Below are 72,089 nucleotides of genomic sequence, written 5' to 3'. Positions count from 1 at the left end.
TATTTAGGATTAAATTGTTTAGTTTCCAATTAGTTTTTAGTCTGTCTTTCCATGGCCCTTTATTACATATGATTTTTATTGCATCATGACCTGATAATGATGCATTTATTATTTCTGCCTTCTGCACTGAATTGTGAGGTTTTTATGTCCTAGTACATGGTCAGTTTTTGTGTATGTGCCATGTACTGCTGAGAATAAGGTATATTTCTTTTTATCCCCATTCAGTTTTCTCCAGAAATCTATCATACCTACCCTCTCTAAAATTCTATTCATCTCCTTACCTTCTTTCTTGTTTACTTTGAGGTTGGATTTATCAAGTTCAGAGAGGGCGAGATTAAGGTCTCCCACTAATATAGTTTTGCTATCTGTTTCTTCCTCTAATTCCCTTACCTTATCCTCTAGGAATGTGGATGCTATACCACTTGGTGCATATATGTTAAGTTATATGATATTGCTTCATTCTCCATGGTGCCTTTTAGCAGGATATAGTTTCCTTCCTTATCTCTTTTAATTAGATCAATTTTTGCTTTTGCTTTATCTGAGATAAGGATTGCTACCCCTGCTTTTATTAACTTCAGCTGAGGCATGATATATTTTACTCCAGCCTTTTACCTTTACCCTGTACGTATCCCTCTGTTTCAGATGTGTTTCTTGTAAACAGCATACTGTAGGATTATGATTTTTAATCCATTCTGCTATCTGATTCTGTTTTATGGGAGAGTTAATTCCATTCACATTTACAGTTATGATTATTATCTGTTTCTTTCCCTCCATCCTATTCCTTCCCCTCTTAATGCTTATATTTTTTCTCCCCTTCTCCCTTCCCCTCCTTAATAGTTTTCCTTTTGACCACCACCTCCCTCAATATTCCCCTATCAGCCCCCCTCCCTTTTCCTCTCCTTACCCCTTACTTCTTCCCTCCCTACTAACCCCCCCCTTTTTGTAGCCCTTTCCCCCTCCTACTGCCTGTAGGATACTTTTATACTTAATGAAGTATGTTATTTCTTCTTTGCACCAAGAGTGACAGGAACAAATCTCATGCGAAGCTCCTCTCCTTCCCCTCTTTCCCTTTAATATGATACGTTTTGTGTCTCTTCTCTATAGAGTCCTATGCTAAACTGGCTGTTATTCCCTCCTTGCACCAGACCCAATGAGGGAAAAGCTCATATAATACTCATCTCCCTCCCTTCTTTTCCTCTGCTATATTGTTTTTATGCCTCTTTGTGTGGCATAATTTACCCTTTTCCACTTCATTCATTCCTCTTCTTCCATTGAAGTCCCTTTGTAGCCCTTAATAAGATTTTTTTTAATCGTCATTTTGTGTACCCTCTACTTGTCTATAAACAGTTTGCTCTTATTAAATAACAGGGTGTGTGTGTGTGTGTGTGTGTGTGTGTGTGTGTTTTCCTTGTTTACCTTTCTATATCACTCTTGCATCTAGTAATTGGAGGTTGAATTTTCCATTGAACTCTGGCTTTTTCATCAGGAAGGTCTGGAAATCTGTTATATCGTTGAATGACCATCTCTTTGCCTGGAAGAATATGCTCAGTATCGCTGGGGAGGTGATCCTTGGTTGTAACCCGAGCTCTTTTGCCTTGCAGAAAATTGTATTCCACTGCCTCCGATCTTTCAGTGTAGAGGCTGCCAAATTCTATGTGATCCTCACTGTGGTTCCTCGATATTTGAATTGTTTCTTTCTGGCCACTTGAAGTATTTTCTCCTTTACCTGGTAGTTTTGGAGTTTGGCCACAACATTTTAAGGACTTTTCAGTTAGGGATCTCTTTTAATAGGTATATGGTGGATTCTCTTGATTTCTATTTTACCCTCAGGTAAAAAGAGAGCTCTTGGAGAATGTTGTCCAGGCTCATTTTTTAATCATGATTTTCTGGTAGGCCTATGATTCTCAGATTATCTCTCCTGGATCTATTTTCCAGGTCAGTTATTTTTCCATTGAGATATTTTACCTCTTTTTCTAATTTTTCATTCTTGTTGTTTTGTTTGACTAATTCTTGGTTCCTCATAGAATTATTTGTTTCAATTTGGTTGATTCTAGTTTTTAGCAAATCATTTTCCTTGGTTAGTTTTTGGAGCTCCTTTTCCATATCATACACTTTTCTTTTTAAGGAGCTGTTTTTTTCATTATAATGTTTTTCTAATTCTGCAATTTTGATTTTGTTTTGTTTTGTTTTTGGAGGGCAATTGGGGTTAACTTGCCCAAGGTTACATGGCTAGTTTTTTTTTGTGTGGGTGTTAAGTGTCTGAGGCCGGAACCAAACTCGGGTCCTCCTGACTCCAGGGCCGGTGTTTTACTCACTGCGCCACCTAACCGCCCCTTGCAATTTTGATTTTGAAAAAAATTATTCATTTTGTCTTCTATCTCTCTCACTTGTTTTTCAAAGTTCCTTTTGAGCTCATCTAGAAAAGCTTTCTGTGCTTGGGACCCATTCCCTGTTGATGCTTCAGCTGTGGGTGTGGAGTCCACATTGTCTCCCTCTGAGTTTGGTTCCTCCCTCTGAGGATAGTAGGACTCCAGAGTCTTTGTAGTCGGCTTTCTACCCATTTTGAGGCAGGGCACAAGCCACTCCCTTCCTCTAGGGTTCCCAAGCCTTTACTGTTGAGGGTTTTGCCCTGGGGCAATAGTTACTATGTTTTGGGGGGGGGGTTGGAGCAGGTGGGGTTCACTTTGCCATCTGGTTCTTGGAGGTCCTGATAGGGGATTTTTTTTTTTAATTTCTGGGCTATGGAGTGGTAGTCCCAGGAGTATTTGCTGTCCTGGACAGGGGCCCTATATTTGGTTCTTACCTTGCTCTTTCCAGTCCTAGCCCTTTGGTGATAGGCCTGGTAGTGGCCCTTGTGGTTGGTGGGACGACTTGCCCCCCTCATTGATCAGGCCTCCTCCCGGCCTGCCTCTGCGAATAGATGAGCTTTCTAAAAATGATAATGGAAAAAGAGAAAATCAGAGGTTCACTGATTGAGCTTTCTCATGGATCAGAAACATAAAAAAATAAAGATCATCCATTCTCTTCCTTTTCTCCCTCTACCTTCACTCCAAAGGTATTCTTACTCTGAGAACAAAACAATACCCTTGAGTATCCCTTGACCAGGTTACTCAAATTATGGAAAGTTTCTATGTTTTCCTCAGCATCTTTTAATATACATACATACATATACATACATATAGATTCTTTCCTCAAATATTAGATATTTGACTTGCATCTACATAAAATTGGGGGAAAGGGACACACAATGGTGTAGTGAACACTGGATTTTGAGTCAGAAGCTATGGGCTAGCCTCTCTCCTCTGCCTCTTACTAAGATACTGAACAAGTTACTTAATTTATTGGAGCCTCTACTTCATACAAAATGGAGAAAGTACTACTTGCCCTACCGATTGCAAGGCTGGGAGGAAAATGTTTTGTAAATTGAGGAGGGGAATTCAGTTGTAGGAGAACCACCAGAACAATACAGTGTTACACAATGACCCAAAAAAGAAGATGGATCTATGTAAGTAAGAAGGCTTTACAACAAAGCCAAAAGCAGCACAGACATCAAGGAGAATAAAGATGTAGAAAAATCCATTTGGCTTGGTCTTCTGTTCATCTCAATAAAACAATTTTAATAGAGTACCAGAGATGGAAGCTAGATTGCAGGAAGTTACAGAGGTGGAAACGGAGGCATAACAAGCCTTGATTAGTTATTTGGAACATTCAGCAGTTGAGGAGAGCAACTATTATAGCACAATAGGTGCTTAATAAATACCTGCTGATTAATCCAGAAAATGGCTACCAGAATAATGAGAAGACCTGAAACCATGCCATAAGAGGATCAGCTGAAAGTACTGGGTATATTTAGTAGAAAGAAGACTTAGTAGGGACATGATAGCAGTTGACCATGGACCATAGTTTAACTGTCTGGGCCTAAATTTCCTCAATTGTAAACTGTACTGTCGATATGATCACTAGTGGCCCTTCTAGCTCCAAATCTGTGACTATAGATAGATATTTGAAATGGTATCATGTGGGAAAGGGAAATTTGAACACTCACAAGATAAAACTAGAAGTTGCCAAAAGGAAGAATTCTCAATCCATGAAAGAACATACTAATATGAGCTGCTTTGGGAAGCAGCCAATTCCCCAAATCTTTGGAGGGTTTCGGATAGAAGATAGCTGTGATCACTTCTTAGGTACATGGGAAAGGAAATGCCTCATGAACTACATCACTCCTGAGATGCCTTCAAGCTTTGAGAGTTAAGAGAAAGAACAGGCTTCACACTTGTTTCCTTCCTGATGAAATCCAGAATGAATGCTAAATTCTGCCATTTAGGCAGCATCCTGTCCCAGCCTATCCTGAATTATTGATATGAAAGGCAATTTGGCCTGTGTAACATGCCCATATCCCACTCTCCCTTTTTTTCTGTTTATCTCTACAAAAGATATGTCACATTTCTACATGTCATATTTCATACCTCCATATATAAGCTTAAGAGCAAGGACTGTCATTTTTTCATCTATGTGTCCCCAGCTCCCAGCACTGTGAATTGAACATAACAAACATTTAATAAATCTTTGCTGAATTGGCCTGGTTCAAAGGAAGCATATCAACTACAAATAATGATATTTAATGGCACCTGAGCTTCCATCTCCAGACTCTTAACATAGCCATAGTCACAATGAGGAAAATCAAATTCTGGAACTATGCCCTGCTGTCCCAAGACTATCTAGAAGGATTTTGATCTACAACTTCTCTAGATCATAGGTGAAGAACAATTCTTTTGGCAGCATGGAGACTAGAACTGTTCCATTTGCTGGCTTCACATATTGTCTAAATTGTGAGCACTTAACCTAGAAATCACAAAAATGAGGAAGTGAGACTGGACTGAACAAGAACAAACTATAAGGGCTCATTGTTAAATTCATGATGTCAATATAACCAAAAGGGCAGGTAGTAGGTCTTTTGGGTAGGGGTGCCTTTGCAAGTCAGATCAAAGGGAATCACATGCAGAGCCATAGTTGCTGAACTGAAGGGGCAAGATGACTTTAGCTCTACAACATTCTACAACCTGAGTAACTGGAAAATCATATAATACTGCCTCCTCCCCAAATCTGTTCTTCTCATCTGACCTCTTCCATCTGCAAGCCAGTGTACCTCAGTCTCAACATCCATAAAAGGTAGTACAGGGTAGGTCAGATGTGGGAAACCTGTGGCCTTGAGGCCACATATGACCCTCTAGGTCCTCAAGTGTGACCCTTAATGTATTCAAAGGGCCACACTTCAAGACCTAGAGGGCCAGGTGTGGCCTCAAGGCAGAAAGTTCTCCCTGCACCAGGTAATTATATGATACATTACCTTTTCCAGGCTAACATTTTATGAAATAGCCCTGAAATTTCTGGTTGGGGAAGGGAAGATCTCTCTCTCTCTCTCCATTGGATTAACCCTTAAGAAAAAGGAGGCCTCTAGGTGAGCCTTAAACTGAAAAATCTAGTAGCACATTTATGGAATTCAGGGGTCCTTCACAATATCTCTCTTTACTCTCTAGGATTCAAGCAGGAAAGACAATGCACTTAAGGGCTTATCATATGGGAAGTACTAAGCACTGGGGATACACATACAAGCAAATCTATATCCTCTAGTTTATATTCTAAGGGGGGAAGGCACATAAAGGGGTCCAAAAGAGGAAGAAGATTGGTAGGAGAACTGGAAAGACAACAAGGAAGTGGGGAGAACTGGTCCTTGACAAGATAAGGGAGAGTCTCCCTGCCAGCCTCCTATACTGGAAGAAGTCAGACTCTGCCAAGGGCGATGCACAGGGGTTCACATAGAGCCCACTCCATATAGGGGTGAGTGCGGCCCCACCTGCGGGCCCACACAGAAGCAACAAATGGGGTGGGGCAGAGAACTGCAGCCTGGCCCTCACCACACACTAGCTGTACACAAGTGACTTAATATGCCTAAGTTTTCAACTTCCCCACTTGTCAAACAGGGGGTTGGGGCACACGGGCGTTAAGGCCCACGTCCCCATAATGTAAAACACGTGCTTTGCTGCCCGGCTGGGCCAGTGCCTCCCCGCCGGTCCGGCGGGCCGGGGATACTACCTGGAAGCCACAGGGACTGCGAGCCTCCGCCCGAGCCAAAAGAAATGTGGAAGGAGGCTGAGGGGGAGGGGAGGACGACGGTGGGGCCCTAGCACCAGCAGAAAGTGTAAAATGTAAGCGGGGAGCACGCAGTAACCAGTCTTCACTTAGGCAAGAAAAATAAAGATATTACAAGCTTCTTCCTATTTGGGTTTATGACGTCACCGCCAGCACTTTGAGGCGACCCTCTAGGTCTTATGTCCAACCCCGCAAATGTCCAATAAACTAACGTGGACGTCTCCCACGCATGCGCCTTCGCAGCACCTGTGCGTCAGCAGTTGCCAGGCAGAAAGGACTTAGGGGCAGTCGTTGCCCAGATCCTCCTCTACGCTTCCAGAGTCTTCCTTAGGTGGAGATCCGATGTGGAATGTAGTTTCAGATTCACAGTTTAGCACAAAGATCGGAATTCGTCTCTGGGGCAGCCGTTCTCAAGTTCATTGCCTCTTTTATTCCCGAGCATGATTGACAGATTGGGGACCACCCCCACCTCCCTGCCTGGTACACGGACTCCCAGGGGCTGGAAGAAGCCATAGCCCAACCTGACCAAGCTCGGATTAGAACGCGCGGCTCATGCCTTAGGGTCCAGGGTTGTGATAGTAATGGACAGCTACCACAGGTTCTTGGATCTGCTTTGTTAAAGGAAAGCAACTCAAAATGGGTTAACAGGCTTACTTTAATCAGTCAGACATATATCGTTTACCTTGTTCAGGAGAAAAGGTCAGCACCCTGAACCTCAAAGTATACAGGCAGAATTATCAAGACAGAAACATCAAGTAGACAGATTTCCAAACTGTCCAACCATTACATCCATACCCAGTCAACATCTGGGTTTCCACATTCTGGGTTTTTCAAAGCCGGGGGACTCTCAACAACGGCTTCCCAGAATTCAGATCAAATCACAGAACACTTCTCAAAGTGAGTCCCAAAACAAAGCTACACATCAGGTCTTATATAAGCCTTCTCCTGGCTCAGAGAATGTAACAACCTTATTGACCCACTGGCCAATCAAAAAGTATCTACTGAAAAACAAGCCTCCCACCCCAGTCTCCAGGTGCACTTTAGCCTAGGGGCAGGGAAGATCTTTAAAATTTACATTCTTATTACAACTTCCTCCCTCTTACTGTAGTACTTTGGGACTCCACATTGGCAGGTTGGGGACTCAATAATGTAGAGATATTAGGTTGGTTCTGCCCCATCCAGGGTTCTGCACTAATGAGGATGAGGATGATGAGAAAACAACAAGAATACTAATTTTAAAAGGTTCTCCAGCACTACTGAAAAGGAACCCCAGTGTCTCAAGATTAACATGCTTCATCATAGAGATAGTTTTTAATAGCTGAAGGAGAAATTTAGAGATTACTGAACCTAATTTACCCTCTAGGCATAGAGGGAATTAGTAGACTTGTTACACAATACTGCCAAAGTTGAGTACATAACAAGAGAGGGAATGTTAGAACACATTTCTAACCTCTTTCCTAACCACAGCTTCAGGCTTTGAGCATCATTTAATGTTACACATGATATTCTTATAGTAACCAACACACACACACACACACACACACACACACCCACACACACCATGTAGTTCTTAAGTGTTTTGCAAAGGCAGCACAGTGCAAAGAACTGGTAATGCACCTTTAATTTAATTAACTAATTTACTTTTTAAAATGATGAGGGTATCCACCAGGCTATATATCAAGGGATTTTAGTTAAGATAATATATTATTAGGGGTAGAGATACAGGGAACAGCCCTGAATCCTAAATGTTGCAGTTTCATGGCATGTTGCAGCAGCACTGTCTCAAAGAATTCAGAGTCTGACCACCTTTAATCCAAGTATAGACATTTATTACAATTGATGCCTCTCATAAAGTTCCAAGAGGAACCAACAATTTACTAAGACAACACAGGCAAATTTATAGTGTAATGATGCTGATTATACATAGGAATTATGAATATTAAAAAGGCAGGAGGGGTTTGTTAAGGGATTAAGTAATAGGGGAGGGGTTCCTTCTATGATTTGGTGGTCAACCACCTGGGTCACACTGCTTTCTGATTGGCTAGCTATTGTGGTCCTGTCTGGTCAAGATAGATAGTTAGGTATTGTGGTCCTATCTTGGGCTAAATGAATGATGTAATTATGGTCAAGTACAAGAACATACCTATTCAAATATGTGATTTGGATTTGGGGGCAGTGGCTAGCTAGGGGGCAGATTGAGTCAGGGGGCCTGCATTGTGGTTAAAGTCAAATTGTGTGGTTAAATCAGGACATGCCTGCTGTAGTGGGGCCCATAAGAAAGTTAGACTATTGGGGCTGGGGGCAACTTTATTAGGAATCCATCACTAAACAAGAAAAATACCATCAGCAATAACAACAACAAAAAAAGGAGAATGTCAAGGAGATTAGCATATCCTTTGAAAGACTATAAGAGAATCTTGGATAGCCTGATACCAAAATGGCATCAAATGTCAGATCAAATTAATAAAGGCTCCCAGTGCAAATGTAGTTTACAAAAATCCACAGTGTTTTCTCAGGAAATCCAGAAGGTAGAACAAAATGTGCTCCATAATTTTCTCTCCCTTTAAACCTCTCATGAAGCCCAAAGAGCACTGAATTTTACCTAAAATGAGTTAAATACAAAGTCCTGAATATAAGTCAAAGAAATATTAAGAAAAAGGAGTAGAGAAAAACTGCTTTTGTCATTCCTCTTTTTGTGTAGCCTCATTTCCCTGCCTCTTTTCTGTCTTCTGATTTTCATCATCTCGTGGTTATGTTATTTCTCCACTATTTTCTTCACTGTTCTCATTACCTCTAGTCTCTCTACGCACTTTAATCTTCCTACAAAAATATACTTTAATTTTTTTTGTTTCTAGAAGAGAGAATTGTGATCAAGGGTTGTAATAGTAATGGAATTTGAAGATCCCCTTGTATTGGCAAGCTAACAGGTACTTAGCACTTGGTTTCAGGTTAAGTGTTAAGACTCAGAGCTTGTGAATCCCACAGTGGGATGCACTTGTTGATGTGATGGGAGGGGACTGAACAAGAAGGAGCTGGTGCCATGTATAGGGAAAAGCCCAAGCTGAAAGAGGACAGAACTTCTGGGAGCAGTATTGTGGAGGCAGAGCAGCTACTGCTGGAGAGAGAGAGCTGCCAGAATGAGAATGCTGAGAGAGAGAGAGAACTGCCGGGAGCCAAAATTGCTGAGAGAGAGAACTGCTAGAAAGAGCTGCCCAGGACTTCTGAGGGCCAGCTGGAGCTGCCAAGAACTGAGGAGGCATGACTGTGGTGCTGGTACTTTGTCTGTCTGTTTTCATGTTACTTTGTCAGATTCATTTGTTGATAGAGGCCTCAGACCTTGTTGCTGGGTCTATGTTGATTTCACAAGCAGAAAGTGAACTGATGAGGATGCCGGAAATGTGAATGAATGTTATCGTGGCTTTGTTAAGCTTTGTCTTCCCAGGAACAGAAACTGTGGGAAGGGGAACCATGGAAGCTGAGAACCTTCCTTGAGTCAAGATGAAAAGACCTTTCCTTGGGTACTTAATACTGACTGATAATATTGTAACCTAGTTGTGACCTAGGGGTGGATGGCCTTTGTGATTTCCACTACCCCTTGAGAGGGTGCTTGGTGGTGACTGATGTTATTGTGATTTAGTTATGACCTAGGGGTGGAAAACTTTTGACCTTTGTACTTTGTGATTGACTAAATGAATGTACTTTGTTTAAAAGAGAACTTTAACCTTTGCACTTTGTGACTGAATTGAGGACTTACTAAATGACTGAGTTACTAAATTAATGTACTTTGTTTAAAACTACGTGACCACTTTGGTGAAAACTATGTGGCCATTTTAGTGTTAAGTTGTTGAGTTGTGACATGGTGAATGCTGTATTTTGATTTTCTGTGAATGTTTTGCCTTAATTTGTTACTGAATAAATGGAGAGTTCACTATGCTATGTAATCAGAACCTTGAAAGCTGTTCACAGCAGCAGTCCTCTGGAAAGCTGCTTGTGCTTGGCTTTACAAGGGTATGGATAACATGGTTGACCATGACCACTCTTCTTCAGTGATAAAAATAAAGGAGGAAATGATGATTGAAGATATAGAGGAACGGGGCGGCCAGGTGGCACAGTTAGTAAGAGCGCCGGCCCCCGAGTCGGGAGACCTGGGATTGAATCCAGGCTCTGATACTTAGCACCCACCCAGAAACACCTGGCTGTGTAACCTTGAGCAAGTTACTTAACCCCAATTGCTTTAAAAAAAAGAAGAAGAAGAAGATATAGAGGAACTTTTGAGTTGTGGAGTAATAGGATATCAGGGAACTCAGAATGAATGGCTTCAATTTCTTATTAAAGGAGAAAACAGCTAAGTGGATAGTCAGCAAAAGCTAAGCTCAAATTCAACCTCAGACACTTATTAGCTAAGTGACTATAGGCAAGTCACTTAACCTGAGTCTGCCTCAATTTTCTCATCTGTAAAATGGGGAATAATAACAGTATTTATTTCACAGGGTTGTTGTGAAAACCAAATGAGAAGTTTGAAAGTACTTTGCATACCTTAAAGAATAATTTAAATGTTAACTACAATTATTAGTAGGATCAGAGGAAATGGAAGTGTGGGGTCTGAAGAAAGAAATGAAGGTCTGGTTTAGTCATGGAGGGGAGTGGCTTAAAAAGTTAACCAAGGAAGAGTAAACAATTGGCCATGCAGTAAAAGAGGGTTCAAATGAGATTAGAGAAAAAGACATTTGTAGTGGTCCTACATAGTGGACCTAAATGACATAATAGTGTGACTACTTAAATCATGTTTGAGTAGCATGGTTCTCATCCTGAAGATAATATGGGTCTCTAAAGTTTTGGAGCAGGGGTATGACATAAGGAAAGTATTTCTGTAGGAAGTTTAATCTTTGAGCAAAATTGTTTAGTGTGTAAGAAGACCAGAGATAATGGGACCAAATAGGAAGGTGATATAGAAGGATGATAAATGCCTGGACTGATATGGCAGCAATAAGAACGAAAAGAAGAAATTAGTCTGATAGATATTTTGTGGAAAAATTACAGAGTTTGATAAAAACTTGGGTGGAGGGTAAAGGATAAATAGGGAAAGAGTTAAAAATAGTCTCAATAAAAGGTGAATAGGGAAATTGGGAGGAATAGCTGAACAGCATAGAAACAGCTATAGGAAGACAGTTTTCAGTGAGTGAAAAGTTGGTGACAGACTGTAAGAAACTAAAAGACAAACTAAAAACTACAAACCTTTCTAGACATGTGTTTAGAGGTCCTAAAACACGCAAGTTTGCACATATCAATGAAGAAGTGTTTGTGTATGTCAACGAAATGTATAACAATAGCTGCAGCATATCACATGAGATGCTGCAAATGAAGGTTCTGGAGGTAGTGAGCAAACACAACATTCTTACAACTCAGTTTTAAGGTGAGCCATGGCTCGGTTATGAGGTTTATTCAACAACACAATCTGTCTGTGCAAAGGAGAACCACTGGATGCTCAAAGTTGCCACCTGATTACACTGACAAGGTTGAAAACTTTCATCAGTTGTTTTTTGCATGCACCAGGAAACTTTATACTCACTTTCTCAAATCAGTAATGCTAATCAGACTCCAGTGTTTTTCCATATGCCTTGGAAGTTGAACTACTGTGCTAAAAGGATCATCAAATGTACCTATGAAAACCAGGGGTAATGAGAAATTATGGTGCATGGCAATGCTTGTTGCTATAGCTGATGGAAGGTAGTTACCAGCTTAAATAATTTTCAAGAGGAAAACGGTGGCTAAGAGAATATAATTTCCCTGTGAAATTCATGTATGAGTGCAAACAAAAGGTTGAATTCATGGTGGACTGGCTTAAAACTGTGTGGAGCAGAAGACCAGACACATGACTGAAGTAGCCTGCTCTGCTAGTTTTAGAAGTTACACTGTAAATGAAGTGAGGAAACCTCTCCATGAAAATGAGATGGAACAGGTATCATTCCTGGTGGCCTAACATCTATGTTGCAGCCACTGGATGTATATGTAAACAAACCAGTTTAAGAACACTTGTGCTGTTTCTACGATGAGTGCCTGATAGGCAATGGTTACCAATGACGCCCACTGGAAATAGTAAGCACCCTTCCTTAGAATTGATATGCATATGCAAATTAAGAGTTGGGACCTTATGCCACATGAAACTGTCATCAAAAGCTTCAAAAAGATGGGAATTCCAAACACACTAGATGGATCTGAAGATGATGCATTGTGGCAGAGAGATGATGAGGGAAACACATCTGATATTAGTGGCACTGGGGCCAGTGAGTCAGATAAGGAAACTACTGAAAGCGCAGAATCTTCTGATACAGATTACATTTTGTAAGTCTGTACTTAGCAATACTGTAGTCAATTTTCTCAAGTATAATATTTTGACTACAAGGCACAAATTGATAACAATAATGTGGTAACTTTATTTTTCAGATCAGAAAAATGTTACTAAACTGTTACAAAGAAAGGATATGCATTGATTTGGACTATTCAATTTTAATGTACATTCATAAGTATTCCATGCATCAAATCTTGCACCAAAGGTAGTTTAATAATAAATGATTTTGGGTGTGGCTAGGTGGTGCAGTGAATAGAGCACTGGCCCTGGCATCAGGAGGACCTGGGTTTGGATCCGGCCTCAGACACTTAACACAAAAAATAGTCGTGTGACCTTTGGCAAGTCAACCCCAATTGCCCTCCAAAAAGCAAATAATAATAATAATAATAAATGATGTTTAAGTAATACCAGTACAATTTTAAGAGCTTCACATAATGGTCGCACCACACTTTTTGACAAAAAATCTGGCATAAAATCTGTAATGATTATGCAGTGAAATATGGGAGTCCATGTTTTTCACAATACAAGTAATCCATTCCTCTAGTATCCACCAGGTGGAGCATTATCACTTTACATTTCTGATTTTCCTTTCTTTGGAAATAACAAATGCAAAATGAAAACAAAACTCCAGAATCCACTTCGCGTTATTAATAAGGAATAAAATTTGGTCCTGAGAAATGTTCATTGTTTGTAATTATGGAAAGATAAGGTTACAGAGCATTTATTAGGCACTTATATGTGCCAGGCGCCATGCTAAAGATATGAACCAAGCAAAAAGACAGTCCTTGCCTTAAAGAAGCTTACATTCTAATGGGGGAAGACAACATACAACAGGGGGAAGGATTTTAGTGTCATCAACAATTATGTTAATGAATCTGAAATCACTAAAAAAAAAGATACTGAGTGAGCAAAATAAAGAGTGGGTATTAACATTAAAATAAGCATTTTTAGACACAAAATATTGTATTGCTTATTTTCTTTTTTGAATCATACCCCCTGACTAAAGTTCCCTAGAATTGCAATGGATGCTTTCTGTTTTCTCTTTATAAAACTGTCTAAGAAACCACAGGCAACCATTTTGTTCATTTCCCATCTCTCCCACCCCCCTCATTTGATGGTTGTGTGACCCCAAGGAAATAACTTAGCCTCTTAGTTGTGGTTGTTTGGTCATTTCCGTCTTGTCCCACTTTTCATGACCCCATTTGGGATTTTCTTGGCAAAGACACTGGAGTAGTTTGCCATTTCCTTCTTCAGCTCATTTTACAGATGAGGAAACTGAGGCAAGCAGAGTTGCCACAGGATCATAGAGCTAGTGTTTGAGTCCAGATTTGAAATCAGGAAGATGAGTCTTCCTGATTCCAGGTCCCAGCACTCTATCCACTTTGCCACCTGGCTGCTCCTGACCTCTCAGTATCCCCCAACAAAAGTCTGAGCCTATATGCTTATATATATGCTCTTATAGAGATGAAATCACCTGTCTGAGCAAATACAAGACATAGCTCACATTTATATGGTGCTTTACACACATTTTCTCATTTGATCCTCAAGCCAGGCCTGTGAATTACCGTGTTTCCCCGATAATAAGACCTATCCAGAAAATAAGCCCTCCCCTTACTGTGTAAGATTCCTCTAAAATAAGCCCTCCACCGAAAATAAGCCCTATTGAGATTGCTACTGTAGTGAAGGTAATCCCCTGCGCTACACGCTACATTACGGTACCCTCTGTATGCACCGTCCCTCCTCCCCCCCCCCGGTGAAACGCATGCCGCGCTCCGAGCTGCATCCAATCAGAGCTGCAGCAGTGAGCGCGTCATCCTGTTCTTCCCCAGTGATTTGCTTGCTGGAGCCATTGAGAGCAGTGCCGCGGAGGAGAGCTGAGGCAGGACAACATAAGCCCTCCCCTGAAAATAAGCCCTCTGGTGTTTTTCTTTCCAAAAAAATAATAAGACAGTGTCTTATTATCGGGGAAACATGGTAAGTATGACAGGAACTTTTGTTCCATTTTACATACGAGTACAGCAAGGCACAGAGACAGCAAGGGATTTTCCCATTATCACACAGCTCATACCTGTCAGAGGTAAGGTTCAAACTTCAGTCTGTCCTGAGAACAAGTCCAGTACCTTTTCCCACCTCACTTTGACTCTTGAAGACGTGTTACAGATCAGTACATGGATAATTGCTTCTAAGATCAGAATGGTGTACATTGCCTAATTAAATAGAAGGAAATACTAAATCTGGGATCAGAAGCCTTAGGTTTGAATGCCATTTCTGCTGTGTCCCACCTGTATGTCTTTGGGCAAGTCCCTTCCTATAGTCTTTGGTTCCTAAAATGAGGGGATTGAACAGAATGATTTCTAAGGCTCCGTTCAGCCAAAAATACTTTTGTGTATTGTACTAGAGAAAGTATTTGGTATTAAAACTGTGTCTCTGGGGAGGCTAGGTGGCACAGTGAATAGAGCACCAGCCCTGGAGTCAGGAGGACCTGAGTTCAAATGCGGCCTCAGACACTTAACACAAAAACTAGCCGTGTGACCTTGGGCAAGTCACTTATTCCCAACTGCCCTCCAAAAAAAAAAGTAAGGTCTTAATTAAATTAAATTTTAAAAATTAAAAAAAAAAAATAAAACTGTCTCTCTGGTATAAAGTATCATATCCATTTGTTTCTATTATGTGTGTATGTATACATACACATACATACATATATATATATATATATATATATATACCATACCTATAAACATATATATGTATGTCTATGTGTGTGAGATTTGACTATTTAAGAAGAATAGATATTCACTCTTAGATGACTACATTGTATATATTTAGGTCATTATTTAGTAGCAAATAAGGGTATCTCTTAACTTGCCCAATAGGTACCCCAGACAAGGCTACTCCATGTTCAAAATGCTCTATGAATCTGTATCTACTCCAAAACAAAAAAGCATCCCTTGTGAGCCATCACTGATGTGCTTACTTTCAGTAATCAGCCAGTGGCATAATTAATTAAAAATTAAGGCATTTAATTAAACAACATAGTAGAAAAGTAGCAATAAAACATCTCCCCCATAAACCTGGTCACACTCTCCAACATATATACATACCATCAATAGGAAGAATAGATACATGTAAAGAATATGTGTGGAAAGAAACTTATGTATGGAATGGAGATAAAGAGGCAGTCATTCCTTTGATGCCACAGTACCATTATTGTATCCTGATGATAAAGTGCTGCTTCTGCTGGACAGGTTCCCCCTTGTCTTATGTGGCATTTATATTTTGTTAGGAGTTTGGGGTGGTGTGTAGCCACTTCTGGGTATTGTTCTTGACAATATTGCATGGTTGCTACTTTCTGTGGTTTCACTGGTTTCATGGTTTCTGCTGATTGTTAACAAAATGTGGTTCTGAAACTGGCATGCAATTGTGGAGTTTCTTTTTTTCTGCTTCCAGCTTCTGGCCTCAGCTGGTGTCTTCACATAAAATGCTTTCTACAGGATGATGAATTTCCTCTTCCATTGCCCTTTTTGCTAAAGCCCAGAATCTTTTTGCTACAGCTGCTTTATTTTTATTTTTTACAGTTCTTTTAGAAAGCCACAAATCTCAAATATCTAATCATTGGACTAAGAAAAAAACCCAAAAGACTGCTATAAAGCAGTGGTCATGCAAGAGCTGTGACATTACTGTTTTAAAAATATTTGTTTTTGTTTTTTTGCTTTTTGGAGGGCAATTGGGGTTAAGTGACTTGCCCAAGGTCACAGGCTAGTTTTTGTTTTAAGTGTCTGAGGCCAGATTTGAACTCAGGTCCTCCTGACTCTAGGGCTGGTACTACAAATATTTGTTATAGCAAAATAATTATATAAAGTAAGTATTTTACTTTATAATATGATAAAAAAATTAAGCTCTAATTGAATCGATCATTATCTCATTAGTTTAGATTTAAGATAGATGAATCAAAGTCACCCTGTTACCTATGTCAATGTGTATAAAATATAGGTGATAATTCTTTTAAAATGACCTTATGTCACATAGGATATATTTTTTCTTCCCTTATCTTTCTGAACTAAAAAGGAAACAGAAATTTTCTTGATCACTGTCAGAATAAAGAGAGAGCTCAGAGGTTTTTCTGAGCTCTCTGTTTATTCTGACAGTAATCATATTCCTTTGACAGTAATCATATTATTTTACCCTTTCTAGATTGCAGTAGAAGCAAGTTCTAGTATTGTCCATGGCAAAATCAATCAATAAACATTTATTAAGCACCTAGTATGTGCTAGGCAGTGTGCTAAGTACTGGGGATACAAAACTGCAAAAGATAGTCCCTGCCCTCAAGGAGCTTACATTCTAATGGGGGAGACAACAAGCAAACATTATATATATATATATATATATATATATATATATATATATATATATGTATATATATGTATATGTGTATATATATATACACATATACACACACACACGTACACATATACGCACACACACACAAAACAAGCCATGTAAAAGATAAGCTGTCAATCATTGATGGAGGGAAGGCAATGAAATTAAAAGGTTGGGGGAGGCTTCCTATAGAAGATGGGATTTTAGTTCAGATTCAAAGGAAGCTGGGAGGTAAGTAGTCCGAGCTGAGGAGGGAGAGGTTCCAAGCAAGGGGGAGACAATGAGAGAATTACTGGAGCCAAGAAAGGGATGGTCTTGTTTGTGGATCAGCCAGGAGGACAATAGCACTGGATAGAAGAGTATGTGTCAGGGAGTAAGGTAGACGAGGACTGGAAAGGTAGGAGGGAGCTAGGTTATGAAGGGCTTTGAGTGACAGTTGGAAGGTTTCATATTTGACACTGGAGGCAAGAGGGGCCACTGGGATTAATTGAGTTGGGGGGAGAGGTGTGAATGGAGAATGTATTGGAATAGGGAGAGACTGGAGGTAGGCAGACACAGCAGCAGGATAGGGCAGGATTCCCAATATGAGGTGATGAGGACCTGCACCAGAGTGATGGCAGTGTCAGAGGAAAGGAGGGGCCATATTGGAGAAAAATGTTGCAAAAGTGAAATTGATAGGCCTTGGCCACATAGTAGATATGGGAGATATAATGAGGAATGCAGGATGACTCCTGGATTGAGAGCCTGAGGGACTGGAAGGATGGTGTTTGTCCTCTGATATGACAGGGAAGTAGGTGGGAGAGGAAGGGGGTGAGATGAGTTCTGTTTGGTCATGCTGAGTTTACGAGGTCTACTGGACATCCAGTTTGAGATATCTGAAAGTCCTTTGGAGATAGGAGATTAGAGGTCAACAGAGAGATTGGGGCAGGAAAGGTAGATTTGAATCATCAACATAGGAATGGTCACTAAATCCATGGGAGCTGATGAGATCACCACCTGAAGCACTATAGAGGGAGAAGAGAAGAGGGCCCAGGACAGAACCCCAAGGGAAACCTGAAGTCAGATAGGTACCGTGTTTCCCCGATAATAAGACACTGTCTTATTATTTTTTGGGGACAGAAAAACACCAGAGGGCTTATTTTCAGGGGAGGGCTTATTTTAATGAACACTGACAGCAATTTTAATAAACAGGTAAATGTGAACAAAAAAATGTACCTTTATTCAATAATGAATTCAATAAAGAACAGGATGACGCGCTCACTGCTGCAGCTCTGATTGGATGCAGCTCAGAGCACAGCGTGCGTTTCACCCGGGGGGGAGGGGACGGTGCATACAGAGGGGTACCGTAATGTAGCATGTAGCACAGCGGATCACCTTCACTACAGTAGCAATCTCAATAGGGCTTATTTTCGGGGGAGGGCTTATTTTAGAGGAATCTTACACAGTAAGGGGAGGGCTTATTTTCAGGATAGGTCTTATTATTGGGGAAACACGGTAGGAGGAAAACTAGGAGAGAGTAGCGTCCCAAAAACTGACAGAGAAGAGAGTATCAAGGAGGGGAGAGTGATCGACATGTTAGAGGCTGCAGACAGTTCAAAGAAAATGAGGAATGAGAAAAGGCCATTGGATTTGGCAAGTAAGAGGTCATTAATGACTTTGGAGAGAGGAGTTTCAGTGGAATGATTGGATTGCAAGGGGTTAAGAAAAGAATGAGAGGAAAGAAAGCAGAGGCACTGATTGCAGATGGCCTTTTTGAGGAGTTCAGCTACAATGGACAGAAAAGATATAGGATGAGAGTGGGGATGGAAGAATCAGGTGAGGGTTTTTTGAAGATGAGGTTGACATGGGCATATTTTTATAGTAATAGAGGATGAGCCAGTGTAATGGGAATGTAAATTTAAAGATCTTCCCTGCCCCTAGGCTAAAGTGCACCTGGAGCCTGGGGTGGGAGGCTTGTTTTTCAGTAGATACTTTTTGATTGGCCAGTGGGTCAATAAGGTTGTTACATTCTCTGAGCCAGGAGAAGGCTATATAAGCCCTGATGTGCAGCTTTGTTTTGGGGGCTCACTTTGAGAAGTGTTCTGTGATTTGATGAAACTCTGGGAAGCCGTTGTTCAGAGTCCCTGGCTTTGAAAAACCCAGATGTTGAAACCCAGATGTTGATTTGGTATGGATGTAATGGTTGGACGGTTTGGAAACTGTCTACTTGATCTGTTTCTGTCTTGATAATTCTGTCTGTATAATGTGAAGTTCAGGGTGCTGACCTTTTCCCCCTGAACTAGGTAAACGATACATATTTGACTGATTAAAGTAAGCCTGTTAACCCATTTTGAGTTGCTTTCCTTTATCAAAGCAGATCCAAGAACCTGTATGGGCAGCCACCCTGGGGACGCTGGGGTGCTTCCTGCTACAGCCAGTAGAGAGGAAGAGACTGAAAATAAATGATAGTGTAGGGATGGTAGAGGGGGGAATCTGTTGAAGATGGGATAGAATGGGATCACTTTAACAAGTACAGGGGTTGGCCTTAAAAAGAAGTAAAGGTCACTTATTCATGTGAGACAGTGGTAAAAGAGAAGAGGGTGGCAGAAGGCATCTGAGTACTAAGAGATGAGGAAGAGAGAAAAAGAGGGAGTTCATGGTAGGTGGCTTCATTTTTTTTTTTCTGTAAAATATGAGGCAAGGTTCTCAGCTGAGAGAAGCAAAGGGGGAAGGAGAAGAGTTGCAGTGGAAAGTGGGATAATGAGTTGATAAGAAAGGTATAGTAGGATTGCCTAACAGCAGTGAGGGTTGATATGAGAGAGAGAGACAGACAGAGAGAGAGAGACAGACAGACAGACAGACAGACAGACAGACAGAAGAGACAGAGAGAGAGACAGAGAGACAGAGACAGAGACAGAGAGAGACAGAGACAGAGAGACAGGGAGAGACAGAGAGACAGAGAGAGACAGAGACAGAGAGAGACAGAGACAGAGAGACAGAGACAGAGAGACAGAGAGAGAGACAGAGAGAGAGAGAGACAGAGAGAGAGAGAGAGAGAGAGAGAGAGAGAGAGAGAGAGAGAGAGTGGGAGTGAGGACGACCTGACTTCATATTCCTCTTCTGACACATAGGCTCTGAAGCAAGTTGTTTAATATCTCAGTGGCCCTAGGCAACTTGAGTCTAAGGCTATATATTGCAGAACTGATGGCAATCTGCATTGTTAGAGGGAGTTTCCTCACCCGGAGTTCCCTATACCAAACAAGTCACAGATCTGTTAAAACAAACAAAAAGGCTTTATTTATGCCTATTGTTTTATATCAGTCGTTTCTGCATATATCCCCCTCACCCTCATCTTTTCTCCATGGCCAGTATCAATCATTATAATTCTTCAAAGCTAGGCATCATTTTAATATTTTTTGTAACACAGTAAGTATGACGTCACTATGAGGCTGCAGACAGTGAGCTATAAATACCCACTCATGTCATTATAGATCTCTCACCCTTCTTTGTGGAGTGGAACCCACAATGTTACAGAACATCTATTTCCATATCCATATCTATATATCATCTCACCTCTTGCACAGGGTGTGTCTATACCCCATTCATTCCCTCCAACCTTGTCTCACACTAGCAGATCTAAGTCCCCAGAAACAGACCTTCAACAGGGTTACCCTCAAACTCTCTTAGGGTCCTAGAGGTGACCCAGTTAAGAGGAAAATATATTTTAAGTGTCAAATAAAGAAGTTCATATTTGATCTTGGAGGTAGTACGGAGCCAAATAAAGCAGAGATGATACAGTTAGACTTGGGCTTTAGGAAAGTGACCTTGGCAGCTATATGGAAAGTATACCAAAGAGAGGAGGAGACTTGGACCAGGGAGACTGATTAGGAGGCTGCTGGAAAAATCCAGGTGAGGAGTGATAAAGGACTGAACTAGGGTGGTGACCATATGAGTTGAGAAAAGAAGGTGGATGAAAAAGTTGGGGAGATAGAAGTGGTAGAACTTGAAAACTGATCAGGAGAGACAGGTATTGGAGAGGAAAGAGTAAAGGAAAACTCTAGGTTTGCAAATTTGGGTGATCAGAAGGATAGCACCGCCTTCAATATAATTTGGAAAGTTCAGGAAAGGAGTGGTATGGGAGTGGTGATGGTAAAAGTGATACATTCAGTTTTAGACATGTTGAGTTTGAGATGCCTACAAGACATCCCATTCAAAATATCACTTGGTAATGTGGGACTGACTGGATTCTAGAGAGAGTCTGGCGCTAGATATACATATATCTGGGAGCCTTCTGCATAAATACAATAATCAAGCCCATGGAACTGATGAGGTCACAGAAACGGTGTGTGTGTGTGTGTGTGTGTGTGTGTGTGTGAACAGAGAGGGAAAAGAAAAGGGCTCAGGATAGAACCTTCACAGGCACTGACTGATTGCTATTTAGGGGTCATAATATGGATGACGATCCAACAAAGAGGACTGAGGTTAAGGAGTGGTCAGCAGGTAGGAGAACTGACTGGAGTGTCACAAAAACCCAGAGAGGAGACAATATCCAGGAGGGGAGAGTGGTCAGTAATGTCAGATGCTGTACAGAGGCCAAGAAAGGAAAGGCTGCGGGAAATACATCCTTTGTGGTCACAAAGAGAGAACTTTGGAGGGAGCCGTTTCAGTTTGGAGACAAGGTTGGAGGTTAGGCTGCAAAGAAATCAAAGTGAATGAGAAAGGGGAGGATTATTCTATGACTTTGGCTATGAAAAGGGAAAAAAGATATAGAGAAAAAAAAGATATAGAAAGATAGCTTGAAAAGATGGTAGGGTCAAGTGGGAATATAATTTTAAGAATGGAGGAGACCTGAGTGTATTTGTAGAAGGGAATGATAGAGAAGATTGGAAGAGGCAGAAAATTAGGAGAAGGGGAGGTAATTGCAGGGCAAGCTGCTGGAGGAGACGGGGGGGGGGGGGGATAGGCTCAAGGGCATGAGTAGAGGGGATGGTTTGATGAGAAGAAAGGCAGTCCTTTCATCAAAGACTAATGGAGAAGAGAATGGCAAACATGTCAGGGGATTTTGAGATACAGATTTGGGGATAAGAGGGAACACCCCAAATAGCCTCTGTTTTCTCAGTAAAGTATGAGGTAAGGTCTGCCAAGACGTTTGGAGAAGTAGTTTCCAAGAACCAAGAAGTCAAGAAGGTTTGGAACAGTCTCTGTGCAGAGTGAAACAGAAAATTAACAGGGGAAGATCTGAAGGATTTCCTTGCTGCAGTGATATTAGGTAACATAAATCTGAAGTAGACCCAGTTAGTAAAACACTGAATGACTTCCTCCAGAACCATTCAACAGTATCCATAAACATATCAGGAGAAACAAAGATGTTATTGGCAACTAGTTGGTGCAATGAATAGGGCCTCAAGTCAGGAAGATCTGAATTCAAATTCAGTCTCTGACACTTACTAGCTGTGTGACACTGGGCATGCCACTTAAACTCTGCCTCAGTTTCTTTATCTATAAAATAGGGATAATAATATCACCTGCCTCCCAAGATTGTTGTGAAGCTCAAATGAGATAATATTTGTGGAGCCTTGAGCACAGTGCCTGGAACACAGTAGAAATTGTTTGTTTGTTTGTTTGTTTTAGAGGATGGCAATCAGCTTTCCTAGCTATGGTAGGAGTAAAGGCAGAGCTGGAGTTTGGAGAATTATGAGCCGTGTAATGTATAACTGAAAAGGCTAACTTTAATGTCAGGACTGGGAAAGTAAGTAAGTGAAGACAGAGCCAGGGTAATGGCCTGGGAGAATACTGAGAGGTAGAGGGCCTAGAGGTCAAACTGAGGAAAAATGGTAGAGTTGGTGGAGGTGACCACAGCGGCCAACTAGTACGACTTATATGTGGGAGGAGTGGTCATCCATCCTCTGCCTGAAGACCTCCAAGGAGAGGTGACCCCCCCCACCTCTTAAGGCAGCCCATTCTACTTTTGGACAGCCTAAATTTGTTGTTGTTGTTTTATAATTTCTACCCATCATTGCTGATTCTGCCAGCTAGGACCAAACTGAGCATATCTAATCTATCTTCCAGCTAACAGTCCTTCGAGTGCTTGCAGACAGATCTTGTTTCCTCTAGAGCCCTCTTCTTCAACTTAAACATGCCCAATTACTTCACCCAATCCTCATATGACATGGACTTGATGCCCTTTACCATTCTGGTTGCCTTCCTCTGGTTATTCTACAGTTTCTCAATGTCCTGTATAAACTCTGGACCCCAGAATGGAACCCAATACTCCCATGAGCTCAGAGTACACTGACTTTATTATTTCCACATTCCTAGTGTGCAAGCAGAGAGAGCATTCACTTTTTTGGCTGTCAAATCATACTGCTAACTCATGTTGAACTTGCAGTTCACTCAAATCCCCAAATTTGTGTCAGAACTGATGGCAGAATGAATTTTGAAGGAGTAAAACTTAAGGAGAGGTAGAATAACAGGAAATCACAGTCAAACAAAGGCATTTCAGAATTCTTGCTCTTGAGGCCTTATCGGTGATGACAAGATTCAAGGTGTGACCCTATCTGTGGCTGAGGTGTTGCAAAGGTCATGGAATTTAAGGACAGTGAGTAACTGGGAGGCAATGGTGATTGAGGGAATATTAACATATGGTGTAAAAACAAGTGTTGGGATGGAGGGGCAAAATGGAAGGAAAGCTAATCTGACATGACTTCTTGTTCATGAAGTCGTATTAGCTCTTAGTGATTACCACTTCCTTTTTTTAATGCTCACTAACCATTTCTGTTATAATGCCTTTTAGGATTTTACTGGGAAATCCAAGTAAAGCTCACCTGCTCACAGTTTGAACAATGAACCTTTTATTTTTTTTAAATAAGGTTCCTACACTCATCAAGTCTGAATTTTTCTGCTTAGCTTTCAAGGTGCTCCATAATCTAACATTACTCCATATTTTCAATCTTATTTCATAGGATTTTCTAACACAAACCCTCCTTTCCATTTAGGTGTGCTCCACACTCTCCCCCTACAATTCCTTGCTAATTTATACTTCTTACTTTTGATCACTGCCCCACTTTGAAAGCTCACCTCTCCTTCTTCTCCATGAAAATCCTACCCATTTTTCAAGACTCATTTCAAGTCCTATATATCACGTAGCAGAGGCAGTTGGTGGTGCAGTGGATAGAATACACAGCTTTGAATCAGGAAAACTGAGTTCAAATTTGACCCAGCCATGTGACTCTGGGCAAATCACTTAATCTCTGTTTGGTTCAATATCCTCAAATGTAAAATGGGAGAAAAAAAAATGAAAAAAGGCCAAAGTCTTACACTGTATCCCCTAGTTATCCTGATCTATATCTTGCCACTGGCGAAAGTGAGGCTGGTTACTTTGCACAGCCCTCCCTCACTTAACTCCAATTCACTTGCAAGTCATGGCATCACCTGATGTCATGGTCCTCTTTGAGAACAAAGTACAAAAACAACAACAAAACAATGAAAATAACAGCACGCACCTCTCGGGCTCGTTGTGAGGATCAAATAAAATAATATTTGTTAAAAAAAAAAAACCTGGCACAGTGTTTGGCACATAGCAGATACTATAGAAATCCTTAGTCCATTCCCCTTCCCTGGCTACTCTGATCCCAGTCTCTGAATTATCATCCTTATAATCTACTCCACATAATTTACCCTTAACTATACTGTTATTTACTGTTGCTAGTGTTTCATATGTATTTTATAGCATTCTTCTATGCAATGATTTTAAGATGGCATTCCAATTCTGATTATAATGTTAATAAAAATGAAATTTAAAGTACCTGAAGGTAGGATCAGAGATTTAGAAATGGAAAGGGATTGTAAGGACCATTGAGTATAACTACCTCATTTGATAGATGAGAAGATCAAGGCTCAGAGAGGTCAAATAACTTGGACCACTGTCACACAGTTCTAAGGATTGAATTTAGGTCTTCCTGGCTCTAAGTTTAGTAATCTACCCACCATGGCATGTTAAAGTTCAAATACTTTATTTTCATTTTATACATTTTACATTTGAATCTCTTTCTAAAAGACACAGCTGTAGTCATTTAAGATAGTTTTCTATTTTGTTCATGGTCTTTCTGATTTTTTTTTCTGTTGTTCTCCTGTGTCCTTAATAGCTAATGGATACTATTCCATATGACATAATGAACTTTTCTTTGATGTTATGTTAACGTTCTGTTTTCTTACCGGTTCCTTTGTTTGGCTAATTATTTGCAAAACTTTCCCCAGCAATACAAATGTTGAATATTGCTATTTTTGTCATTTGTTCCTGAAGTTTTATTTCCCATCTTGTGCTTATCTAGATACTTTTTTAGAAATGGTCTTAACCCTCTAGTTATGCACCATTTCAATGTAAATTTTGTCAAACATTTTTAGAACGATTTTTAAAATTCTATGTTCTATATTCATTTTTAAGGCATCATCCATCACTATTGCTACTTCACTGATGTTCCATGACAAAGAGGTAACCGTGGGATCTCAAAAGTTATGCCAGTAGAATACAAACTCTAGTGGCTCTTATCAGCCTGGAAAGTTTGCAGGTGTAGCCCTGGCACCAGCCCTTACATCTTTTACATCATAACTAAAATCAAATAGACTTATAACCAGACTGGCCACAGTGTGATGAATATTCCAGTCACAGAAACTCTTACAGATCATTTACCAAATCATGGCGGTATTGTGATCTATATAAGCAGAAAAAATACATATGCACATCAACATAATTGTAGATCCTCGTAGTATTGACATATATGATCATTAAAACTATTGCTAATTTGATGCTTTGAAAGATCTATAATTCTGATGCAGATTTTAATCCCTCCATGCCTTGGTAGTTCATTAGTGGCTTTAGCCCCAAATATAACAAATAAACATTTGTTAGTATAATGAATGAACTTCTCAGTATGAACTTCTCAAAGCTTATCTAAGCTTTTCCTCAATTGACATATACACAGTTTAGCACTATGTTGTAACTAAAACCATTAGCAATTCTTAGGAACCACCTGAATTTATGTTCTACTGGTATAGTCTTTGAGAAATCATAATAACTTTATGCTAAAATGGGGTAACCAACCAAATATGACTGTAGTGAATGTTTTAAGATGATAAGAAACAGTGTGGTTTAGTGGATAGAGTTGGCTTTAGAGCAGGAAGACCTGGGTTAAGTTCCACCTTTGATACATACTGGCTCTATGTGGCATTGGGAAACTTGTTTAAGCTGAGTGTTTTAAGACACTCATTAAGTTAACTATAAGTTACAGAGAAGGTATCAACCTGCATTGGTAAAAGAAGTTTCCTTATTTCTGTAGTCCCTTATGGTGATGAAATCACAAACCCAAGTTCTATCTCTATTAAGAAGATATGATTCTCTTTTTATTGTCACATGATAACTGGTGTTCATAATAATAATCTTGAGTCAATGAAAGATCCATAAGTGCTTTAAGAATCAATCAGAAAAGTCAAATCTAAAAATTAGCATAATTTACAATGGAGACACATTAGAAGTTTTCCCATTAAGACCAGGAGTAAAGGAAGGACACCTACTGGTTACAGTTTTATTTGATATGGTACTAGAAATGCTAGCTATAGCAACAAGGCAGGAAAAGGAAATAGTGGTAATAAACATAGGGAAGAAGACAGCAAAATATCTGTATTTGTCAGTGATAATGTGATTCACATAGAAAATCTCAAAGAATCAGTGAAAAAATTAATCAAGATCTTCTATAGCTTCAGCAAACTAGTGTAATAGAAAATACACTAGTTTTGGAATTAGAGAGCCTGGGTTCAAATCTCACTATTGATACATACTCTATGGGTAAATTCTGACAATTATATCTGGGCCTCAGATTTCTCATCTGTAAAAATAAGAGTGTTTGGCTAGATGGTTTCTGAGGTGTCTCCAAATTCCATATCTGAACTTGTGATTTATTGCTCTAAAACAAACCCACAAAAACCACTTGCCTTTCTATATCTTGCTAGCAAAACTTAGAAGAAAAAGAATAGGAAAATCCATTTAAAATAAAAGTCATTAAATGTCTGGGAATTAATCTATCAAGACACAAGACATATAAACACAATTACAAAGTAATTTTTATGGGGATATAAAAAAACCCTAGGAAACAGGAGATACATTCAGTGTTCATCAAATAATCAGCCAATCAACAAGCACTATTAGGTGCCTACTATGTTCCAGGTACTATTCTGAGCACTGAGGAAACAAAGAAAGGCATAAGACAGTCCTTGTTCTCAAAAAACTCACAGTCTAATGGCGAAGGCAACATGGAAACAAATAATTATGTACGAAAAAGCTACATTCATGATAATTTTGAAATACTAGGATGAAGGAATTAGCATTAAAGAGGACCAGGAAAGGCTTCTTGTAGAAGATGAGATTTTTTTGTTTGTTTAGTATTTTAGGTTTCCCCCATTACACGTAAAAACAATTTTTAACATTGGTTGTTTTTTTTTGTTTGTTTTTTAAGCAATTGGGGTTAAGTAACTTGCCCAAGGTTACATGGCCAGCTTTTTTTGTGTGGGTGTTAAGTATCTGAGGCCAGAACTGATCCCAGGTCCTCCCCACTCCAGGGCCAGTGCTCTTACTCACTGCACCACCTAGCCACCCCTTAACATTGGTTTTTAAAACTTTTAGTTTCAAATTTTCTCCCTTCTTCCCTCTTGACCCCTCTCATTGAGAAGGCAAACAATTCAATATAGTTATCCTTTAGGGTGGATAGATGGCGCAGTGAATAGAGCAACGGCACTGGAGTCAGGAGGACCTAAATTCAAATCTGGCCTCAGACACTTAACACAAAAACTAGCCGTGTGACCTTGGGCAAGTTGCTTAACCCCAATTACCCTTCAAAAAGCAAAAAAAAAAAAAAAACCCAAAACAAAACAAAAAAAGAAAAATTAGGCCTTTATGAGAGAAACTTGCTTCAAAATTTTTTCCAGTTACAATTGCTAAATGTATTCTACCCCCACCCATTTTTTTCTGTTCTCTCTCTTTCACCCTGTCCCTCCTCAAAAGTGTTTTGCATCTTACTACCACCTCCCCCAATATGTCCTCCCTTCTATCATCATTCCACTCCAGAAGATGAGATCTTAGCTGGGATTTGAAGGAAGCCAGAAGGGCCAGGAGGTAGAGATGAGGAGGGAGAATATTCTAGACATGGGAGATAGTCTGAAAATACCTAGAATCTGGATACAGTGTTTTTGATTGAGGAATGGCAAGGAGATCAACATCACTGGATTGCAGAGTATGTGGAGAGAGTAAAAAGACTGCAAAGGTAGAGGAGTCATGTTGTCAAGGACTCAATGCCAAACAGAGGCTTTTATATTTGATCCTATAGGTGATGGGAAGTAACTGGGATTTATTGACTAGGGAGGGGTGTCAGATCTATGCTTTAGGAAGATTAATTTGGCAGTTGAGTTGAGTATGCACTGGAGTGGGAAGTGACTTGAGGAAAGGAAACAAACAAGAATCAGCAGCTATGTGACATAATGAATAGAGCATTGAGTCTGGAGTCATGAAGACCTGAGTTCGAATCCTTCCTCAGATATTTATTAGCTATGCAACTCTGGCATGTCAGTTAACCTCTGTTTGCTTCAAATTTTTTTCCAACTATAAAATGGGAATAATAATTATACCTCCCTAGCAGGATTATTGTGAAGATCAAATATGACAATATTTGTAAAGTCCTGAAGATGGTACCTAGAACTTAGTAGGTAATTAAAAAATGCTTGTTTCCTTCCATCTTATTTCAATAGTCCAGGTGCAAGATGATGAAACCCCAGACTGGTAGCAATGTTAAAGGAGGGAAGGGGCCTTAAGCAAGAGATGTTACAAAGGTAAAATTGACAGGACTTGGCAACAGCTTGGATATTGAGAATGAGAGAAAGTAATAAGCTGAGAATGACATCTAGTTTGGAAACCTTGGTGACTATTGCAGCTTACTTTGAATTGCAAATTTGATAAATGTGTCACATGTGTTTCTAGTCAAATCACTGATAAAGATGTTTATAATAACAGGATCAAGGTCAGAACTCTGTGGCATTTTACTCAACACTTCCCAGGTCGACATATCTGTTAATTAATAACCTTTGAGAACAATTTTGAATCCTACCTAATTGCATCCTATTATTCAATCCCCATTTCTCCATTTTGTCCACAAGTATATTTTGAGGGACTTCTTCAAATGCTGGCTGAAATTCTGGTATACTATGACTAGAGGATTCTCTTTATCCGATTTTAGTCCCTCATAATATTCTCATCAAATATCTTGCCTCGGTAGCATGCACCGGCTTTCAATCTCCATTGTGCCATAGGTGACTTTCATTGGATCCCCTGATTTGTAAAATCTGCCCTAGTCATATGTGATTGTGTTAAGGGATGAATGGCCTTGTTTTCTAGAGGGTTGGATCTACATCCTCAATCACTGATCTGGGATACCAACCTTTTTGCTCTCACATTTTCAAAGAAGGAGGAAAAGTGAATTGGGTTAAGGCAATAGGAAAGATGTGTAGTCAGTACCCTCCTTGCTCCTTGGTAGTTAGAGGCTTGGGGCCTAGCCAAGGGAGCCTGGCAGGTATACTTCAAATGTGTGTATAGGATGTCATGATATGGGGCTAGCATAATAGTTCTTTTTAAAGGGATCCCTTTACACTCTTAAAAATTATTGAGGATCCCAAAGAACTTTTATTTATTTGGGTTCTGCCCATTAATATTTGCTGTAGTAGAAATTAAAATGTCAGTATCATTATGAAAATAGTTTTGACCTTACTGATCACCTGAAAGGGTCTCTGACAATTTGGGGAAGAAATAACCTCCCTCTAAAATTCAATACCCTAGGTCAAAGTCCCAGTCCCTTTGCTATAATTTTGACTCTGGTTTGAACTCCCAGAGAACATAGAGAGTTTGTCTCTCTCATCAAGAGCATGAATAATGCTCTATATCCAATACATTTTAATTAGCAGAATCATACATCTCCAGTATGTTTCTTTCCCTATAGAAATAAGAAAAAAAATCAATTCTCATTTATATAACTAACACTTTACCAAGTATTCTTGCCCCCATCTTGTCATTGCTGTAGCTGGTGATGGTCCTTCATTCTTGAAGAGGACCAATGATGTAACTTCTTACCCCCATTTTACAAAGGGGGAAATGGAAGTTCAGAACCTTGTCCATGACCATACAGCTAATAAGTGGCAGAGCTGGGATTTAAGCCAATTTCTAAAGAGAACTTTCTAAGATACCTTTCCAAATAGACTGATATTTTATCATAGTTTACCCTCTCAATTATATTATGTAATAAATTAAAATCATTTGATCTGTTGATTTGGCTAAGTCTATTCAGCTTAAAGCTATAATGGGTAGTAGAGGAAGGTGGTAGAAATAAAAATTGTCCATGAACTAAGAATAACTCAAAGAGAATAATTTGCGTAACCATTTAATTTTGTCTGAATAGCATATCCTGTGTTTATTTTTAGGGTGTGTTGGGGTATATGGTTTCTGTTTTAATGACGAGGCAAATCCAAAGATAAAAAGCAACACTACATTTGTATCTCTTGCTCTTTAAAAGAAATCCACTTCAGTTCTTAACACTATGAGGCTTTTCTGATTTAATAAGCTATCATTTACATAGATAGCTCTTTAAGGTTTTCAAAACACTTTACATATTCGAAGGAGTGAGGAACCTGTTGCAACAAGGCCACATGTGGCCCTCTATCCCCAGTTACTGCCCTTTGACTGAAACAAAAGGGCTGTACTTGAGGACCTAGAGGGCCATATGTAGCCTCCAGGCTGCAGGTTCCCCACCTGAATCTTAGTAACAGTCCTGGTGAGAGAGATGCTATTATTATCCTCATTTTACAGAAAAGGAAACTGAGGCTGTGATGTGTAATGAGAATGTAAATTTTAAAGATCTTCCCTGCCCCTAGGCTAAAGTGCACCTGGAGCCTGGGGTGGGAGGCTTGTTTTTCAGTAGATACTTTTTGATTGGCCAGTGGGTCCAAAAGGTTGTTACATTCTCTGAGCCAGGAGAAGGCTATATAAGCCCTGATGTGTAGCTTTGTTTTGGGACTCACTTTGAGAAGTGTTCTGTGATTTGATCTGAATTCTGGGAAGCCATTGTTGAGAGTCCCCTGGCTTTGAAAAACCCAGATGCTGATTTGTATGGATGTAATGGTTGGACAGTTTGGAAATCTGTCTACTTGATCTGTTTCTGTCTTGATAATTCTGCCTGTATACTTTGAGGTTCGGGGTGCTGACCTTTTTCCCCTGAACGAGGTAAACGATATATGTCTGACTGATTAAAGTAAGCTTGTTAACACATTTTGAGTTGCTTTCCTTTAACAAAGCAGATCCAAGAACCTGTGTGAGCAGCCACCCTGGGGACACCGGGGTGCTTGCTGTTACATGATGCTAAGTGACTTGTCCAGGCTCACAAAGCTAGTAAATCTCTTGGGTAGTACTCAACTCAGATCTTCATGACTCCAAGTCCTACAATCTATCTGTTGGATCATTTAATTTCTAATATTTTAATGGGATTGTTGCCCATGAATATAGTTACAGTATTCAAACTCCAGTGAAAACTTATAATTTTATTTCCTGACTGGATAAGAAGTTGTTTTTAAATGCCCAAATATGATGAAGGAGATCTTCATGTCTAAAGGGAAAAAAGTATATAGTCACCTAAAAGAAAGCTGTAAAATATATCTTTGGTTTATGATCACAAGAATGAAGACTGCACTTTTTGCTTTGAAATCTGGGAGATGTCATTGAATGTTTGACTTCAGCCTATTTAATAAAGGGTATTTAGAACACCTGCTGCCTGGGCTTCATAGAAATGCTTCCTTTTTGTTATTCGTGTTGATTATTCTGTTCTTTGATCTGTTGCCACTAACCATCACTGTCCTAAGAAGAGGAGAGAATGAAAATTGGCCTGAATTTTGGTTTCTCCCTCTTTTGCACTTGGAGTTGGTTGGGGAAACATGAAAACAATTGTAAAAAAAAAAAAAAAAAGTAAAATATTCCAATTTCTCTCATGCATTGAGGTCGTCCTTATGGGAGGATAAAAGCTAAATAAAGGGAACTGAGAAAAGAAGAAAGAGGAGGAAGAAGAACTGAGGCAATGACTAAGGGAGACAGCGGATGTATTTAGGCGGTTGAGAAATTTCCCATCTGGTTTGAGAGGAGAGTTTAGGGAAGAACACGCGAGTTTTCTTTGCTCTAGTGATACCCAGAGGGCGCCCTCATCCCAGATCTTGCCTCTGGCTCTTGGCCCCTCCTCATTGGCCTCGGAGGTGGGAGAAGCGAGGAGGAGGAGAAAGAAAAGAAGGAGAGGAGGTGGAGTGCTGGGGGAGGTTGCCCATTGTGCTTTAGTGGGTCTCGAGGAAGGTTGGGTTCCCTGTTTGAGGCACAGCGGGCGGGGGAAAGGATAGCTTTGGAAACAGAGGCAGCAGCAGCGGCAGCAGCACCAGCAAGCGCCCTTTCCACGGGGTGTGCACGGTAGTGGGTTCTCTGGCGCTGCGCTGTTGGAAAGAGGTTCAGAGGCATCCTTGCGCCCATGAAGCCAACGTGTTTGCCCCAGGTAATGGACTTCCTTCCTTTAGCTGCCTGGGGCGGGGGAAATGGGAGGAAGGAGTAGATTTTTGCTTTCTTTGAAAAAAGTGGAAGTCGGAGTTTGTAAACCACCGCGGGTAGAGGTGGGGGTACTGAGCTCGGTTTAACCTAACCCCGGCCTTTTGTCTGATGCACAGTACAACCTGAGACTCACTTTCAGGCTGCTTTTCCAAGTGCGCTTTCTAGTGTCTTCTGCTTAAAACCTATTTTACGGCTGAGATGGTGAAGGACTTTGAAAGGGTTTAGCTGATGGAACTTGTCTAGGAGATGGGTGTGTTCTCTCTAATCTTTCTTTCTTTCCCCGTCCTTCCCATCAGTTAATTAAGCGCTTGTTTAGGGGCCAGATGTTGCTAGGCGCTGGAGTGTGAAATTTGATAAAGATGTGTCCCCTCCACCCAACCATGGAAGTGTGTGTTTCCTAGTTACTTATAGAGACATGGATTTACCCTTAGAAAAGCTTGTCCAACTCAGTTTCTCACTGGATGGTTTCAAAATCTGCCTCTCTGAATAGTTTAATTTCTTGTCGCTTTGGCTGAGACTTTTTAAACTTGCAACCAACTCAGAAGCAAAAGAGGAAGGAAAAGCAAGAAAAATTAAATTTATATTCTCTTACTTGGAACTAGGTGTTGGTTTTGGGTTAGTTCCTTCCGCCTCGCTTTTGGAGATCTGTAGAAGTAGACAGATGTCTTCCACTAATGCCTTCTCTGATGCTTCATTTGTGGGGTTCAGGTAACCTGGGTACTAAGGTGGTACCAGTGAATCACAGAGACATCCAGGTCCTACCAACCAAGCAAAGCTTGGAGTCAAACTTTATGTGGCCCTGGCCAGCCACATTCAGTCTCATCACTAGATGGGCTGGCTGCAGCATCATAATTTTGTTTTTAGCTTCCCTTGAAGACATTAAAAGGCATAGAAGACTTGAAATCTGTTTCAGTAGAGGGAGCATCTACACCAAGGAAATCCCAGGTTGTTGGAAGTGTTCAGGTGGAAATTATCTGATTCTGCCTTGTCTTACAGTTTCCACGGTAGGTGCATTATCTCTGCTTGTGCAGCTGCTCCCTGGCTCTCTCTGGCACATTCTCCCTTGCAGTGAAGTTTCATGGTTTTCTTGTTTGTTTCTCTACTTACCTTCCAACTGTTGCTCTTGTGAAACGCTGATACACTCAATTACCGTTTGGCATCGTGTGTCAAAAGGAGGAAATGCCAAGTAGTAACCTTAAATCTACATACATACAAACCCTGCTAGTTTGGATAAAGCTCAACACAGCTGCTATTTTTTTACTTTTAAACCTTGAGTGATCTTATCAGTTTGTTAGGAAATAAACTTAAGTGACTGGAAATAACTTTTGATTTAAAAAAGCCCGTGATATATTAAAATAAATTCACAAAGCGCTTTTTCTTAAGAGCAAATCTTGTGAGAGGCTGCAATTTCTGACCAGCTTCTTGATATCCCTACTTCTCCCTTTCTTTGCCTTTTTTGAGCTATGCATAAAATCAGGTTTGTTTAAAGATATAGAGATTAATGGTTTTTAAAGAGTAGTGTTAATTGCCCAAGCTAGCTCCCTAAATAAGGATTTAAGCCACATGTTTCATTTCAGTCAAATGGCAAAATCAAGCTAAATGTGGCCATTTCAGTTATTCTTAATAGATTTTAAAAGAAATATTCCAAATGGGACATCCTTGGAAGTTTTAGTTCGTTTTAAATATTAAAGTAGTATGGGGTTTTTTTTTCTTATTTCAAGGTTAAAAGTATTTCTGTGTTAAATGGTAAATGAACATTTTTCAAATTCTGTTCACTTTTTTAATTAGAAAGGTGATTTTTTTCTTTTTTGGTAAGTTTTAAAATTTATTTTAAACTTAAATACAAAATAAGAAAAAAAATAGCATTGTCATGTACACAGCAGAATGAGAGGATTCAAAATAAAACAATAGATTTACCTCTCAAGAAAACCTATATAATAAATACTACACATTATTTTCAAAGCTGGCCATCATTTCTTTGTTTCCTTATAGGTTTTCTTTTGTTCTTTGCTGTTCACTTTTTACTTTATTTACCCCCTCACTCCCACCTTACTGCCCCCAAAGAAGGCTACAGTTAAGTGAGGATATCTATATTTATATCCACATATATATATATATACATATACATATATATACACACATTCATAGATATTTATAGACATTCATATATACACATATACACTCATACACATATATGTAGGACTGTACTATGGTTATTTCCACTTTTTTCTATTTCTCTGAAGGTGAATAGTATATTTCTTGATAAATCCAAGTCTTTCTATGTTTTCCAAATCAGCCAGCTCATCATTTCCTACACCACAGCAATATTCTAACCCAATCATTTTCTATCTGAGAGATTGTCTATGAAAATTGTTTTCCCAATTTTCTGCATTCCTTCTGTTCTTGCCTACATAGGTTTTATTTATACAGACAATTTAAAATAATAAAATTATCCATTTTACACTTCAACAATGCTCTTACCTTATAATATAGTTTAAAGTCTGATAACTCCCTGAATCTGCTTTCTTTACATCTTTTTCCCCCCCTGGTTTCTTTGAAATTCCTTTTTGTTCTTCCAAATGATCTTTGTTGTCATTTTTTTTTCTAATTCAGTAAGATAATTTAATTGGAATGACATTACCCAGATAGATTAGTTAGGTAAAATTGTCGTTTTAAAAATTATATTGGCTTTACCTACCCATGAACAATAAATATTACTTCAACTATTTAGGTCTGATTTTATTTGTCTAGTTCTTTTAAATGATCTAAAACGATATTGAATAATATGGCTCACACATGGCATAGTTTCCCTATTTTTCTCTTTTGATTAAATCTATTTTAGCTTTAACTTTTATGAGATCATGACTTTTTTACATAATAAATTCTACTCCTGACCTTTATTTTATGTTTGTGTGTAGCTCTTATTTTTATAGCATTTCTTGAAATATTGTTAAATTCAAATTTCTAATCTGTTATCAATTTCTAGTTTATGGGTTGATTCATCCCATTCACATTCTAAGCTATAATAATTTGTTGTATATTTTCCTCCTTCCTATTTTTCCTCACTATCCTTCTCACCCTATTCCTATCCCTCCTCTGCTTTACTTCTACCAGATACCTTGCCCTCCTATTCCTTAACCTACCCACTCCTCCAACAGATCCTCCCTTATCCTCTCCCAGCCCCATCCCCTTGTCCTCTTACTTCTTTCTGAATGTAGAAGACTTTTATGTCCTTCTATATACACATGTTGTTCCCTTTTTAACCCATTCCTTATGAAAGTAAGGTTTCAACCCTACCTGCCCTTCCCCCACTAGCTTCTTCTGTATCATTTTTTCCTTTTATGCCTCATTTGTATGAGAAAATTACTCCTGTTTATCTCTCCTTACACAGTTTTATTTTCTTTTAGAATAACCCCCACCATACTCAGCTCAACCTAGGCCTTTCTTTCAAACTATCCAAATAAAAATCACAGTCATAAAAGTACTGATAATATTTTCATATATAAAAAGTAAATGATTTGACCTATTGAGTTCCTTATAATTGATCCTTAAGGTTTACCTCATATGTCTCCTGGATGTTATATGCTGGATTTTCCCTTAAGTTTTGCTATTTTTGCCACAAACACCTGAAAGTTTTTCAGTTCATTAAATGTTTTTTTTTTCATTCCAGATTATACTTAACTTTTCTGGGTTAGTTACCGTTGGTCATAACCTCAGTGATTTTGCTCTGCGACATATAGTTTTCTGAGACTTACAGTCCTTCATTATAGTAGATGCTAGGTCTTGTGTAATCTTTAATGTAGCTCCACAATATTAAAATTTTTTTCTTGTTGCTTCCAGTATTTTTTCCTTAACCTGGGAGCTTTGAAACTTGAATATGATACTCCTATAAAGTTTCCCTCCTGGGATCTCTTTCAGATGATGATTAGAGGATTTTTTTTCTTCTATTTCTGCTTTGCCTTCTTGTTCTGGAACTTCAAGGCAATTTTCCTTGATAATTTCTTGTAATATTGTATCTAGATTCTTTTTTAATTGTAACTTTCAGGTGGTTTGATTTTTGTTATATTATTTCTTCTCAATTTATTCTCTAGATCAGTTGTTTTTCTGATGAGGCATTTCACAATCTCTTCTACTTTTTCATTCTTTTGATTTTGTTTTATTATTTCTTGGTGTCTTAGAACATCATTAGCTTCCCTTTGCCAATTCCAGTTTTTGAGGAATTATTTTTTTCCAAAAGTTTTTGATTCTCTATTTTAAATTGGTTGACTTTCTTTTCATAATTTTATTGATTTCCTTAGATTGCTCTTATTTTTTCCCCTGATTTTTACATGACCTCTCTTATTTGATTTTTAAAGGCCTTTTAAATCTTCTAAGAACTTATTTTGTGCTTGGGACCATTTGACATTTCTCATTGAAAAAAGAGTGACTTTTTTTTGGCTCCATTATCTTCCTCTTAAATATGAATACCATTCCCATAGTAGCTATCTATGGGTAGGTTCTTTCTCCTTTGCTTGTTCATTTTAATTTATTTATTTGTTTTATTTTGTTTTTAGTAGCTATTAGTATAATCAAATTCAAGTCCTGAGGCATGGGGAATAATGCCCCAAACCTCAGGTCCTTCTTACTGTTATTTTCTGAAATCTGTCCTAGGGCTCAACATTGAGCTCTCTTCTCCACTCCTGAGCCACTGCTAGACCCCACCTCCCCAAGTCAGCAAGCCAAGTCAATAAGCATTTAATAAGTACCTTCTATGGTGCTAGGCAGCAAGGTGGATTAAGCTTGGGACATAGAGTTAGGAAGACCTGAGTTCAAACCCTGCTTCAAACATTTACTAGTTGGGTGGCTCAGGGCATGTCATTTTAACATCTCTCTGCCTCCATTTCCTCATCTGTAAAATGGGATAATAATAGCACTGACCTCACATGGTTGTTGTGAGGATCTGAGTTAACAGTTAAAGCTCTTTGGAATCCTTAAAGCACTACATACATATTAGATATTTTTATTATTATGTGTCATGTATTGTGCTAAACACTGGAGGTACAAGGGCAAAAATGGTCTCTGTTCTCTAGGAGCTCACAGGGAAACAATATGTGTACAAACAAGATACAGGATAAAGTAATGATTATCTCGAAGAGAAGGCAGTAGCATTCAGGGGGATTAGGAGAGGCTTCTTGCAGAAGGTGGGATTATAACAAAGAAGGAAACCAGTGAAAGGAGGCAGAAGTGAGAGGAGAGAGAATTACAGGCATGGTGGACTGTCAGTAAGAGTGCATAAAGTAAGAAGATGGACAGTTTTGTTTAAAGAAGAACCAAGAGGCTGGAGGGCTAGAGTAACTGGTGGAGAGCTAAGAAGTGGGCAGATTATAAACAGCTTCATTAGTCACATAGAGAATTTTATATTTAAACCTAGAGGTAATAGGGAGCCACTAGCATAGGTTCCTAGAGTGGGCAATACCTCCTCCTTGGGAGTGCTGGAATGATCCAAAGGGCAGTAGTAGCCTTGGGTACACTTGGGGGGCATTGAAAAAAATATGGAGGTGGTGGAAGCATAAAGAAAGAAGGGAAGAAAATTTTGAAAATCCATTCATATATGTTTCATTTGTTGTGTAATAGAGTTAAAGTCATAGTGATTACATTATTTTCCAAATAAACACACAAAATACAAGTTTAATCAATCAGTCATTAAGTCTGCTGACAGGTTTTAACAAGCAAGTGTTGGCAGGCAAGTATGTCCTGCATGGTTGGGAAGTCCAGCATGCACTGGCAGGAATATATGCACAGTACTATATGGTTACATGATACAGTATTTGCATCATCAAAATTTGAATGCAGGAAAATCCACAAATTTACAATAAATTATTAAGCTGAAAATGTCATTTTAAAAAATTTATATTTTATTGAAATAATGCAAATTAAAAAAACAACAACAACACTAGAGGATTAAAAAAAAGCAGATTTCCAGAGGGGTGCTGAGTAATTTTTTTTAAAGGCAGCAATAGGCCAACTAAATTTGGGGAACCTCTGCTTAGAGTTCACTGAATAGAAAGGTGACATGGTCAGACCTTGTAACACCAATCAACCCAGCACATTTGAGGGCTGCTGCTGTGAAAATATATGTGTGTGTGTATCTATATATACCACATATATACATATATATAGCTTTAGGGTCAAATAATACAGTATAATAAGCACTCTACTCAAAACTAAACCTTATTCAAGAAAATAAAGCATTCACAATTCCTAACAATATTACCACATGGTAATATTGGTGTCCACATGGCCTCAAACAAACACAAAAGTATATAACATAACATAGCATATCCCCACCTTATACATTCTTTGGGGGTCCAAAATCTTTGGGGATCCAAAATCTTTGGGGAGTGAGCAATCAGCTCCTCTTCCCTCAGGTACTGTGCAAAATACTTGTTTATATAATCAGGGGATCCCAGGCCAGGGTCTTCCCATAATGCAGCACATCCCCAGGGGTAGCAGAGAACACAGCACCCTCCATCCCAGGTCACAGTAGGTTACAATCCCCTCAATCCAAACAGTGTCCAAGTAAAGTCCTCTTAGGGGTGTGTCCTTCTCCCCATGCTGCTGTTGCAGGCTCTCACCTGGCACTCTCAGGTGCACACATGCTTTAATGAACCAAATAGTTAAAAACCAAGTCTTAAAACTGCTCCAGCCCCAGCTTCCAGGTCCTGAGGGGTGGCTGGGAAACAGAGCCAACAGGGTTGACCCCTGGGGCCACAGCACTTTCCCCCCCTTCCACCATAGATAACTACACCCTCTCTCCCAACCCATCCCAGGGAAACAGAGCTGGAAAGCATGCTCACTGCTTCTGTCCTGCTTCAAAGCCTCCATCTTGACTGGGAGCTGAGTCCCAAGCTCTGGGGTTCCTCCTTCTGTGGATCTCCTCCTTCTCCAGGGGCCAACCACTCCTAGCTCCTGCCTGGGTTCCCATGCAGGTAACTCTCTGTTTCTGCTCCATGTCTCACCTAACAGGGGAAGGGACCGCTCCATCCAAGCTCTCTCTGCTCCTGCACAGCAGGCTCCAGGGGCTCCCGCTCCCAGCTTTTGTCTCTGACTTGCACCACCTCAACTCTGGGGCAGCTCATCCTCCCCTGGCCTTACATGGGGAGGGCCTGCTCTGGTCTGGGCTCTGCGAAAAGCAAAATATTACAATAACTGGGAAATAACAGACAACTATCCTAGTTCCACTAAATCCCATACTTTCTTCAAAGGGGTTAACAATCCTACTTCTATCAGTCAAGTGTTCCAGTGTTTTCGCAAGGGTTGGTATCAGAGGTTTCCTCTCTGCTATCAGAGTTCTCGATCTATTAACAACATCCACCTTTTCAGGGGTCAGCATCCTGAAAGTGGAGAAAATATATCACCAGACTGGGTTCACATTCATAGCTGGGGAGGAGGGGAGCTTGATAACAGCTGAACGTCTTTCCATGAGCGAACCCCAGGGCAGTATCTCACCTCAAAATATGTATATACATATACTTTTAACTAATAGGCTGAGAGCCAGGAGGCACCAAAGCCTGTGACTCAGTACACGTGGGGAAAACCTTCATGACTCAACACCTAATGTGTTACAGCTGTGAATTGCCAGGGTTCAAAGGAGATTGATTGGTCTTTCAATTGATCCTACAATTTAGCATGAGCCTAGGAATCTGAACTCTAAAAAAAAACCCCAAAAACAAAAATCCCACCTTTCTTGCACTCACAGACCTATACTTTAGAAAGACCAATTTGATAGTGGAGGGGCTGGAATAGAGTAGGGAGAGACTTGAGGTATGGAGACCAACCAGCAGTCCAAGTGTGGGGTGATGAGGGTCTACATCAGGATGCTGACAGTATTAGAGGAGAGAAGGTGTGTGTGTGTGTATATATATATATGTATATATATATATATATATGTATATATGTATATATGTGTATGTATATATATGTATGTATATATATATATCAGAGATGTTATGAAATTATAAACAACTGGACTTGGCAGCTGATTAGATAAGGGATGCATGTGAGAGTGAGAAATCTAGGATGACAGCCCGGTTGCAAACCTGGGTGACTGAATGATGGTGCCTCCACCATGATAGAAGAATTAGAAGGGAGGGCTGGGGACCATACTGAGTTCAGTTTTGGACATGCTGAGTTTAAGATGTCTATAGGACATCCATTTTGAGATATCAAATAGGCAGTTGGAGATGTGAGACTGGAGGTCTGGAGATACATCAGAGCAGAGCAAATGGATCTGGGAGTCATCTGCATAGAGAAAATAATCAAAACCATGGGAACTGATGAGATCACTTTGCGAAATAACCAGTGCAATGGCCAAAAAAAAAAAAAAAGGCAAGAAATCAAATGTTGCCATTGAGTTACAGAAAAAAGGCCACTTCTTCTGGGTGGTATATGGGAAGGGGAATAATGTGTGAGGTAAATGAGTCAGGCAATGGCCTCAATAGAAATAGTGAGGTTCAGAAGAGGGTTTAGTTTGAGGGGAAAGATAACAAGTTCTGTCTTGGATGTGCATTTGAGATGTCCTCTGGGATATCTAATTTGAAATGCTTGGAGTCGTTGTTTTTACAGGTATTGGAGGTGATTGGGAGATGAGCTCAAGCAAGTTCCTGCTCTCACTCTGCCATCTTGGCTCTGCCTCTAATTTGAAATGCTGAATAGGCAAGTGGTGATATGGGACAGGACTTAGGAGAGAGACCAGGGATGGATATATAGATGTGGGAGTCATCAGCATGAGATGATAAACCCACTGATACTGATAAGGAACCTAGAGGGCAAAAATAAATTGTTATCTGGAGCGCATTTTTCCATTTAATCTGGGATTTGAGGGGTGGCTAGGTGGCGCAGTGAATAGAGCCCTGGAGTCAGGAGGACCTGAGTTCAAATCCAACCTCAGACACTTAATACAAAAACTAGCTGTGTGACCTTGGGCAAGTCACTTAACCCCAATTGCCCTCCAAAAAAGCAAAAAAAATAATAATGTAGGATGAGTCCTGGGTTGGTTTGTGGGTTAGCTCACAGATGACCATTTATCCCATAATTTGGCTGAAATAATATAGATTCATAATTAAGAGGGTAGCAAAAATAGTGAATAATATTATTGAAAACGAGGATGCTTAGGATTTTTTAAAAAAATATGTTATTTGAAATGTCATAGAGAGACAGCCTGGCCTAGTGAATAGAAAGCAGGACTTTGTGATAGGAAGGCCTGGGTTCAGTTCCTGCCTTAGACTTATTAGCAGTGTGACCCTGGACAAATCAGTTCACCTCTCAATGCCTTCAGGCAAATCTCTAGCATTACCGTATTTTCACTGCATAATCATCATAGATTTTATGCCAGATTTTTCATGCAAAAAAGTGGGGTATGACAATTATATGATGTTTTTAAAAAATAATCATGCCAGTATTTAAAATTGTGCTTAAAAATCATTTATTAATAAAACTGTCTTTGGTGCAAGATTAGGATGCACAGAATTCTCCTGAACATACATTAGAATTGGGAAGATGCTAGTCTTACTATCACGTGACTTACAGCAGTTTTGCCTGCCCACCTCTAAAATCTGCTCTAAACAAACTGCACAAGTGACTTTTCAAGAATATGCTGAGGATTCGAGACTTCTAAGCTCCAGGCTCCCAGTCCTGGAGAGATAAATGCGTATCCATGTACCACTGGTGAGTGCATTGCTGCTCTGTTGACCTTTTAAGGGCATGAGGAACAGAATTATACCATGAGGCGATTATTTGACAAAAGGTTACACACCAATTTTTGGACTGAAAAAAAAACCAAAAAAACAAGGAATTCAGTGCTTTTTTGTAAGGGCGGGGTAGAGGGGCAAAATACCCTTCTTCCAGACTGCACCTTCTTGGAGAGTTCTGAACTCTTCACCCCAACTGCTGTGTAGTCAGATGTAGGATCCAGAGACTTTCAGTAACCAGGGGTGAGCTCTTCCTTCATGGGCCCCACCCTAATCCCTCCCTTGCATCAATCAATCAAGAAATATTTACTAAGCACTTATGTTCCAGGCACTTTGCTAAGCCTTGGAGATAAAGGAAAAGTAGAAACAGCTTCAGGCCTTTGTTTCCTTCCCACTTACTCTGTGCAATGGTATTCTAGGGTTTCTCTCAAAACAGGGAAACAAGGTCAAGCAGATTTCTTCCCCAGGTCTTCTTCCCATGGAAATGATGTTTTTGTGAATGCAGGTAGTTTCATAGAAATGCTTATTCAACATAGTTTCATTACCTTCTCTTTCCCTTCCCTTACAACTGCTATTTAAATCTGGGTTTTGACCAGATCTTTTATGTGATCATGTAACTTATTTTCATGATCATATATTTTCTAGATATTATTTTTATACTACTTATAGGTTATTACTGTTAATGGGTGATAGCTTACATATGCCCATAACTCTCTCTGCTTCTCTTTGTGATCATACTTTTGATTCCTTGGAGAGAGAGGTGATCTAACAAGCCACATGCCATCACCCAAAGAATGTTACTATTAAAAATACAGATTTTTGTGACAGGAAAAGTGGCTTAGGATGGTTGGAACTGTTCAGATATGTTCCAGCCCCCTTTCTTCCCCTTATTCAATTCTGAGCCTAGCTCATTGTCCATGTGCTGTAATTTTCCAGGTTGTGTGTATTGGTGGAATACCATCAGCCAGTATGTTGCTTTAAGTAAGGAGGATTTTGTTGTCCTCTTTAGAGTTTAGTTTCTCAGGATCCATGACCATGGCAATGTCTAGCTTCCAGGTGTTAGATAATAACTCCCAGAATATCCCCAAGGATCCTAGATAGTAATTCCTAGAATCATAGTGAGAGGCAGTCCTTCTGACACTGCACCATGAGATATAGGGGTAACAATGTGATATTGACTATGCCTGCACAGAATGACAATATTGCTAATATCGTGAGCTTAACATTGACAAGATGCCTTCTTTTTCTGTTGCCCTATAAAGCAAGTGGTCACTGGTCAGTGAATGGGGAACTCGTCTGGGATTTGGTAATGCACAGAAGAATGCATGTACTTTCCTCAGTTGGCCTCCACTGAGGCTTGAGGGGATTTAGGAGAGTGGACAAGTTGGAATGCTGTATCTGTCTTGATTGACCCCATCAAGAAGTAGGGGTAGTTGCCTCCCCTATTCACCCACTTCTGTAAGAAGGAGATGGTTGGGGTGAAATAACTTGCTCAAGGTTACACGGCCAGTTATTTCTGCGTGGGGTGCTAAATATCTGAGCCCGGATTTGATCCCAGGTCATCCCGACTCTGGGGCCGGTGCTCTTACTCACTGCGCCACCTGGCCGCCCCTATCAGCAACCCTTTTGAGAAGACTAGACTAGAATAAAGTAAGATTATTAACCTCTACAAAGCTGTCTTCCTGTCCTTCCTGTCTGACCAGATCAAGAGTGAACCTGTTAGAGGCTGGAGTCCAAAAACTCCAGTGCCTTCTGTGTGTTACATGTGAAACAGTTGCCCATCCAACTTCATGTCATAATGTGGACATTAGATAGTCTTCATCCATTTGGGTTTCCCTTTATGAATGATAAGATAAATCTCTTGAGTAGTCTTAAATCTAGTTGAAGACACCTTGCAGTACTCTGAGGCTTGATGCAGTCAGCACAACATCAACCAGAATCAGACATATGTGTGTATTTATATAAATAGATATACTTATAGATCTATATATTTATATTACTATATGTATGTATATGTGTGTCCACATATATGTATTTATGGGTATATGTATACACACAAACACACACACATATATCCACATACCATATTATGTGCACTTCTGTTTATCAGTTATTTGTTTGGAGATGGATAGCATCTTCCTTCACAGGTCCTTTGTAGTTGATTTGATTATTTGTAATATTTAGAATAACTGTCATTTACAGTTATTGTTCAAACAACAATGTTGTTACTGTATACAATGTTCTCTTGGTTCTGCACATTTCATTCATCTTTATTTCATGCAAGTCTTTCCATGTCTTTCTAAAATCAACCATTACAGTAGTAATATTCCATCACAATCACATACCACAACTTGTTTAGCCATTCACCACTAGATGAGCATCCTCTCAATTTCTGTTCTTTGACACCACAAAGAGAGATGCTGTAAATATTAGAATATAGAGGTTCTTTTCCTTTTTCCCTGATCACCTTCAGAAACAGACCTGACGGTGGTACTGCTGGGTCAAAGGGAATAATACAGAGTTCTATATCTCTTTGGGCATAATTCCAGACAGTTCTCCAAAATGATTGGATCAGTTCACAGTTCCACCAATAGTTTATTAGTGTCCCAATTTTTCAATATCCTCTCCAACATTTGCCACTTTTCACTTCTCTCATTTTAGCCAGTCTGATGGGTGTGAGATGATATTTCAAAGTTGTTTTAATTTGCATTTCTCTAATCAATAATGATTTAGGGCATTTTTTCATATGAATATAGATAGCTTTGATTTCTTTTTTTTTTTAAAGCAATTGGGGTTAAGTAACTTGCTCAAGGTTACACGGCCAGGTGTTTCTGGGTGGGTGCTAAGTGTTTGAGCCCAGATTTGATCCCAGGTCATCCCGACTCTGGGGCCAGTGCTCTTACTCGCTGAGCCACCTGGCCACCCTGATAGCTTTGATTTCTTCATCCAAAAACTGCCTGTTCGTGTTCTTTGACCATTTTATCAGTTGGGGAATGACTCATATCCTTATAAATTTGACAGAGTTCTCTATATATTTGAAACATCCAAATATCCAAGAAACTATCTGTAAATTTCCCCCCAAAATTTTCTGTTTTCCTTCTAATCTTGACTACATTGATTTTATTTGTACAAAACATTTTTAATTTAGTGTAATTAAATTATACATTTTATATAAATGTATACATTTTATATTATAATTATACATTTTACATCTCATAATGCTCTCTATCTCTTGCTTATTCATAAATTCTTCTCCTATCCAAAAGTATGATAAGTAGAAAATTCACTTTTAAAAACATGTTGTGGTAAAATATATCAGGTGCTTCAGTTCTGGATGCTTTGAGTAAAAGATCAAAATGATAATGATAGGAGCCCACAGATTGGATAAAAACACTTTTCTACATAGACTTCAGTTATTTGTGTAACTAAAGATGTAGTCTGAAGCAGAATATAATTTCTAAAATCCTGCCTTCCCCCTTATATTTTCATCAAGGATACCTTCACTGTGTACATAGATAATTCTCATAAACATTTTATAGACATGAGAAAGTCAGCACATAAATTGTCATTATGATGCGTGTCTTGACTGCTTTTTTGTGGCAATAATACCATCCATGTGGGGGCTCTCAAACTTATGACTTCAGTGTCAGCAACTCCTGACCCAATGTTAAACACTTTGCTAAATGAGATGTGCCTGTCAATATGACATTAAATCTGCTGACTGGATTATAAGACTTTCAATACACACTCACATTGTTAATCATAAAAATATAATAACAATTACTTAATGTTTAAGGTTTATGAAGCACTCTCCTCGCACATCTGTCAAGTAGGTAGTATAAGTGTTATTTCTGTGTTCACATAATAGCCTGAGAAGGTAACTTAACTCAGGGTAACATGGCTATTTGGGGTCAGAGACAGAACTTAGAGTCAGGTCTTTGGGCTCCAAGTTCAGTTGCTTCTCATTAGCATACTGCCTACACCCCTCCATCTTTAACACTTTTCCATCCCTGATATGAAGCTTTGGTTGAGAAACAGAGGGATTCCACAGCACAGAGAAGTTGGGGAAAACTGACCTAATCTAGTTCCTTTATGTTTATAGATGAGGTAATGAGTGAGGCCCAGGGAGTTTGAGTAACTTGGTTGAGGTGACAGAGTGAGTTAATCATAGAGCTAAGATTCTGACCTCAAGGCCCAATTTATAGACATTTCCTGTTATATCATACAGTGTAAAGCTAGCAGTTTCCTGGTTTGTTTGTTTTTTCAGCTATAAATTTGGTACTCAAAAATACCTTAAGCCTGTGTTTTGTTTCCTAACTGTAATTTTGAATAACTTAGTGTACTTCAATTTCCTTATCTGTTTAAGAGGCTATTTAACAAAATGCATCTACAGATAAAGATCTGTAGATCTGCAGATAAAGACATGCAATATTCCCTTCTTCCAACAAGTATTTGAGAGGATATTTTATTCATAGTGCTGGAAGTTCTATGAAGAACTAGAATAAGAAAAAAAGTGGACTACTTCCTGTTTTGAAAGTTCCTTTCTGCTCCCTGTGTATGTCTGACATTATCTGATGAAACTGAATATTCAAAGGTTTAAAATAAGCTAGTTGCATGACCTTTGGGCAAGTTTTTTTATCCTCTCTGGTCCTCATTTTTTTTTTTTAAGCAATCGGGGTAAAGTAACTTGCTCAAGGTTACACGGCCAGTTATTTCTGGGTGTGGTGCTAAGTATCTGAGCCCAGATTTGATCCAGGTCATCCCAACACTGGAGCCAGTGCTCTTACTCACTGAGCCACCTGGCCGCCCCTCTGGTCCTCATTTTCTTCATCTGTAATATGAAGCAGTGGGATTAGAATCTTAGAATCTGCATTCAAAGAAAGAACTGATAAATAGAAAGTATGTATAGAATAATTTTACATACATACATATATATGTATATATATGTGTGTGTGTGTGTGTATACATACACACACATACACATGTATTTGTGTCTAATGGTAACCATCTCTAGGGAATGGGGAGAGAAGAAAAAGGAAAAAAATTTACATGATAACTTTATTATATATTTAAAAGGAATAGCAAGTTATACATAATAAATTTGCATTTCGTGTGTTATCATCTTTTTTATTATGCTGTGTTATGAAATTGTTTGTTTGAATTCCATAAATTAAAAATAAGATGAATTTTTTTTGAGGAAGGAAAGCATGGCAATTAAGATTAAGTGACTTGCCCAAGGTCACACAGCTAGTAAGTTTCAAGTGTCTGAGGTTGGATTTGAACTCAGGTTCTTCTGACTCCAGGGCTGGTACTCTATTCACTGCGCAACCTAGCTGCCAAATAAAAATTTTTTTGGAGGGGGGAAGGCAAGGCAATTGGGGTTGAGTGACTTGCCCAAGGTCACATAACTAGTTAAGTGTCAAATGTCTGAGGTTGCATTTGAACTCAAGTCTTCCTGATTCCAGGGACAGTGCTCTATTCACTGTGCCACCTAGCCACCCCCAATAATAAAGTTATGGGAAACTCAAATGTTATCTACTTAAATTATGAGTCCCTTTTTGCTACTTCTGTCATCTAAGTAACCATCATAGGTGGAAAAATTTGTAATATGGCTTCTGGTAGAAAAGGGCCATATTACGGGAAGAACAGTTTAAGGGGGGAAAGAGACCCTTCTGTTTTTCCAAATAAAATATATTCTATGGTGACTCACTTCTTGGGGTTCCTTTTAATAGATTTTACATGGTTTTTGCACAAACTTTTTTTTCTCTCAAAAGTACTATTTTCATGTACACATTTACTTTAAAAACAGGGATAATTACCATAAAACTTGATGAAAAAATACCATGGTACCAACAACTATGTTTTTTAGCAACTGTGAGTTGCCATTTCAGTTGTTTACTTTAATGGATCAACACTAAACTTCAGCTAATATCACCTTTGAAGAAGAATAATCAAAATTCATCAACTGAACTTTAGTCATCAGGTTAATTCCCTGTCTCTCTAAGGGACTGATGCCTTTATTCAGAACCCTAGGCAAGCATGCTGGGGTAGGGGTGGCAGGACACTCCAGTCTGTCTCAATACTTGCAAGATGAGGCTGGAGGGACCAAGGGGGAGGGAGGGAAAAAGTGGGACATTTTATAGCAATTATGACCATCACAGAACCAAAGTTTTGAAGAAGCAACAGTCCAAGAAACACGCATTAAACTGCCACAGAATGAAGCCTGCCTTGTTTAATGTGTTGTGAGAAATCAAAGGAAAAACAGTGTTAAGTATCTGAGGAGCTCAGTAAGAAGAGCCAACAGCCCCCCAGCTGATGTGATCGGATAACGTGCTGTTGGCAGAGCTGGCTCAGATAACTCAGTTGAGCTTTCCGACTACAGAGGCAATCTCTCACAAATCCAACAGATCTGTCACACAAAACTGAAGAAATGTGAACGGGCATGCTAACGAGTTCACCTCCCATGTGATGAACCAGCTTTATGAATAAAGCCAGAGCAGGCCCATCTCACCAAAGGAGACTGAAAAAGCATCGTCCACTGCAAATGCAGCCCATGCAGAGCACATATGAAGCGGTCATGATCCTGCACTCCCGGTTTTTGGATGCTAGCATTCCAGATGGAATTTCAACAAGCAAGCCACAGAAATCCTGAATGAGTGTTTCTATTCCCATCTCAGCAACCCTTACCCCAGTGAGGAAGCCAAAGAGGAGCTAGCTGACCAAGAAAGGTGGCATTACAATGTTTCACAGGTGTCAAACTGGTTTGGAAATGTGAATCTGGTACAAGAAGGACATAGGTAACTTTCAAGAGACAGCCAGTATTTATGCTACCAGTGTGTCAGCCCATAGAGACCAAGCTAACTCAGTCTCGACTCCCAATTCAACTGGTTCTTCCAGTTCTTTTAACATGTCAAACTCTGGAGATCATTCATGAACATGCAGTCACTCAATGGGGATTCTTCCAAGGGGTCCAAATTGGAGCCAACATGCATTCACAGGTGGCTACCCTTCATTCATTGTGTTATCAGCCAGAGAGAGGGATACAGTGATGAACTTGCAAACAGTCAGATGTACAGTCCACAGGGTACCAGTCTTGGGAGGCAGCATGGCACAGTGGATAGATGACTGACCTTGGAAAAAGGAAGAACTGTGTTCAGGTCCTGCCCCTGACACAGCTGGCTATGTAAACATGAGCTAATGGAGGTTGGCAGGATGCTACTACCCTTTCTTCAGTGACCTCCCTGGCTGTGTTCACTCTGATACCTCCAACTGATCTCCCAGCAATTACATCACTGACTGATATCATGCCCCAAACTGGGGGGCTAGGACAGGAGGGAGTGTCTCTCGTCAGTGCTGAAAGCAGTCAGACTGGAGGTCAAAGCAATCAGCAGGCACCATAAGGGTCTCCTCTTCTCATCTTCCAGATGCTATTTTACCTTCTACCAGCCCTGTTTGCTTCATCCTCCCTGCACCTTTCTCTTGCCCATGACTTCTGCAACATCACTGAAGGATATTTTCAACCGTTAAAGGCATTTTTAAAAAGAGGAAAAGGATGAATTACCAAAAAAAGTTAATAAATGTACTTAATACGTTTAAAGAAAATTGCTATGAATTGTCATTTGAGTTGTTCATATTAGTGGATAAACACTAAACTTCGGCTAATATCAACTTTGAAGAAGAATAATCAAATTCATTAACTGGGCTTTAGACTCCAGGTTAATTCTGTCTCTCTACAGATTGATGCCTTTATTTAGGATCCTGGGCAAGCACGTGAAAATTCTGGCTCAATCATATTCTCTACATGTAAAATGCAAGATTTTTGAAACTGTGGAAAATTTAGACACTCGATTCCCCATCCCCCTCCGACCAAGTATGCCATAATTAAGGTAGCTCTCTCATACACATGAATCCTTTAGGAGTAGAAGTTACTAAACAGAGGCACAGTTTTAAAGTATTATAACTTTTCTTTACCTCATTTAGAACATGTTTACTTAGAGTTGACTATAGATGAATACTTTCTACCTTTCTTCTGTCCTTAATATGTTATCATTATGGTAATCTGGATCCTTGTGTTGTCTGTGAACATGGATTATGTTTTATCTAGTCTTTTTTTTTTATCACCTTAAGTACCGCTACAATGCTTTGCCCATCAGAGGTAGATACTCAGATGTTTGAGTAAGTGTAAAATTCACTAAACATGAGTTTCTTCATTTTTGAAATGGGGATGGGATTTCTTGAAATACCTCATGAGGTTACTGGGGAAATTGTTTTGCAGTAGAGCATTTTTTTTTTAAGAATAACTACGAGTCTGGGGGTGGCTAGGTGGCACAGTGAATAGAGCACCGGCCCTGGAGTCAGGAGGACCTGAGTTCAAATCCAGCCCCAGACACTTAACAAAAATAAAAACTAGCCATGTGACCTTGGGCAAGTCACTTAACCCCAATTGCCCTCCAAAAAGCAAAAAAAAAAAAAAAAAGAATAACTTGAGTCTTCATAAAAGCAGGGAAAGGGGAAGAAGGGAATAAACATTTATTAAGGGCCTACTATGTGTTAGGTACTGTGTGAAGCATTTTACAAATATTATCTCATAACATGATAAGTACTGTTATTACTCCCCATTTTACAATTGAGGAAACTGAGACAGACAAAGATTAAGTGATTTTTCTCAAGGTTACACATCATGAAAGCCCCTACCCTCAGGATTCCACCTTCTATGCTAAAATTCTGTTAATGAGCATTCACTAAAACATAGTTCTTTGATTTCATCTGGAGGGATGTCATTCTTGTTGACTTTTGTGGCTTAAAAGTATGATTTTTTCTTGAATAATCATTTCTTTTTTTGCCCTCCCAATATCATATATCTCATTGATATAATAATGATAAAAGCAACTTACATCCTCTCTTTGAATCATCTTGACTTCCAACTCATCAATTTCCCAGCTCTCATGAATTTCCATCTTAGGAAGACCTGAGTTCAAATTTGGTCTCAGACACTTACCAGTTGTGTGACCCTAGGCAAGTCATTTAATCTCCACTTCAATTTCCTCAACTGCACGGGGATAATAATAGCCCCTACTTCACAGGGTTTTTGCGAGGATCAAATGAGATAATATTTGTAAAACCATTAGCACAGTGCCTGGCACGTAGCAGGCACTGAATAAATACTAATAAATCCCTTCTCCTTCTCTTCCACACTTAGATCTTCTCTGAATACATTTTTAGCTCACAGAATTCTGGGGGTATGGTGACATCTGTAGGAATACAACGTGGGTAGTTGTTCCTATAGATGAGAATAAGGTAAAATGCTTATGTGTATGTGCACTCATACATTCTGTGTGTGTTTATATATTGTCAACCATTCCTAAGTTCATTTGTAGAAAGACAAATTTAGGCTGAATATGAGTGTTTATTTCTCTCAAAGCCTGCAGAGCATCCATATAGAGATACAGATGGGAGCTCATTGTGAGATAATGAACTCAAGAATGGACAAAGATTTTTATATCTTCCCTTTCACCTCTCCTTCCCTTCCTGGCTCAGGATGCCTATGTCAGCCAGAATTATAGCTTCTATGTGGTTAACCCTGATATGAGAAGGGAATTTAAGTGAATAGAGTGTAAATACAATAAGACAAAGCAATTGACAAAGTGTCAATTAAAATTACAATCCCAGGATATGTGTGTTTCCTTTACCATTAACATGACATAGCATAGTATATGTCCATAAACCTTTAGGATGAGAAAAGTCCCATTATTCAAAGTAGTGTCTGGTCAAGGTGCCTTGTCCTTAGTAGTCATTAACAAAAGATTGAATGTTGACACAGGAAGGGGCATTTTGAGTTCCCTCAGAGAACAGAGCATGTCTGTTGTGCCAAAGTATGCAGAGCGTTATGGTAGATTAAGCTCAGAGTGGGCCACAATGTCTCTCCTGATTGGCCAGCCCAGGTTTTAGACCTTTCTCAGATCTTGGGGGTTCAAAATGGTTTGGGGAGGGGTCTACTATATGTGTGTGTGTATACACAAACATGTGTATTATATATACATATACATACATATATAGATATACACATATGCATGCATATATATTTTATATATATACACATATATATCTTTAATCATCAGGTTGTATAGAGTAAGGGTGAGACTGTCATCAAGAGGATTTGGTGATTGACTTTGTGCAAATGGGAACTAGGAATTGGTCCTCCTTATCAAAATGACAGGAAGATACACTACATGCTAAGATCCATAGTTTTCTTATCATTTTACTTTGTCCTTCATCTTTTACATTTTCTGTGAAAGATGAACTATCTGACATGATCTGAGCCTCAGTAAAACTGAATTTGTGATAGAGGGGCATTTTATTTATGATAGGAAGAGACGCTATCAAGGAAGGGAATCTGTGCTAGGGGTTTGATACCATATTAAAAATAATTTGGTGTTGATTCTGAAATGTTAATTTCAAAAACCCTGAGTTGCTTGAAATACAAGTTGAAATCCATGGCTGGGAGAGCCATCTGGCTACCACATCTGTCTTACTGCTGATTGCCACAACTAAGTTCACTTATCACCACCTGATTTTAGCAGGTAATTCTTGTTGTTCATCCCTCACTGCTTTATATACATCCCTCCCAAAGCTGGTCTTCCCAAAGGATGCTTTTCCTGGATAGAGGCTAAAATTACTTGCTGACAGCTTTTGAATGAGATTAGAATTATGTCTAGTTCAGAATTTGGCAACCTTTCATAAGTCATGTGCCAAAACCTGACTGTACCATTGTATAACTGTGTGATCTTGAACTCAGTCACTTAACCTGTAAGCCTCAATTCCTTCATCAATAAAATAGGAAGATTGGACTAGATCGGGGATCAGCAAACTATGGTGGAGGTACAGATTTGACCCTTGGGCAATAGTTTTCCAATCTCTGGACTAAGATGATCTCCAGGTTCTTAAATTCTTTGAGTCTAGATCTTCATTTGTTGTTGTTGCTGAAAATTTATTTCATTTGTGTAGAGAATGTTTCTGTCAGCGCAGATTTTCTGCAACTTAACAGTCTTACAGACTTGCCTAGGCTTGTAGTAGGCTAAGTGACTTGCTTACCTCAGACAGATGTATTCAGCATGTGTATCAAAAATGGAACTTGAAGCTGACACCAAGGCTGGCTCTCTAATTCTCCAGGCTATATTAGTACTGTATTTTAACATTTGGACAATCTCCCACTGTATAGAACTAAACTAATGCATTATTATATTACATATTTAAAGTAAATATGGTTTTAAAATATTTAAGAAACCTAATTTAAAGTTAAAATGAGTATGCTCTTAGTAACTATGTTCTGTACTGTGTTCCTTGGGTTCTTCCTGGACACATCCTGGACACATTTAATCTTCTTCCTTTGCTTCAATAGACTCACTGTGTGGCTGACCTTCTAGTCCCTACCCAGAACATATTCCTTACCTCCAGTTATATAGGATATCCCTCCCCTTTGGAGGTATCGGTCCAGACCAGCCCTTAAGTGGATGAAATTCAGTAGTGATAAATGTAAATAAAACCCAGCAACGCAAGATGGAAGAGGCAACTCTAAATGAATCTGGTGTCGTAGGGTTTTTTTGGATCATAGGCTCTGTGTATGGTAGTATGTAGTATGGTAGCCATAAATGCTAATGTGACCTTGGATTCCATGAAGACGGGGCGTGGCTTCCGGGAATGGAGAGGTTACAGTCCCGCTCTATCCTGCCCTTATCAGACTTCATTTGGAATATTGTGTTTGGTTCTGGGCTCACTGCATTGATACAGCCACTAGTCTGCTATAGGCCCTTATCACCTCATGCCTGAATTTTTACATCCTTCTGGTTGTCTCCCTGCCCCAAGAGGCTCCTCACTGTACTTCCTCTTCTCCTTAGTTGTCAGAGTGATTTTCCGAACTATGTCACCTTCCCACTCAAAAACTCCAAATTGCTCAAACATATATACTCTGTTATTTAAAGCTTTCCTATTCCTCTTAGACTTTATTCCCCCTCATATATTTTACAATCCAGTTACATTGGCCTATTCACTGTCCTTTGCATTTTGCTTCATTTCCCAATTCTGCCTGGAATGCTGTGCCTCCTCACATCTGCCTTTTGGTTTTTCTGACGTCCTTTAAGATTCACCTCAGATTCCGCCTACTACAAAAAGCCTTTCCTGTCCTCCATCTTCTAGTGATTTTCATCTGAGATTACTTTCCACTTACAGGGTATATGCGCACGCGTGTGCGTGCATGCGTGTGTGTGTGTGTGACCAGAGTATCTCAAAAGTCTTAGTGAGGTTTTGATCTATATCTCATATAGTGTCTATCTACTTTGTATATACATAGCTGTTTGCACTTTTCTCTCCCTTTAGAATGTTAACTTCTTGAGGTCAGGGATGGTATTTTTGCCTTTCTTTTGTGCTTAGCCAGGTGCCTCAAATACAATAAATGCTTATTGACTTACACAGGAGGATTGGTTGAAATAACTGGGCTTGTTTAGCCTGGAGAAAAGAAGACTGGAGTAGGGATAGGGGCATGATAGTTATCTTCTGGTATTTTAAGGGCTGTCACATGGACAAGAAATTTAGACTCCTTTCCCTTTGGCCCCAGAGGGCCAAGTTGAGCAATGAATGGGAATTGCAAAAGTGTTAAATTTAGGTTAGATTTCAGGAAAAAAATGAACAACTTCCTAACAGCTTAAGAAGGTCAAAAGTGGGATGGGCTGCTTTGAGAGGTTGTGGGTTCCTCGTTTGGAGGTCATTAGGTAGAGGTCGAATGAACACTTGGCAAGAGTGTGATAGTGGGTATTCTTTTTATGTTTGAGTTGGACTACATGGCTGCTAGTGTCCTTTCCAACTCAAATTCTGCCTCTGTGACCTTTGGTAAGCTAATAATGGTCTTTGTTTAAGACCCTGTTTTTCTGGATGTTTGAGAATTTTCCAACACTTCTCATTGTTCAATTATGCACTCCATTAACCAAACCCATCCTTTCTTTTTTCCTCCTTCCCCCTTTTTCTTCATACATTTTCCTTCTTTGGTGAAACTGAGGTTGAGCAAACAAAGGTTCCGGTTACACTGACCTTGGGTTGTTTACATTTTTCCTATAGTCCACATGAAATCTTTTTTTATTTAATGTTACTTTTTTGGGCATGAAGTCCTGGATATTGTTGTTTGTGGAATGGACACTGAATTGGAACACAGGAAACTACCGAGATTTGAATCTTCACTGATTATAGCCCTGTAACTGTTGACAAGTCATTTCAGTTTCATTATCTGGAAAGTGATGATACTGTCTCACAGAGAGAACATGAGGATCAGATGAAATAATGTTGTGTGTAGCTATCATGTTATCACTCTTGTTTGACCCCTACCCCAGCTACTGACTCCCTGCATAGGTGGGTTTTCTGGCTTAAATGTTCCTTTCTTCTATCGCCTCATTCATTTTCTATTCTTCAAGCCCCCCCAGCAAGAGTTAGTACTCTGGCAGATCACTTCAGTGTTCTATTTCACTTTTCTGAAATGGTCTCTTCTCAATTGTCTCCTCAAAACTTTATTTCTAATAGTTATACCCAGACTAACAAGGGCTTGTGATTAACACTATCTATAAAGACAAAGTAATATTTAAGCAAAGAAAGATGTCCCAGAGGAAAAGGTCTCAGACTTTTATGAATGAGCCCAAGTGAGAAGAGACAAAATTATGACTTTGAGGTTTGTATGCCTGATTGGCTCCCCCAAAACTTTGCCCTTCCTTTCTTCTAGTCTGTGGGTTATATAACATCTTGTTAAATGCTAAGCTCCTCTTTGAGTCCTGGACTTACACTGACTTCACTGGGCAACTGTGCACTCTACTACCTCTGGCTTCAGGTTTGACCATCATTCTCAATGTGGGCACTGCTATGCTTTTGAGAAAAACCCTTGCCATAGGACTGTAGTCCTTCAGGCCTCCTCTCCCAGGCAACAAGGAAGTCAATAGGATTGCCATTATGCAAGCTGGTGCCCTTTAGGCATCAGATTCTCCTTCCGGCAGTTCTTCTTGGAACAAGCCTGAGTCCATTTGGTGAGACACCTCATCCTAGTTTATAGTGACTTTTCCAGTGTAATTCCCGCATCTTCACCTCTGCAGGATAGACCATAAGTAGGCAACAACTACCCACCCAATTTGCAGTTCTCGGGTTCTGGGCTCTCCAGGTTCTTTAGATGCTCTCCCATTGGTCCCTTCAAATAAATGGGTGGGGAAAAGCTGCAGAGAGAGTCTGTGCTCTGGGGACAAGTCTGTCGTCTCTATGGCTTGCTGAACTGTTTTCCTGGACAGGCAAGTGAGCTACTGCCAGTTTTTCATCCTTTATCAGAATAAAATGATCTGCTCGTCTGGAGCAACCTCTCCCTTCTGTTGTAAATGCACTCTCAGCGGAGTACATCCTTACATACTAAATCACTCTGCAAACCTTAAATCATTGTATAAATGTCAGTGACCAGGAATAGTGGTAAAATAGCATGGCATATTCACATTTTCCCACTGCCTTAATCTGTTCTTCTATAAGAGGCAGTATGGTATAGTGGATAAAGGGCTGGCCTTGGATTAACCTCTTTTCTTGTTGCCCCCAGAAAACTGTCTAACATTATAAATTAAAGATGAAGTGTAAATCAGAGGGCTATTCCTTCTGCTGATGAAATCACAGGTCTTGACAAAACAAAACACTATTTTTTAATACATTTGCTCCTTATGTGTATTGCTAACATTGGTTAGAATTCCTTTTCTCTGTATAATAGTCTACTTTTTCTTTCTATTTTTTTTTCAACTGGTAGGAAAATTTTGCTTGTAAGAATGCTTTCATATATTTAGGAGTCACGATACTTGAGAAAACATTGCCTGTTCAATGTTTTTCATTTCTGGTCCCAGTTGCATGAATGAAACATAACTTTTCACTTGGCTTACTTTCATTTCAAACATAGAAGTTTGTTTAAATAGTTTCCCAGTAGGTTTTGGTTTTGAATTACTACTTGCCTTTAACACATATGCATGTGTACAAGTACCACACACACAGACACACAGACACATCCCCTACCCCCTAAATATTTCAGCAGTTTTTTTCTTGGGGATTTTTAAGAAGGACTAGACTGAGAAGAAGGATGAGAAATGAAAGTTTTATTGAATCATAAGATCTAAAATTGAAAAGGAACTTAAGCAATCACCAGTTCAAATTCCCTTAATTTAAGGATGAGGAAAGAGGATCTGAGATGCACAGTGACACTTCCCAGCAGTAAGTAGCAGGCCCCTTATTTGAACCAGGGTCTGCTACTTACTGGGCCTCTGATGCTAAATCCAATGTTCTTGTATCCTCTCACCATCATATCACAATGAGCCCCTGGGTACCACCACACAACCTTGTGTTTGAATGTAAAAAAAAAAATACTCATGTTTCTTTGAAGTATAACAATGACACATTCAAATCTCATGTTACAAACTTTGCATGACCCTAGTCAAATCACTTAACTAGGGGCTCAGTGCTCTCAGCAACCTTCTAACAAGTGAATCGCCTAGAAAATGCTCGCTTGCATTTGTAGAGGGAATATCCTTACCCTAGTACGCCAATGAAAGAATATTTCAGCCCCTAACCTTATCACTACCCCTGTCCCTAATATATAGTGCATATTTGAGAATCCTATTCCATCTAATATTTTTTCAAAGGTAACAATTTAGGATAGTAAGCATCTTCCTTTCATCTGTTTTTATTACAGAAGATTCCTGATGTAGATTTAAAAATTATGTTTGGATCCATTTTCCTCCTTTTTATGTATATGACATTGCTTGCCAAATTCTCAAAACAAAATTAATTTTTATTCATTTTAATTTAATTCACTTAATATTAAAAAAAATCTATCTTTTGGGTCAGTTTTTTTTTTTGGTGGGAATAAATAATCACAAAATCAAATGACAATAATATTGCATCTGTACCCAAAACTTCCTCTTCTTTTCATACCAAAAACTGAGTGTAACATTGGCACTTTTCAAACACATTCTAAATACCTGCTGAAAGTAAATCCAGCATTTTATTGAAATAGCTGTTTCAGGGGCTGAGCCAAGATAGTGGAGTAAAAGCAGGAATTTGCTTCAGCTCCTGCTCCAACCACCTCCAGTACTGGTAAAAAAATGAATCTAAACACATTTTAGAGCTACAGAACACACAAAGTGACAGAAACAAATCTCCCACTGAAGGCAGCCTGACAGGCTGACGGGAAGGGTCTCTCACACCTTGTTGGGAGCCAAGCACAGTCCCGCGTGAGCCACACCAGACTTAGGGAGGCACAACCAGCATCTCAGACTGGCCAGAGCAGACTCCAGGAGAGTGAATCACCAACAGCTGTGGTGGTTTCCAGACTTCTCAACCCATAAATGCCAAAGAGAAAGTAAAAGATTAGTGGGAATTCTGTTGTGTGGCTGCCTCCAGAGCTCCTGGGGGACCAAGCGACCATTCAGAGGGTAATCGCTTTTGCTTTGACCTGCTTGGATCTGGGTTACAGTCTGGGGTAGTGGTCCTGGGGTGTGTGGCCAGTGTTCCGGAGCTTGTGGTGGCTGCAGAGAGCCCTCCTCAGATCCTTTGACAACTGTGAAAACCCCAGCAATTTGGGACACAGCTCTCTCCACTCTGGAAGCAGAGTTCTACTCTGGCAAAGAGCTCAAAAGTCAAGTAATTGGCAGGCAAGATGAGTAAGCAGAGGAAACAGAATCAGACCACATAATCGTTTTGGGGGGACAAAAAGGATCAAAACATGGAACCAGAAGAAGAAAACAAAGTCAAAACTCTTGCATCAAAAGCTTCCAAGAAAAATATGAATTGGTTGCAGACCATGGAGGAGCTCAAGAAGGATTTTGAAAATCAAGAAAGAGAAGTGGAGGAAAAATTGGGAAGAGAAATGAGAATGATGCAAGAAAATCATGAAAAGAGAGTCAACAACCTGCTAAAGGGGACCCCAAAGAATACTGAAGAAAATAACACCTTAAAAAATAGACTAACTCAAATGGCAGAAGAGGCCCAAAAAGCCAGTGAGGAGAAGAATGTCTTAAAAACTGAATTGGCCAGATGGAAAAGGAATTTCAAAAGCTCACTGAAGAGAATAATTCCTTCAAAATTAGATTGGAGCAAATGGAAGCTAATGACTTTATGAGAAATCAAGTTACTATAAAACATATCCAAACAAATGAAAAAATAGAAGGCAATGTGAAATATCTCATTGGAAAAACCACTGACCTTGAAAATAGATCCAGGAGAGATAATTTAAAAATTATTCGACTACCTGAAAGCCATGATCAAAAACTTCAAGAAATTCTCAAAGAAAATTGCCCTGATGTTCTAGAACCAGAGGGCAAAATAGAAATTGAAAGAATTCACCAATCACCTTTTGAAAAAGATCCCAAAAAGAAAACTCTTTGGAATATCATAGCAATTCCAGAGTTCCCAAGTCAAGGAGAAAATATTACAAGCAGTCAGAATGAAACAGTTTGAGTACCGTGGAAACACAAATCAGGATAACACAAGATCTAGCAGCTTCTACATTAAGGGATCAAAGGACTTGGAATATGATATTCCATAGGTCAAAGGAGCTAGGATTAAAACCAAGAATCACCTACCCAGCAAAACCAAATATAATGCTGCAGGGGAATTTTGGTCATTTAGTGAAACAGAGAACTCTCAAGCATTCTTGATGAAGAGCTGAAAAGAAAATTTGACTTTCAAATACAAGAAGCAAGAGAATCATGAGAAGGTAAACAGGAAAAAGAAATCATAAGGAACTTAATTAAAGTTGAACTATTTACATTTGTGTATGGGAAAATGGGAATTGTAAATCATGAAACTTTTTCTCAGTATGAGGTTAGTTGAAGGGAATATAGATAGATAGATAGATAGATAGATAGATAGATAGATAGATAGATATAGGAGGGTGTATGTGTATATAAATATGTATATGAGTGTGTATATGTGTGTACATGTATACATAGACAGAGGGCACAGGATGAGTTAAATAAGAAGGGATGATATCTAAAAAATAAAATGAAGAGGTGAGAGAGGAATTTATTGGGAGAAGGAGAAAGGGAGAGATAGAATAGGATAAATTATCTCATATAAAATAGGCAAGAGAAAACTATCACAGTGGAGGGGAAAAGCAGGAAGGTAAAAGGAATGGGTCAACCTTATTCACATTGGATTTAGCTTAAGGAGAGAATAATATCCACACTCAATTGGGTATCTTACCCTACAGGAAAGCAGGGGGGAAGGGGATAAGAGGGGGGGATGATAGAAGGGAGGGTAGATTGGGGGAGAGGGTAGTCAGAAGCAAACACTTTTGAAAAGGGACAGGGTCAAAGTAGAAAATAGAATAAGTGGAGGGTGGAATAGGATGGAGGGCAATATACTTAGTCTTTCACAATATAACTACTATGGAAACGTTTTGTGTAACTACATATGTTACAACCATATTGAATTGCATGTCTTCCCAGTGGGAGTGGGTGAGGAAGGAAGAAGAGAAAGAATCTGGAAATCAAAGTTTTAAAAACAAATGTTTAAAAAAACTTGTTTTTTTTTTACATGCAACTGGGAAATAAGATATACAGGCACTGGGGTATAGAAATCCATCTTGCCTTACTAGAAAGTTAGGGGGTGTGATGGGGAGGACATAAAAGAGAACAGATTGGGGGAAGGGGTATTCATTAGGCTCGCTGTATTGGGGTAGGGGAAAGATTGGGAGAAAATTTGTAACTCAAAATCTTGTGGAAATGAATGTTAAAAACTAAAAATAAATAAATAACATTTAAAAAAAAGAAATAGCTGTCTCAGAGGTCATCAGCGGCCACTTAATTATTAATTTGGCAAGGAAGCATGCTATTGTAGTGGAAAAGGCACAGAACTTGGAGTCTACAGACAAGCACACAAATGTTACCTCTCACACTAATTAGCTCTGTCCCCAAAGACAAGCCATTTGACAACTCTGAGCAAGTTTCTTTAGCTACCTGTGTGCTCAAGGGCAAGTCACTTGGTCACCCTGGGACTCAGTTTTCTTATGTGTAAAAATAAAGGCCTTGGACTACATGACCTCTAGGGTTCCCTCTAACTGCAAATCTTTGGGGCTATGGTTTGTAAAACGGGGATATGACTTTAACCTTTCTGGGGAGTTGTAAGATAAGGGTTAAAGCATAGTGTGAAATATTATCTGTTATTACAGGTAATCAGTGGCCTCTCTATCTCTCTTCTCCCTTGACCTTTCATCCCCTCACTTTGAATACTCCTTTCTCTTACATAATTTTCTCCTTACATGATTTATGTGAGTCTTCTCTCCTGATCCTCCTGCCTGTCTGATTACGTCTTTTCAGTCCCTTTTGCTGAATTGCTTCTGTCTCCTGCCCCCTAAAAATGGATGCTATTGGCGGCAGCTAGGCAGCAATGAATAGAGCACCAACCTTGGAGTCAGGAGGACCTGAGTTCAAATTTGGCTTCAGATACTTGCTACTTACTAGCTGTGTGACCTTGGGCAAGTCACTTAACCCCCAATTGCCTCGCTTTCCTCCCTTCCCCCCAAAAAACAAAGCATAATGTATTTAATGACTTTAATACTGAATAATAAATAGAATAATTAAAAAAAGAATGGATGCTGCTCGTAGTTCTCACCTAGGCCTGCATTATTCTTCCTCCCTAGGTGGTCTCGTGTGCTCCTAAACAGTTAGTTCAGTGACCAACTCCATGTATATGGCTCCCACCAGTTATCATCTCCTTACTGATCTCCAGTCTCACATCTCCAGTCGCCCTCATGGGATATGTCCATCTGAATGTCTACCTGATGCTGAGGTTGTTTAAAGCTGGACTCCCCTCCCCCCACCCCCAACTCTGTGCATTCACACACGAGAGCTTCTGTGCTTGCAATACACTTCATTTGATCACCTTTCAGAATCTTTATCTTCCTTTAGCACCAGGTGTTAAACTCTATGTAGGATTTCTTGTACCTCTCCCCAGGCTGACAGTGAACTTTCCCTCATTAAATATTATTAGAACATTTTATTTTGGATGTGTCCTTTGTCCCTAATCAGGTGGCTCAGTGGATAGAGCTCTGGTGTGGAATCAGTAAGACTTGAGTTCAAATCTAGCCTCAGACAGTTAGTAGCAGTGTGGTCCTGAACAAGTTATTTAACCTCTGCATGCCTCAGTTTCCTTAACTATAAAATGGGGGGGGGTGTAGTAATAACAACTACCTCACAGGGCTGTTTTGATATTTGAAAATATTTGTAAAGCACTTAGTACAGTACCTGGTATATAGGTGCTTAATGAACGCTCTCTTCCCTATCTTCCCCGTCCCCTCTCTTCTTCCCTTCCTCTTTTCCATCATTTTCTACTTTTTTTTTTTTAACAAAGCAACTGGGGTTAAGTAACTTGCTCAAGGTTACACAGCCAGTTATTTTTGTGTGGGTGTTAAGTATCTAAGGCTGGAACCGATCCCAGGTCTCCTGACTCTGGGGCTGGCGCTCACTGTGCCACCTGGCCACCTCTAAGCAATTGGGGTTAAGTAACTTGCCCAAGGTAACATGGCCAGGTTTTTTGTGTGGGTGTTAAGTATCTGAAGCCAGAACCAATCCCAGGTCTCCCAATGCTGGGGCTGGTGCTCTTACTCACTGCACCACCTGGTCGCCCCCATGTTCTACTTTTTAATAGATTAATCTTTATTCATATTGAATTATTTCACTGAACATAAGGTCTTTGAGGGTAGGGACTTTTTTTTCACTCTTGCCTTTGTATCCCCAAACTTACTACTTAATAGGTGTGATTATTTAATAAATGAGTTAAATCTTATCAACAACATAATTTCTGAAGTGGTTTTTCTGGGTAGCTATTAGGACTTTTAAATTTCCTTAGTTGTTACATTGCTGAAGTGTTTTCTCCCCTATAGAGTGTTAGTACTGGAGAGGACAAATTAATCTAATGCCTTCATCTTTAAGATAAGGAAACAGGCTCACCAAGTTGGAAGCAAATGGGTCAGATAACCTGCCTTCTGGTCCAGGCTTTTTTTTTTTTTTTTTGGTGGGGGGAAGGTAGGGCAGTTGGGGTTAAGTGACTTGCCCAAGGTCACACGGCTAATTTTGGTGTTGTGTCTGAGGCCAGATTTGAACTGAGGTCCTCCTGACTCCAGGGCCGGTGCTCTATTCACTGCACTAGCCACCGCTCCAGAGCTTTTTATTACAAGAAAGTAAAATAACTTAAAATTTAGCCATTTTTTTTTTGGTTTACTTTACTTAAAGTATGTATATACATTTGTTGTTGTTGATCAGTCATTTTTCAGTCATGTCCAGCTCTTTGTGACTCCATTTTGGTTTGGCGTTGGGTTTTTGTTTTTTTTTTGGCAAAGATACTGGAATGGTTTTTTATTTTCTTCTCTTGCTCATTTTACAGATGAAGAAACTGAGGCAAGCAGGGTTAAATGACTTACCTAAAGTCACATAGCTGAGGCCTGATTTGAATTCAGGAAAATGAGACTTTCTGATTCTAGGCCTGGCTTTATGCATTGCAACACCTAACTGCCCTGTGTATAAACAATACACAATAAGAATTAGGAACAGCTGGAAAATTAGCAAAGGCAAGAAAGAACAATTTTATAATATATTAAATGGCCAGAATTTAAATAGCCCTTAAAAATTTACAAAACACTTTACACATATTACCTCAATTGATCACCAGAAAATCCCATGACATAAGGCACTATTATTATCCCCATTTCATAGGTGAGAAAATGAAGCTGAGAGAGGGCTGACTCAGATGATTTGTTCATTGTCAAGTCTTCTAAGAGTGAGAGGTAGCATTCAAATTCTTACTTTCTGCCTCCACATCCAGAGCTGAATGTGCTCTGCCACTTGGCTGCCATAGATTTAGAGTTGGAAGGGATGTTGGAGATCTTACAATTGAGCCCCCTCAACTTATACGTGACTAAAAGGAGGTCCAAAGCAGGTAAGATCATACAGCGGCCCCCCACCCTCGGTTCTGTGTCTTCAGACCCAGAATTCTTTCTGAGGCACCTTGTAGTTCCCCCCAGAAAGAAGGTACCTTGCACTCTTTACCAAGACGATAGAGGTTAAAAAGCCCTTCCATATGCCTACGTGCCCCTATATATTGTTTTGTCTTACAAACTTACAGGTCTTTGTTTCAGAAAACCTGATGGTGACATTGCCGTTGCTTGCTGCCCAGCATGCTTAAGAAACCTGATTGCAAGAAAGAATCTTTGGATCTTCATGTCAACTGCAGTTGGCATCACAGAGTTCGATGGACCTGGCTTCCACTGGAATGGAAGGTTATGATGAAAACTCCCTCACAGAAGAATGTGAAATACAGGTACCTTTTCAGAGTCCACTTAATTTCTCAAAGACCTCACTACTTTACTGCTCAAATAGCCAATTAACTTTTGTTTTGCAAGAGAAATTAAGCTGATTTCCTTTATACAACCATGTTGTTTTGTACTTAAAAATAACATTCAGAACCCAAAATTGACAACCAGCTGCCCCATCATACAGCAGCCACTTAGAATTCTATTGTTGAACCTGATGTTATACTATAGTTAATTAAGGATCTCAGATATCTGGGGTTCATATGATCAGTGACAACAATGCTTAAAAAAAAAAAAAGAACTCCAAAAAGCAAAAAAAAACCCAATCTACAAAGTATTTTATGTGTATTTATTTCATTTGATCCTCACAATAACCCCATGAGTTTAGTGGGGGTAAGTGTTCTTTCAAATTTTAGGGGCGGCTAGATGGCGCAGTGAATAGAGCACTGGTCCTGGAGTCAGGAGGACCTGAGTTCCAATCCTGCCTTAGACACTTAACACAAAAACTAGCCATGTGACCTTGGGCAAGTCACTTAACCCCAATTACCCTCCAAAAAGCAAAAAAATGAATTAAAAAAAACGAACATTTGGATACTCACTTAGATATGTATCTGGTAGTTATTGTAGAAAACTCAATTCTGAAATTAAAAAAAAATTCTTTTAAAACACAAAGTGTGTTGGGCTTCCAAAATTTAGGGGTACTGAAAAGGGTTCTGTGTAAATGATAAAATAGGTATAAAGTTATTAACTTTCTATAGGATTCTAATGGTCTCTGAGGGCCCATCATAGGAATAAAGTTAATTCCTTGCCTTGCAATTTCTGTATGTTATTTTTCCCTATGGTCATCAGTAGTGGAGTTGAATGCAGTAGCATGACCAAACTCGTTTCATTTTGGTCTAGTTTTTTTTTTTTTCAGACTCTTAACTAATGTAGGACCTTTCTGGGAGCCCTATTCTTAAAGACCACTGGAAATAAGTAATTCCTGGGCTCCCCTAGCAGTGTAGGCTTCTTTTCACTGGAACTAAATCTCAAACTCTGTTAGTTTGATAAACAGAGACTCAGATTCCTAGAGCAGGAACACAGAAGCATGCTGCTGCCTCTGAGACCCATTCTGAATCCTCCTCCAGAGCTACTGCTGCAGACACTTGTTGACTATCACTGAGAAAGCCCCACCCTGCCCTGGACTTATGATAGCTTTCTGGTGGTGTGTTGTTAGGGCCTGTTGACTTGAAGCCTTTCAGATGACTATTGCTAATGTGCAGTTTTAGTACATGCAGGAGAACGGGATCAGAGAACAGATTTACACAATAATAAACAATAAAACAAAAATTAAATCAAATGCAAAATTAAAAAGTAAATAAAAAACAATTAGTAACAATAAAATTAATGTATCTTTTTTTTTTTAGAGTTTTTCTACAGCTATTTCAAGATGACCATTTATCACCTCTGACAAATGTATACTGACAACTCCACAGGCCATGAAAGAAATAAATTAATAGTGACAAAAGCACAAGAAAACTACATTCAAAGGAAGCAAGGGCCTCAATTTTTGGTTTGAAATGGTGAGGAGGCTGCTGAGGAGGAAACTCGGTCCTTGTCAGATCAAACCCTTCTTTCTGTTACTCGTTTTTACCCTAATCATATGCTTCTCTGTCTTAAGGATTCATGAAAAGTCACACTTTTTAAATCACAGACATTTAGAGTTGACTAGAGAGAATCCATATAGTAATATTAATTGTACCAAAGTTGTCCTAGGTGACAAAGAAGAAATCCAGAATGTGAAGCTTACTATGCTAACAGTGAAATTTAGACATCTCCCTCGGTGGACAAATGATGATTACATTAATATGACCAAAGACTGTACCACTTTCATTAAGACCCGCAAATATATCATGGAACCCCTTAGCAAAGAGGAGGCAGAATTTCCCATTGCCTATTCAATAGTGGTTTATCACAAAATTGAAATGCTTGATAGGCTCCTAAGAATCATCTACACACCTCAGAATTATTATTGCATTCATGTTGACAAAAAGTCTCCTGAATCCTTTTTAGCAGCAGTGAAGGGCATCACATCTTGTTTCAATAATGTCTTCATTGCTAGTCAACTGGAGGAGGTCGTGTATGCATCATGGAGTAGGGTCCAAGCAGACCTCAACTGCATGAGAGATCTCTACAGACAGAGTTCAAAATGGAAGTATTTGATAAATCTTTGTGGTATGGATTTCCCGATTAAAACCAATCTGGAAATGATAAGGAAGCTAAAGTCTTTAATGAATGGAAACAGCTTAGAAACTGAGAAAATGCCATCCCATAAAGAAGTGAGGTGGAAAAAGCATTATGAAGTCATCGATGGCAAGCTAAAAAACACAGGAAAAGATAAGTCACTTCCTCCGATTGAAACACCCATTTTTTCAGGCAGTGCCTATTTTGTTGTTAGTAGGAGCTATGTAGAATATGTCCTAACCAATGGGAAGATCCTGAAATTAATTGAGTGGGCTAAAGATACATACAGCCCAGATGAATATTTGTGGGCCACAATTCAAAGAATCCCTGAAGTTCCAGGTGCACTTTCTTCCAGTAATAAGTATGATATTTCTGACATGCACGCAGTTGCTAGGTTTGTGAAGTGGCAATATTTGGAAGGAGACATTTTCAAGGGAGCTCCATATCCACCATGTAGTGGGATTCATGTCCGTTCTGTATGTGTATTTGGGGTAGGAGACTTAAATTGGATGCTACAACAGCCCCATTTCTTCGCCAACAAATTTGATATTGATGTTGACTCTTTTGCAGTCCAGTGTTTAGAGGAGCATTTAAGACATAAAGCTTTATATCCGATGGAATACTGAATATGTTTGCTGTAAGAAAAAAGCGAAAATAGCAAAAATGTTTAGAATGTCCTTTATATTTCAGAAACAAACAAACATGGAGAAGCCACATTATGAATTGTCTTTCCTTCACTGGCTACTAGTTTTCTATGGAATGCATTGTTAGAAATACTTTGGAATCAAACTATGAGGTTGGAGTTAAATAAAATGTATATTTGGAGAAGGAAAGGAGGTAGTAATCTTTCCTACTCATGAGTATAATCTAAAAATGATCTCATCCTCTTTCAAAAAGATTTGAATAATGAAGTAAATATATATTTGTATGTATGTATGTTTGCATATCTTTCCATGATGTCAAATTATTTTTTATATGTGTTTGGGTTGAAGATAGATTGTTGGATGTGGAGTCAGGCTTTGTGGTAGATGCAGATGGAAGGAGCAAATTCAAAGAGCTCAGGGACCAAAAATAAGAATTTTTTTTCTCTATGGATTTCAGTGGTGTCAAAGATATTGGAAGAACTTTGGAGTATGAATGTTTTCTTGAACTGAATTAAACTTAAAAGCAACAGCCAATCATAAGGATATAATTTATTTTTAAAAAATATTTTGTGTATATATTGTGCGCTAATTTTGGTGTTCCAAATGAACTATGTGAATCAAAGTTTGATTTTGGTTGGGAAAATTCTGTATTGCACAATGTCCATATGTATATCTTCTCAGGAGACATAAAAGCCAAGTGCCTGAATTTCTAATGTGTAATATTTCAAGTTAATTTCAATATTCGTTTTAATTTTTTTCCAGAACAAAAATTGACAGTTCCTTCTTCATTTGATACCAATGATCTTGTTTCTAAGATTTTTTATGTGTGTTACTCTGTCTCAAACAGTGAAAGTGTAATGAAAAAAAAAATGCCATATATACATGGTGTAGTTCAGGGGTTCTTAACCTGATATCAAAATACTATTTGTTGTTCAAAGATAACTGTATTTAAATATAATTGGTTTCTTTCAAAATCCTGTGTATTTTATTTTGTGCATTTAAAAGCATGATTCTGAGGAGAGGTCAGGAGGTTTCACCAGAATGCCCAAGGGGTCCAGGACACAAAAAAATGGTGAAGTATCTCTTGATCTAGTGTCTTTGCATGAGGAAAACCCAATGTTCATAGAAAGTCAAAATTCATTTGTTAGCCAGTGATCAGGGTTACTAAAAAATGCCAATACAGAAAAGGCCCAATAAGGGTTAGAAAGAAAAAAAACAAATGTAGCAAAGGCACACAGTTTCTAAAGGTAAGTAAACATGCTGCAATGAAGAGCTTAAAAAGAAAGTAAAAAAAAAAAAAAAGGGAAACAGTTTTCCTTGGTAGCTAAATGATAGCTGACATTGTAAATAGTAAAAACTTGTCTGTTTTGAACTAGCAAAGCACAGCATTACGAATAATATATGACATTTATATAACATTTATATATTTTTGAAAAGTACATTATGTAAGTTGTTTCATTTTATCTTCATACTCACTAAGAAGATAGATATATTAGCCTTTTTTTTTCTTTGCAAATGAGGAAACAGGCCCACAGACATTACGTGATTTGTCCAGCGTCACATAATTATTGAATTTAAGTGACTAAAGCATAATTACAAACTAGATATTCCTGACTTCAAGTCCTGAACTCAATCCATTATACATTATATTTTGCTGCCCTCTCCCACATCCACCCCAATTCTCAAGACTATTTGCAAATTTATATCCCAAAGATTTCTTCCTCCTTTGCTATTGTAGTAGTTTCCCTCCCTTGGGAACACACCCCATGCATTGTTCCCTGTCTAGCATAGAGGTATATATGGTGGGGTAAGCCTCAAGCTGTTTGGGAATCTTAGGAATTCTGATGAAAAGTTTAGATTTAGGATAAACAGATTTAATATTGTTGTAAATATACAGTTCTTACTCAAGGCGGGTGCATATACGGCTAAAGTAGGGCCAATTTTCACTTCAACAACTTAATCAAAAGGTAATGTTTTATCCTATATTTGATAACTTAGTGTATGGGGTGTTCAGGGAGGACAAGCACCTCTGGTGGGAGCACTTGCCATGCCAGCCTGCTCATCCACTTCTGGTGCCCATCTTCCCCCAACTCTCACCCGAGGCTCCAAGAAGCTGTATCATGCAGTGACCACACCCTGGTAAAACCATGTGGCAGACAGGCTAAACCAGGCTGAGGGTAACTGATAAACCCATCAGTGACTTAGAGGGATATCTACTCCAAGCATATGAAGACTTTCCCAGTAGTTAATGGGCAGATGAGAACAATTTGTTCCAACAGGCAGCTGATGCAGGTGCTGTGGAGAGCTTAGAGCTTGGTCAGGCATCAAAAATACCAAGGTCACCACTGCATCCTGAGCATCACCAATTGTTCTGAGTTTGGTCTTGCGACTGAACTTCAATGACTGTAAAAGAGAGTGAAGCTGATGACTTGGGGCAACTCTTCCTTAAATCCAGTTCATACATTAGTGAAGACATCATCATGCTGTCATTGGTCCTCTTTGAAAATGAGGGATGAGCAACATTTGATAGTTTCTAAGCCCAGAGATCTTTTAATATCTGAAGTCATGGTGGGATATAGTCTCATGACCTTTAACAAGTGTCAAATGCATGTTGTCTTTGAAATAAAGCATATAGCATATGATAAAATGAATAGGATTAATATAACCCTGAATACTTCTGGCATGCAAATGAAGAGAGCACATTTTTAATAGTTTTGCTATTAAAGTTAAAATAGAGATTTGCAGATTATTCCAACAAAAAATTAAAAATATTTTCTTTAAAAGTCTTTTAGAGGATTTTTTTTTTTTTTTGCTTTTTGGAGGGCAATTGGGGTTAAGCGACTTGCCCAAGGTCACGTGGCTAGTTTTTGTGTTAGGTGTCTGAGGTCAGATTTGAATTCGGGTCCTCCTGACTCTGGGGCCAATGCTCTATGCACTGCACCACCTAGCCACTCCATATTTAGAGGAATTTAAGCATTTTAAGTGAAGGACAGTCATTTTTATTTACATATAAATACGTGTTGTTGCTGAACTATATGTGGGATGAAAGAACACATTTCCTGTTGTAGAATTGAATAGCATGAAGTACCAAGGGAAAAAAAAAAACTTCTGGGGCCAACATGAATTCTTGGTTTCTAACAATTGCAGAAAATATAAGTCACTTCCTATTGAAGTAACTTTCTAGTTATTAATATTGCTTGTTATTGCTAGTTATTATTAGTCTTACTATTGTCATTATCCTAGAAGGAATGTGTGTAGGTTGAAAGCCTGCTTCAGAGGTGTTAGAAACTATTATTAACCGATATCTTGGGGAGATTCAGAGGCTGTCCCTTTTTTATAAATTACTCATTTTAAAAGGCCTGTTTTTCTTGAATTTTCTTGATAATGGCATTGCATACATTCTCCTAGATCTTGGTCAGACTCCACCCACTTTGCAAGGATTTAGTCTAGGGTGGGGAAGCCCATTGTGTTCTACTCAAGGTTGGTTGGAGATAGATCCTTTTGTCTGGAATCTACTTAGCCCAAGGCTGGGAGTTCTTTGGTATAGAGATACTTGCTCTATCCAAGAAATACTCAGCCCTTTATTTTCATATAGCCCACCTTTAATCATAATAAGCAATTAGATTTGATTGTTGTTTGATAGATCACCTACTGTTTTGAAAGTTTTATAAACTCTGAGTCCTGCCTGCTACCTTTGGTCTACGAGAGAGGGCCAAATGACCATCTTTTTAGTAATAACTTGCTGGCCTTATTAATAAAATGATTAAACTGCCCAGAAATTATGTCTCTTGAACCTGATTTAAAAACTACAGAGGCTTACAGTTGTGCCAGGCAGTAAAATTCCTTGGAAGCTTTTAAGGCAGGAATTTTGACTTCGTTGACTTCTTCTGGTTCCATATTTTGATCCTTTTTTTTCCCCAAAAAAGATTCTATGGTCTGATTCTGCTTCTTCTGCTTGCTCATCTTGCCAGCCAATTACTTGACTTTTGAGCTCTTTGCCACAGTAGAGCTCTGCTTCCAGAGTGGAGAGAGCTGTGTCCCAAATCGCTAGGATTTTCGCAAATGTTGTCAGAGGTCTGAGGAGGGAGCGCTCTCTACAGCCACCACAAGATCTGGTACACTGATCTCACCCCAGGACCACCACCCAAGATAGGGATCCAGATCCAAGCAGGTTACAGCAAGAGTGATTATCCTATGGTCCCCCTATGATCTGCAGGCCAGGAGCTCCGGAGGCAGCCATGTGGCAGCAAGTGTAGCCACTGCACCTCCTCAAACTCTCACCCCAGGGTCAGGGGCTGGACCACGTTCCTCCATCACCTGAGTTCCAACAGAGTTTCCCACTGACCTTTTACTTTCTCTTTGGTGTTTTTGGGTTGAGAAGTCTGGAAACCACCACAGCTGCTGTTGATTCACTTTCCTGAAGTCTGCTTTGGCCAGTCTGTGCCATTGGTCAGGGCCACTGGGTTTGGGACTGTACAGCTGACACGGGACTGTGCTTGGCTCCCAGCTTGGTGCAACAGACCCTTTCTGTCAGCCTGCCAGGCTGCCTTCAGCAGGAGATTTGGTTCTGCCTGTCACTTTGTGGGTTCTGTAGCTCTAAAATTTGTTTAGAGTC

General features: G+C 39.3%; 1 protein-coding gene and 1 pseudogene across 2 annotated transcripts; both read left to right on the top strand.

Annotated features, from left to right (window-relative positions):
• The first annotated feature begins 32,162 nt into the window (after positions 1 to 32,162).
• Positions 32,163 to 68,448, top strand: GCNT1 (glucosaminyl (N-acetyl) transferase 1). Of its 2 annotated transcripts, none has more exons than XM_069105677.1 (3): positions 32,163 to 32,469; positions 64,421 to 64,615; positions 66,014 to 68,448. In XM_069105677.1, the coding sequence occupies exon 3, from the start codon at positions 66,167 to 66,169 to the stop codon at positions 67,454 to 67,456; it is 1,290 nt and encodes a 429-aa protein (XP_068961778.1). In that variant the 5' UTR covers positions 32,163 to 32,469; positions 64,421 to 64,615; positions 66,014 to 66,166; the 3' UTR covers positions 67,457 to 68,448. The 2 variants fall into 2 exon arrangements, with proteins under 2 accessions (XP_068961778.1, XP_068961774.1); XM_069105673.1 differs by having other exon boundaries at positions 32,164 to 32,469; positions 64,434 to 64,615.
• On the top strand, positions 48,452 to 50,669 carry LOC138175252 (pre-B-cell leukemia transcription factor 1-like; annotated as a pseudogene).
• Positions 68,449 to 72,089: the final 3,641 nt, after the last annotated feature.

This window comes from Petaurus breviceps, unplaced genomic scaffold (genome assembly GCF_028583685.1).
Source record: "Petaurus breviceps papuanus isolate PSGF00001 unplaced genomic scaffold, PetGlider_PUasm1.0 138, whole genome shotgun sequence".
NCBI lineage: Eukaryota > Metazoa > Chordata > Mammalia > Diprotodontia > Petauridae > Petaurus > Petaurus breviceps.
The sequence above is the reverse complement of the archived record's forward strand: the minus strand, read 5'-3'. Positions and strand labels throughout refer to the sequence as shown.

Coding starts and splice junctions, on each gene's coding strand:
- GCNT1 (XM_069105677.1), top strand. CDS start 66,167: ATGGTGAGGAGGCTGCTGAGGAGGAAACTCGGTCCTTGTCAGATCAAA.